The sequence below is a fragment of the Lycium barbarum genome, chromosome 10, assembly GCF_019175385.1.
Source record: "Lycium barbarum isolate Lr01 chromosome 10, ASM1917538v2, whole genome shotgun sequence".
Lineage (NCBI taxonomy): Eukaryota > Viridiplantae > Streptophyta > Magnoliopsida > Solanales > Solanaceae > Lycium > Lycium barbarum.
The window spans coordinates 25,357,708-25,429,796 of record NC_083346.1 but is presented as its reverse complement, the minus strand read 5'-3'; the positions used below and the strand labels follow the sequence as shown (position 1 = coordinate 25,429,796).

At 36.7% G+C, this 72,089-nt stretch overlaps 2 protein-coding genes across 5 annotated transcripts; both read left to right on the top strand.

Moving 5' to 3' along the window:
- Nucleotides 1-29,306: 29,306 nt before the first annotated feature.
- LOC132614275 (TGACG-sequence-specific DNA-binding protein TGA-1A-like) lies at nt 29,307-58,899 on the top strand. Of its 4 annotated transcripts, none has more exons than XM_060328693.1 (9): nt 29,307-29,329; nt 54,283-54,451; nt 54,574-54,648; nt 54,924-54,983; nt 55,111-55,188; nt 55,308-55,371; nt 56,294-56,565; nt 57,632-57,859; nt 58,344-58,899. In XM_060328693.1, the coding sequence occupies exons 2-9, from the start codon at nt 54,293-54,295 to the stop codon at nt 58,494-58,496; spliced, it is 1,089 nt and encodes a 362-aa protein (XP_060184676.1). In that variant the 5' UTR covers nt 29,307-29,329; nt 54,283-54,292; the 3' UTR covers nt 58,497-58,899. The 4 variants fall into 4 exon arrangements, with proteins under 4 accessions (XP_060184676.1, XP_060184675.1, XP_060184673.1 ...); XM_060328692.1 differs by lacking the exon at nt 29,307-29,329 and adding an exon at nt 52,351-52,873 and having other exon boundaries at nt 54,283-54,407; nt 54,578-54,648; XM_060328690.1 differs by lacking the exon at nt 29,307-29,329 and adding an exon at nt 52,352-52,873.
- Nucleotides 58,900-64,583: 5,684 nt separating this feature from the next.
- LOC132612861 (uncharacterized) lies at nt 64,584-65,186 on the top strand. Its single transcript, XM_060326940.1, has one exon. It carries the CDS (start codon nt 64,584-64,586, stop codon nt 65,184-65,186), a length of 603 nt encoding a protein of 200 aa, XP_060182923.1.
- The last annotated feature ends 6,903 nt before the right edge of the window (nt 65,187-72,089 follow it).

Sequence of the window (72,089 nt, the reverse complement as noted above, 5' to 3'; positions counted from 1 at the left end):
TCTTTCGTCTTGCGAACCTTTACCTGTAGTTCAAACCAAAATCAGATAAAAGAACCAGATCAAAATTAAACCAAGATGTCGGTGAAAAGACTGAGAATAGTTCGACATTCAACAATAGTTCAAAATTCAAACTTCGGCCTGAATGTTTGAAGTTGTGAACTTGACAAGTGCAACTTCATATTAAAGGATTTGGAACTATTATTCAGACTTCAACCTGGGCTATGAAGTTAGGCTTTGAAAGTTCAAACTTGAGATCCAAAAGGGCTGAAATTTGAAACTTTAGACTTCTAGATTCCAAGGTGGCTAAAATTAATACTGTTGGAAATAATAAATCAAAATTTTAGGAAACCAAAATTGGTTAGGATTTGATATTTTAATCCATGTCTAATAGGATTTATAGTCAAATTAGTATAGGAATAGGTTTTCCTATTTTGAGTTAAAGTATGTTTTATACTATTATAAATAGGGCTGCTGCTATTTATTTTATGTGGTGGATATTGTAGAAAGCGTTCAGAGATTTATAGAGTTTATCAATAGAATATTTTTCTTCAAATTGGTATCAGAGCTTCTACGATCCTGATAGAAAATCAAAGAGTTTCCGCTGCCGGCGGGCGGCTATGACTCATATATGCCGCTCGTCTGGCCAATGATGATGATGTTGGCAAACGTCGGGCTAATGATATACATGAAAAACAATCATGCTGACAAGGACTAACAAACTATTGCAAGTTTAAAGAGGTGCAAGAAAATATGCACAAGAGGAACGAACTGTTAAATTTAGAAGTCAGAGAAGTGGGTTAAAAAAAAGGGTGTTGATGAGAAAGTGCTCTAACGATTGTGAAGGTTGAAGAGAAAGTGCTTCAACAATTGAAGGTTGATGAGAAAGTGCATCAATAGAATTGGAATGTTGGACAGAAAGTGCTCCAACAGTTGAAGGTTGAAGAGAAAGTGCTTCAGCAATTGAAGGTTGGCGAGAAAGTGCATCAACAACATTGGAATATTGGAGAGAAAGTGCTCCAACGATCATGAAGGTTGAAGAGAAAGTGCTGCAACAATTGAAGGTTGGTGAGAAAGCGCATCAATAAATTGGAATGTTGGAGAGAAAGTGCTCCAACGATTGTGAAGGTTGAAGAGAAAGTGCTTCAACGATTGAAGGTTGGTGAGAAAGCGCATCAACAAATTGGAATGTTGGAGAGAAAGTGCTCCAATGATTGTGAAGGTTAAAGAGAAAGTGCTTCAACAAATTGGAAGATAGTGAGTGACGATTGAAGAGAAAGTGCTTCAACAATTGATGGGCTGAAAACAAGTGCTTCAACAATTGGAAGATGGTGACAACTGCATCAAGAATCAGATATACAATTTTGAATTACGGGAGAATGTTGGAAATAATAATTCAAAATTGTAGGAAACCAAAATTGATTAGGATTTGATATTTTAATTCATGTCCAATAGGATTTATAGTCAAATTAGTATAGGAATAAGTTTTCCTATTTTGAGTTAAAGTAGGTTTTATACTATTATAAATAGGACTGCTGCTATTTATTTTATATGGTGGAGATTGTAGAAAGCGTTCAGAGATTCATAGAGTTTATCAATAGAATATTTTCCTTCAAATACTCTGTAAATTTTCGATAATATTTTAAGTAATGGTCCTTGAAGTAGCTATTTGTATATTTCTTCAAATAGGTACATAATCTAAAGAGTGACCTAACAAAAGCCCATATGCTGCAAATAATCCTATATAGAGTTGTGCAAAAAGTTACTCCACAGTAGTTGTTTGGGAAGAAAATGAAACAAGTAGAAATTAAGTCCATAGGGCAGTAGTTATTTGAGGCATGAGATCAATTGATTGTGATTGCCACATATTAAAGCTGAGGGTTCGAGCATTCTTATATACATTGAGAGAGAGAAATATACCGTCTCATAACATCACTTGCCTAAATTCCTTCTACAAATCAATTAGATTCAGCAGAATAATTGACTAACATACCCAAATTCCAAGCATTGGATTCGACTCTTCTTTTCCTTTAGTGAAAATGACTTTTATGTGCTCCTTAGTCTTTCTTGTTGTATAGATCTAAATATGAAATATCAGACATTATATGTAAGCGATAAGTATGCAACAAGTGGAATTTAGGCAATATTTCTAAGACATGGATTTGATTTATATATATACTAATTAACGATAGAAAATCTTAAAAAGAATTATACTACCAGTGGATTTTTAACTTCTTGTAGCAAATTACTAGTCTCATTTATTATGGACAACTACATGCAGTTATCTTTAGGTGGTTTAATTGTAGTTTTTTATCCTAACACTATATAGAGGTTAAACTCTTTTGAGATAAGCTGGTGGATTAATAGTGTAAGGCAGTGATAATTTTCATATATATACATGGTCACTGAACTTTATTTTATTGCACCAAAGATATCAAACTAACTTTATAATGAAAAAAGTCACTCAACGATATCAAATATCACGAAAGTCACTCAACTATTTTTTTTAATAAAACAAGTCGCTCAAATTTGCCAATAAATTATCTCATTTGTTTCCATCTAGTAACTTTCTGTGATATTTAGGCACAGTTGAATAATCTTTTTGTTTATCAAAAATAAATAAGTTACTTTCCTGATGCTTATATAACATTGAGAGAACTTTAGACTAAAAAAGATGCAATAATTTTAATGCATTAAATTAAAAAAAATGAGCATGCATGGCAGAAACGGGAAAAAGGCAAACACATGGTTATAGTTAAAGAGGCCAAAATACAAATTCCAATAGTTTTTTCTTTTAAGAAAATTGTCGTAATTACATTGTATTGTGGTCCAGATGTATGAGCGTCATCCTTGCATTGACTGTTGATTTGATTGCAGGACCCCATTCTCTTGTAATTATATTTTGTTGTTTGTGACGTCCCCTGAATCAACTATTGGATGATGAACTGTGGAAGCCCAATCTTTAAGAGTAGCTTATTAAGTGCGCAATATTTGATTTCGGGACCACGATTTAAGTCATATTCATAAAGTTTATTTACTTTAGAAGAACTTCAGATATGCGGTGTTTAAAGTTTCATATTGCTGAAAGTTAACCATTTTAGTCTGAAGCTCATGCATATGGCTAAAGGTAAGCTCATTTTATGTCTGAATTTCAGCTATATGGAACTTCAAATACAGCTTGTCTGAGTGGTTTCGAAGTGAATAATCTTGCAAAAATTTCAAAAAATTAAGTAGAAGTTAAAAGGGATGTCCAAATTGAATACATGTAAAACAATTACCATAACAATATATGAATGTGTTTTATGTTGAATTATCCATATAATCATTCCAATAGTGCACTTGGCTAGTTCTAAGTTGGCTTGGTTGAACAATCTACTATAAAGGAACTAATGCCCACAAAAGAAGTTCAAAGAACATGTTCTTGGACTACCTTTTTTTCCTTTTTAGGCCGATGTGAAAAAAAATTAGGACCGAATTAAAAGACGATGACCCTATATTTATTGGCAAAATAAGTTTTCACAGAAGAACAATGACCATCATTGTCTGGCTCAATTTTGAAAGAGTTAAGTGGCCATTCATGTAAAAGCATTGACCTTTGTACAGGTACTAAAATCTTCCTTATCTAGCCACAAAGCCAAGTCACTTGGATGAGTTCCAAGTTGGGAACTACAAGTACCCCACCAATAATTTTAATCATCCAAACATGGGGGAGAGAATCTCATTTAATTTCTTCAAGAAATTCTTGTGGAATTGAATCTTTCACCACATGGTGACACCATGTACACTAGCCACTCTTAGTGCCAAATCCACTTTAGAAATTGCACTTGAGTTAACAAGACCCCACATGTCAATCAATAAACTATATAATTGAATCACAAATTTAGTTGGATGCACCATAGAAATTATATGAATTCAATTATTTGCTCAAATCTATGTTCAAGTATTTTTACGGTGATAGCTAATATATGCTATTATAATTTTAACACCACATATATAAAAAAGAAAATAATAATACGTTATTTAAAAGTGGGGATGATAGTGACAAAGAATGACGTAGCTTTGGAACAGCCAAACAGAGAATCTGAAAAGGAAAATCACTAAGGAATCATCAGCCAACCATTGATAGATAGGTAGGTACCACTATGATTATTCTATGTTTTAAAAACATAACATCAGCACCATGACCTAATTAAACTATTATTCTTAATCTTATCTCAAGTCTAAGTGGATATATTATTGGACAATATTTTATTTTCTTATTTATTAATGCTAACTTATGGTTAGTACTAAACATCACCAAAGATTGATAGTATTATTTTTTAATATGCCTGCATGAGTAATGACGTCTGCATATATCGAAAATCTCATGAATCTAACGTTAGAAAAATGGAAGTGCTGATCATCAAAAAAAGGTCTGTAAGGTAAGTTAAACATATTATTATTGAAACAGAACATGCAAAACAAAGTTTAGATTTTTTTTTTTTTTGGTATTTCCTCCTTGATTTATTTATGCAGGGATATTGCTCGCCTAACTTGATCAGGACAAACTCATTCCTTACCATTGAGACACATAAGACAGAGAACAATTATGAGAATAGCCATTAGTTCGCATGAAAGGGTTTATAAAGTAGTTGTAAATTTACTGTTGTAAATTTTGATACTATCAGGTTTTTTTATCCTTGTTTAAGATTTAGATATATGCATTAAAATAATAATTTAATGACATTAATATAAAGGTATTTGATTAAATTACCTTTTTCTGGTAATTAAGACTAATTTACCTTTATCTCTTCCTTAAATATTGAGTAATTAATAAATATACGCCTTCTTGGAGTAGTAAGGGTTTGACAATATTTTGGACCGAATTTTTGGCTAAGTGGCAAATAAAATGGACCGGCAGAGTAAATTTCAAGATTAAATTTGTAGAACTTTTATCATATTTCCTGATACATTATATATCTTGAAAAACTTTTACATATTTTTGGATTGTAGAATTGAATTTAAGGAATTACAATATAACATAAATATTGTACCCTAATTTTTATTAATTAATTATGAATGCATTAAACCTCACTAATGAAATCTTCGGGAAACTCAATGTAAAGGTATAAATTGTGATTTCACCTCAAAGAGAGGCTGATTCTATGATTTTGAGTGAAATGAAAGGTCAATTTCTTTTCAATCCCATAAAGTAAGAATTACATCAATATTTGAGTTAGGTAAAGTGGAGAAGTGAAACAAGATTCTTTTTTATGTACATTTTAGTCGGTCGACAGCAAGGAATGTTGCTAGTTCTTTACAAGCTTCTATTCTTCAGGTAACTTTTTGCTCAAATAGGATGATATGAGGACACTGTTTATCTTTTGTCCTGTTTAAAGAAGTTTTGCAAAAAATAGCTTTAGCACTATTCAGTCAAAAGGGGAAAAAAATTGTTAAATTGTCTACAAGTTTTTTTTATATAAGTGTTAACATAGGCAAAATTAGAATTTTAATTTTATGGATTCTGGATATTAGCATGATGACTTCAAATGATAATATTTACATATATGATAAATTTTAACACAAATATATTATTTGAACAAACATTACTAGATTCGGCCGAACTCATATCCAGACTTCTAACTCTGGCCCTAATTGTCAAAACTTGGTATTGTTGATATATTTTAGTAAGTTTTATTGAAACAGGCCAATCTTGCCTATGTTATTTAGTGTTCACAACTTGGCATTATCTTCGGTAATCTACCTATTTAACTACTTAATTGATCACAAGTTTTGTCGGATGAGTGAATTTTACTTTTGTTGTTTGATTACTCATAAATTTTGCTGAACAATCTAAATTTGGTACTATCTTACCACACGTCTTGTCAGATTGTTCAGAAGTTTTGTCGAATAGGCAAATCTTGATTGTGTTGTTCAATGGTTCATAAATTTTTTCGAAACAGTCAAAACTTGATACTATTTTATTAAATTGTTCACAATTTTTGCTAGATGAGTAATTTTTGCTTGTATTGTTCAATTATTCGAAGGTTTTGCTAAATGAGTAAATCTTGTTTGTGTTGATCAATTGTTCACGAGGTTCAACAGACTTTTTGCACATTTTTTCCCAAGCATATTTGTAACTCTTTTGTCTTGTAGTTTTGTTTTACTTTTTTCCAATTAAATAGAAATCCACCATGAAAGAACAAGTTAATGGGCGGGTTAAAAGAGTCTACATGGGTGAGTAATTTTAATTGGAAAAGAAAGTCATGTAGACGCTACATGGGAAAATTAAGGTGGGACACGATGATTTAATGGAGTAAGAATACATATGTTTTTTTAGTACAAGGGCAAATATGACCGTAAAGTTAGATAATAAGAACAAATATATTGAAAAAGTATAACGAAGGGCAAATTTGACCCTTTTCCATATATCATTCGGAAATGATATATTTAAAAGGGGTGAAAAAAATGATTTTCACCGCCAACTTTGCTTTAAAATCAAACTCACCCCTCAACTTTGAACAATAGACATTCTCCCCTCTTATCCTATGCAATGTCTATTTTGCCCTTAACATTTTCAATCATCCATTTATGTAATACCTTTTATATTATATAATTTTTTTAAACCTAGATATTTATAGATTTTTATTTAAATTCATATTATAAGTAGAATACTTCTTTTATGAATTTATCACAAAATCTAATATTACTTTTCATGATTGATATTTTAATATCACATGCATTAAGTGTACACACACACATTGCCTGTTATATATATATATATATATATATATATATATATAGTTTCACCTCTCTCTTATTCTCTACACTAGTGGAATATTTTAAATTATAATTTAAAATTCATTTATAATAATAATAAAAAAAGTCTTTTAGGATTTTTTTTATAGAATATAACTTTATTTTTATTAATTATTTTGATTACCTGTATTGAAATATATTTATAAAGTTATTATTACTGGTTATTTTTACTTGTTTAAATAGATATCAGTGTTTTGATTATTATTAATAAAAAATCTTATTCTTCTCATTTATTTCATTACAGAACGACATTAAGTTATATGCTCAACTAGTATTCTCACTTTTCTTTTGCCATCTCGAAAATAATATTTATTTTTTATAGAAAATTTGTTACATAGATTAAAAAGATAAAAATCATAATTTTAAAGAAGTAAAAGAAAAAAAAAAGACAAGTTGATAATGTAATGGTAGAATAGGAATTTTAAAAAGTCAGTTAGGATAAAGGGGAGAGAATGACTATTTTTCAAAGTTGAGGAGGGAGTTTAATTTTTAAAGCAAAATTGAAAAGTGAAAATGATTTTCACCCTATTTAAAAGTGACACTAAGTCCCAACAAAGCCCACTTGCAGAAAATATTCATCGATTGTCTAGCTAGGAAATATATACGCTAAAACATATTTCTGGACCAACACTTCGAATAAACATGAACGGCAAAGAATAAAATGAAGAAAACTTCCACTTTTGTTCTCTCGTAAAAACCTTGAAAGTACTGCGACATTGTAGCATGAAGGGAAAGTTACGTGTCACCATATTTTCTTTGATGACATCATTTTCTTTTTTGTTGCTAAAAATGCTAGCTGTTGGACTAAACAGCTTCACTCTGCAGTTATGTTTCAATATTTTCCTACTTCTTGTAATCAGAAAGTTCTACCTTTTTTTAACTTCTAATTAATGTGATATTCATTTTTTTAAGCCATTAGTAATCAAAATTTGCTGACACGATTAATCCATATTCACATCGTATAGAATTAATTCCTTAAAGGTCATGAAGATTTCTTCATTCTCTATATTCGAATTTGAGTAGAGGTGAGCTAGGATTTTGAGTTTATGAGATCTAATTCTAGAAAAAAGAAAGTTATAGGGTTCTTAATAAATTATACATATTAGGTGGTATATAAATACAAGATTTGTATCAAAACTATTGGATTCTTTCAAACTGGTAGGCGGAAGGCTAGTTCCCTTTTAAACTCGAAGCCTTTGATTAAAGATGAAAGAATCACATTCGTCACACCACGTTTCTGAAAAACGAACTTTTAATACTCTTTCTTTTTCAGTTGTTCATGTTGGGATTAGTTCTTAGTGGTACATGTGTTGTATGATGAGGTTGGAGCACCATGTGACAATTGGATAAATTTAAGGTCAATTATGGAGCGAACATGATTTGTTACTTAATAAATATGTTATGAGTTTGTTAGTTATAATTTGAAAAGACACCCACTATAATTATACCATACAACTAAAGTACCTTCTGTCGCCCGACCAATGGGAAAGAACTTATCTAGATTCTATGATACATGTATGAAATTATGTGATTCGTCATGCTTAGATGATAAATTGAGATAAAGGCCAGTACATATTAATTATTCATCCTAACTAAGTAATAAATTTTATATAAAAATACATATCATGGACTTAATTGTTTTGTTATATTCACGTTGTGCAAGTAAGTATATTCTGCCTGCAAATGATCTTGGATATGAAAGCCGTGATGTTTATTAAAAATTGTAATTCGCTCACGGTGTGGGGTAGAATGATAAGTATTTTTGCATTATTAATTAGAGATTTCGAATTTAAACTTTCGGTATGAAATTGCCGTTGTTAGGAAGTATTTTGCCTCCTCATGTGAAATTTTTCAACGCGGATCCAAATTTAATCGGACTCAATTTGAATGCTGTACCTCGGTTCAGAATCCAAAAAAAAAAAAAATGCTATTCCAAATAAATATTAAATAGTAGTACAGGAATCTGATGTTGTCATTCATGTAGAAGAATCTGCATTAATGAGTGACAAACAGTCTGACTAGAGCATTATTTTACTAAACAGTTTTCCCAATTATTGCGGTTTGTCCATAAGATTTGTTTACATATAAATTTAATGCAATACCAAAAATTGACAAAAACAGAGAGATTCAATGGAAACAAATTCCTCTAGATTTCATTTTCAAGGGTTGAAATGAAATACATTATATTTTGTCGAGCCAACTAATTAATACTCCTTCAATAATTGAATATTCCCCACAATTTGTTGAATAATGGAGGGCAAACTTCCCTTGTTTTTGGTTTTGATAGAGAGAGGAGGAAAGAAACAAACACAAATTGACATTGACCCTAGAGTAGTTCATTTTCTTTATCAGTGTCTAAAAATATTCTCTAATTTCATCTTTTTAAAGTAAAATATAATACTTATCTTTTTTTTTTCTTCTAAAATTATGAATTTATCATTTTTTTTTTGTAATATGAAATTTGAAAATTGCAGCATGTACATTTTTACATTAAAAGTTAGTCCATCGAGACAAGTGAAATAAGATAGTTAACGACCTTTCCGAACTGATAATTATAATTTAATAAAGAGATTTATTCTTTCTTACTTAGAGTAAGACGAACATTATTCTTTTTCCCGACAAGTTAAATTAAAACTTTTGATACGAAATAAACAAATATTTCCAGCTAAATCATTAGATGAAATAACTGTGAATATTTACTTGTACTTTGATTATAGATTGGTTTTCTACCAAAAATTGGATCGGTCGGACCAAGTCAAAGCAAATTATTTCCTTGTCTAGTCCACTGTTTGTTTTAAGGAAACTCAATAGCAGGCCCAATTTTAACAATTGGTTACAATGCAGGAAAACTCCTCCTTTGGCCCTCCGCACTCAAGATTACATCTAAAGAAAAATTAAACAATTATATCAATGGAACTAATTGCTAGAATAAATAGTAGGCTTCATTGGATGTTCGATGTTACACTTCCTTTAATGCCCTTAATTAGTATTTAGGAGGATCTATTTAATCTTAAAATCAAGTTGTTATAATTAATCGTAATTTTCAATTTGGATATTTTGCGTACTTCTCTGGAGTGAGGTGTTATCCCTATGAATATTTTATTTAATAATATTTAAAATTAAATTACAAATAGATTAAAAATAAAAAAAATCCTATAATACATTCATGTTGTAGTTTACAAAATCCACACTGCCAAAATTGACTTAGCTATCTAGGAGATAATAAAAGGATTTTTATAAAAAAAAATTTAAGTACAATATTTTAAGTCATCACATTCTTAATTATATATTCCAACTTTCATGGTCGTTTGGTACCTTTATGAACTGCCTCGCATTGTATTGGATCGAATCTTGAGATAAATCTCTACTTTGCCTTTTAAAATATTGGTTATAGATGACAAATATTTTACTCCAATAGTTATGGATTAAATATTAACCATCAACTATCTCGTTTGGGGCCATTTGGTTGAAGAACAAGAAAATATAATTTCTGTGAAATTCGAAATTACTTATAAATTTGATTTTTGGTATAAAATCTTGCATAACCAATATAATCTCTGTATGACTAATGCAATATTTAATTTTCAATTAAACTCTGTATAGGTCATGTAGAGTTTAATATGAAAAACCAAACATTGTATTACTAGTTTTAGTATAACTATCGAGAATCTAAGTATTCTATGAGATAGAATGTAGATTAAGTCACTGGATTTCTTTTGTTTTTTTTTTTTTTTTTTTTTTTTAAAAAGAATGTAGATTAAGGACACATATGATATTATTATTATTAGCAAGACGTGGATAAAAATATTTGAAGACAAAAGTATTGCTCTTAAAGTGGGCAATCCCACATAACAATCCATATATTACTATTCGGTGTACAGTAATCACTATATTATTATTTATCACATAATTGTTCATATATATATATATATATATTATTATTCACTGCATACACATTATTGCATTACAAATTTCGTATAGCTAAACCGTAAACCAAACTACCTTTACTGTTTTATCGTTAAATAAAAGGAAACATAAAAAAAAAAAAAAAATACTACTTATTGAAATACTTTGGACTTTCGGTAAAAGAGGAAAATGATTTTCTTGCCTCCTGATGCGATGCTGATAAGTTATGATTACTTTAAGTTTTGATGATTTGACAAATGTGCTCGAGGAATAAGATGGGATCTGTTCCCTTGTGGATAGGGACTAGATATGATCTGTTCCCTCGGCTGTCATACAAGTCAACTCTACAGCTGTAAAGGCTGCCGCACTGTACCGACTGGCAGCAGCACAGCTGCAGCGTGCTTGCTAGAAGTCAAAGCAAAAGATGAAATGTCCCTATCCCCTATCCCCTATCACATGATTCTCACATGCTCTCCAATATATATACAACGTGTTCCAATGCTTAACCTAACACTTGCAAATCTGGAAAATACATTATTCTCAAGTGCTAGCCGCGGCTATTCTCAAGGTTCTCACAAGAACAAAGCTGCTACATACTCAAGGACCAGATCCCGACACTGAAGATGTCTTAAGTCCTTAGGTTTGTTGTGTCTTTATCATTTTGTTACTTATTTGTAATCTTACACTACTTTCAAGAAGTGTCATTGTAGGATAGTTTCAACCTTTGTTGTTTTGGTCTAGAGTTAGTCAAGGTTTGTAGCTTTGCAATAGAGTTATTGTAAAGGGCTTGCTATAGAGTTATTGTAAGGGGTGAGAGATTAAGAAGTTAATTCCTAGGTCGCAATAGGTTGTAATTGTCACGACCCGACTCGTGGGCCGTGACGGGTACCTGGAGCCGACTACCGAGCACCACTTATCATGCTGACTACCTGGACATATATCACTCTCAACACGACTAATCATGAACCAACCTCCAAATAACTCCCAAAACATATATATATATATATATATATATATAAGCATAGGCCCGTAAGGCTACAGAAATGATGTACAAAATACAATGAAGTAATCACATGACATCTACAACCCACATATAGGTATCTACGAGCTTCTAACTGGAGTACTGGAATCGTAAGGACGGGACAGGACCCCGCTATGCCCCAATATGTACACAAAAGAATATACCAAGAGATGGCGACTCCGGAGTAGTGGATTGCTCTTGTAAATCTGCTGAAGAGCTCCAAGGTGTCCGCACCGTCTCCCTGTCTACCTGTGGGCATGAACACAACGTCCATAAAGAAAAGGACGTCAGTACGAACAATGTAGTGAGTATGTAAGGCATATATGATAATGTAATAAGGAAACATGGAAAACATAAGAAGAAAAGGTAACTGTAACTGCTTGCCTCTTGAGGCGGAATCATGCATGCTCACTTTTACCTTTCAACATATCACATAAACATACATAATCTGTCTGAATCAATAACATCATTAGCCCGTGTCCGGGTTAACCATCTCACGCCGTCCACTAGTGGTGCTGCCCGTGCCATATAGACACGGTGTAATCATCCATAAGCCGCCCGCCTTAGCGGTGCCGCCCGGCCATATAGGCGTGGTGTAATCTTACATATACATAAGCCAATGCATGCATGGGAGCTCAATAAAATCTATCAATCTATAGGAGTGACATAAGGTCGGGAGCCTCCGATTATGTTATGGAATAATCATGATCATCATGTCTCACCTTGAAGGAACTAAAAACATGAGGTGAGACTAACAACAAGAAGCAACATCCATGAAATCATAAAAATAAGAATATCGAACTCATCATAGCATCATTATCATCATCCTTATCATGGAACATATCTCATCTCTAGTTCATAAGGAGCTCTTAAAAATCATTAACTTCCCTCTTTTAGAGTGTGAGAAAATCGTGGAAATATAGAGGAGAAATCACAATATAAGAGTCATGCCTTTGAAAGAAGGGGACTAGCCTCACATACCTTCACACCTCTCTAACTTTATCGATTAACCGTTTCCCTCCAATGTTCACGATTCTACATTCAAGAGAATTCGTACTAAGATTAGATAATCGATGATATACTTAAGCTCAAGCAAAAACGACTAAAAGCTAATGAAAATTGGGCATCATTTCCTTTGTTTCTACAACTTTCTCCATATAATATAACAAATCCCAAACATCAACAACAACATCCACAATATCGTGATCAATAAACTTGTTAAGCTAGATATTATTCAATTCTCAAAATTCCCTCTTCAAGTCATCCCTAACCATGGTCATCACCCAACGTCGTATTCATTCTCATATAGTGCTTCTTCATTCTTCAACACTCTTGATATCATTAATAACAAGATTATACTCATAACATGTCAATAACTATGATTCAAGTCAAGTTACTATCCAAGAATACCATTATTCTCATATTTGAACTCCATATTCTACTTTCTTCTTCAATCCAAGTCTTTCAACCATTCAATATTCTTAATAACATGAAATGATCATAAACCTCACCTTTGATTACGTAGGAATAGGCTTTGGATGAAAACACTTCACTTGGAGAAAACCCTAACTTCAATTCCAAGGAAATTTCTAGCTTCTATGAACCCTTGTTAGCCTCTTTGCACTTGATTCCATTAATTATTGGTGTTTGATCTTGGGTTCACCTTGAGTTTATGTTAATGAAACTTATGGAACCTTCTAGAGGTCTTGAGAGAAGTGGAGAAGATGTAAAATGAAAAATTAGAACTTGGGTCACATATTTATACTAAAAAAAAAAGCCGTCCCGATCATGTTATACGGACATTTATACGGTCCGTATAAGTGACCGTATTTCACCATCAGGAATTTTTCCCTTCCTGTTAAGGTTATACGAACCCTTCTACGGTCCGTATAAAGTTATACGGACCGTATAAGTGGTCGTATAACTCCATTTTCCGAAGTTAATCTCGTATTTTCGTTTGATCTCCAATCCTTATGGAACCTTCTTAACAGTTGTTTAACACCTCATTAACAACCTAAGGAGCATTATAACTCTTCCTCAAATCATTATTAAAACAACATTGGCCCGGTTCTTCCCAAACCTTTCCAAAGCACGACTTATACTTTGCCTTCCTCAATGAACTTTCTTCTCTTGCCTCAAATGTCTTTGGAATCTTAATTAGAATCAATGAGTACCCTTTCTTACTTGTAGGAACATCATATACTTCTTACCCTGCGTTAGTCTATTTACTGCGCAACGACATGAAATTTTTCGAGGTGTAATAGTAATCTAAAATTGCTCAGTTTAGTGAAGTTGGAAATTCTACTGGGTAGGTCGTGATTTTTAATCCCTTGAGTAAGGAGTTTTCCACGTAAATATCTTGTGTTATTTACTTTTAGTCGTTTACTTGAGGGAACAGATAGAGAACCAGGTTATCTATATTGTTTGGTGGACTCTTAGTTTTTATCAACTGGTATCAGAGCAGGTTCTTTCTAAAAGGTTAACACCTAGAAAGAATTTTTCTCATGGCTGCTCCACTAAACCTAGAAGAAGGACAATCTAGCACAAGACCACCAAGATTTAATGGAAAACATTATGAGTGGTGGAAGACAAGGATGCAGGACTACCTCATGTTTGAGGACTCTAATTATAAATGAAGCTGGTGTTGAAACAGAGCCAAAGACGAGGAAAGAATACAATGAAACTGACAGAAAAGCTGTGGAAAAGAACTACAAGGCCAAAAAATCCTTATGTGCGGCACTGAAGCTGATGAGTACAATCGAATCTCTTCATGTCAATCTGCAAAAGAGATCCGGGATGAGCTTCAAATTACTCATGAAGGAGCAAATCAGGTAAAGCAGTCCAAAACAGACATGATTACCACTGAGTATGAACTCTTTAAAATTAAAGATGGAGAATCCATTCATGAAATGCACACCAGATTCACCTCCAAAATTAATGAACTTCATTCTCTTGGTGAAATCATCCCTACCAACAGATTGGTTCGTAAGTTGCTCAGTGTCTTGCCTAGTTCATGGGAAAGCAAAGTTAATGCTATCACTGAAGCCAAAGACTTGCAAAAACTAACCATTGATGAGCTCATTGGGAATCTCAAAACTTATGAGCTGAAAAAACAACAAGATCAGGAGAAGGGCACCAAAGAAGGAAAGGAACCTGGTTCTCAAAGCTGCTACCAAAAGTGACTCTAGTGATGGTGAGTTAGACATGGCTTATCTTACTCGCAGGTTTCAAAAAAAGATTAGAAGAAATGGTGGTTTCCAAAAAAGGGGAAGCTAAAGCAAAAATCCAAAGGGAAATAACTGTTGTCACAAATGTAGGAAACCTAGTCACTTGAGAATGTCCTCTTCACAAGCAAGATTACTACAAAAACAATGCTGAAAAGAGTGTAAAGAGGAACCAGGTCCCCGATATGAAACTCAAAAGGAGAGAAACGACTAAGAACTTGGTGAAACAGGCTCATGTGGCCTGGGGAGATTCCTCCAGTGAGTCTAAGGATGAAGAAGATTAAGGTGATGCATCCTTGATGGATATTGATGATAAACCCTCGAGATATGGATCAATCTTAGTATTAATGGAAAAATCTGATGATGATGGTGATAATGAAGAGGATGAGGTAAATTTTCTAGATGTCTGAAAAACTTGGAAAGTTACTCTAAAAAAATTTGATGTCTTTAGCAAACGTATTAATTGATACTTATCATAGTCTCATTGAAGAAAGAGGTGTTCTAGCTGAAGAAATTGGTGAGTTAGAACAAGGAAGGAATAACTTAGTAGTTCTTATTGTATATTTGAAGGAGCATTTTGATGAATTAACTAGAGATAATTCCTTGTTAAACAACCAAATAAAAAAATGGATGAATGCTCCTTCTAAAGGAAACGAAGAGGCTAGTAAGATTTATCTTGAGCTTGAAAGTGAGCTTGAGAAAACAAAAAAGAATCTTACTGTTAAGTTAGAAAAGAATAAGCAACTTCAAGAGAGTTTAAAAATGGTGAAAATTAAGCTTGATTAGTCACTTCAGTTGACCTGGTCCTCTGATGTAATTGCCTCTATGTACAAGAGTGACGGTGGTGGGAGGCAGGGCATGAGTTTTCAAAAGAACAAAACTCCCTATAATCCCCACAGCAAGTATGTCACTGTAACTGAAAATTGGTTGTATACTCATTGTGGGAAGACGAGTCATTACAAGGATACGTGCAAAGCAAAATTTTAATCTCTTCAGAAAAACAAAAAATTTGTAAAGAAGAAGTTCGGAGTTGAGGAACCTGTCCCCGAAAAAGAAATTTTGTTGCCTTCATGGATGAAAAGAAGCTTAATTCACCCGTTCTATCGTTATAAGGGACCTAAGTTGGTTTGGGTTCCTAAATCTAATCAATGACTTTGTTTACAGGCTAATGTAAGAGGAGGCAGTAAAAATGGTACATGGATAGTGGCTGCTCGAAGCATATGACTGGTAGAAAGGATGATTTCCTCTCAATCAAGGCCTTACAAGGTGGGAGTGTGTCTCTTGGAAATGGAAAGAAAGGATATATTCTTCGTGTTGGCAAAATTGGCAAGACAGTCTCCCATGAAATTGAGAATGTGTACTATGTGAAAGGCTGGAAGTATAGCCTGTTGAGTGTGTCTTAAATATGTGATAAAGGAAATGAAGTCAAGTTCTTTCACCGTCACCAACCTTAAATATGGTGAAGTGGTGTTGATAGAAAAAGGTTCAAGAACATCTATGTAGCAGACTTTGAGTCATTAAATTGTGGTGATCTGACATGTCTTGGTGCTATGGATGATGCTGCTGAGCTATGGCACAGACGTCTAGGACATGCAAGTTTCTCTTTGCTGAACAAGCTTATTGCAAAGGAACTGGTTCGTGTGCTGCCAAAGACCAAATTCAAAGATCACAAGGTGTGTGATGCTTGTATAAAAGGAAAGTAGGCCAGATCCTCCTTCAAACCAAAGAAGGAAGTAAGTACCTCAAGGCCACTTGATCTTCTTCATATGGATCTTTGTGGGCCAATGAGAGTCCCTAGCAAAGGAGGAAAGAACTACATTTTTGTGATCATTGATGACTACTCCAGGTTTACTTGGACTCTCTTTCTAAGAACCAAGGATGAAGCATTTTCTATGTTAGCCGCATTTGTGAAACATATCCAAGTAAAACTAGGAAATCATATTGTGAGTATTAAATCTGATCATGGTAATGAGCTTGACAATGCCAAGTTTGATGAATTCTGTACGGAAAATGATATAAGTCACAACTTCTCTCCTTCTAGAACACCTAAGCAAAACGGTGTTGTGGATAGGAAAGATAGGACACTTGAAGATATGACTAGAACAATGTTGATTACAAGTGGTGTGTCTAAAAGTCTTTGGGCTGAAGTTGTCAATATTGCTTTCGACTTGATTAACAAATGCATGATCAGGTCCTTGCTTGAGAAGACTCCCTATGAACTACACAGTGGAAGAAAGCCTAAGATGACTTACCTGAGAGCTTTTGGATGTAAATGCTTTGTTCTCAACAATGGTAAGGAGGCCTTGGAAAAACTTGATGCAAAATGTGATGAAGGAATCTTTCTTGGCTACTCTTCTCAAAGTAAGGCATACAAAGTCCACAACAAAAGAACTCAGTGTGTAGAATAAAGTGTGCACGTGAACTTTAATGAATCAAATAAATTGTGTAGCAAAGGGTCACTTAATGATGGAGTTGAAGATGGAGAATTTACAAAAGTCCCCGATGAATACATAGAAATCTCAAATGGAAAGATTGAATTGATGAGTCAGGTCAAACAAAGTGATGAAGAAGATGCAACAGAATCTCCAGGAGGCACAGAGGAACCTGTTTCCTCCATTACTCCACTCGAAGCTGAATATTAGGTAGCTGATGCTGTATCAGGTACTCCTGAAGGTGGAAAAAGAAGTGGAAGTCATGCTCTGATGGTGTCAATAATGAATCTAATATGGAGGAACCTATTCCCTCGAATCCTGAAGTTAAAGTATCCAACTGGAAGCACAAGAGTTCTTATCCACTTCAAAGTGTCATTAATCCCTTAGAATTTGGTATTCAGACTAGATCAAGGGCGAGAAACATGTTTGCCTTCTCATCCTTCCTTTCTCAAATTGAACCTAAGAATATCAAGGAAGCATTGAAAGATGCTGACTGGATAGTTGCTATACAAGAAAAGCATCATTAATTTGAAAGAACCAAAGTGTGGCACCTGGTTCCTAGACCTTTAGATAGAACAATGATTGGAATCGGTGGGTGTTTCGCAATAAGCTTGATGAATTTGGAAACACAACAAAAAACAACGAAAGACTGGTGGTTCAAGGCTACAACCAAGAAAAGAGATTGACTATGATGAGACTTTTGCTCCAGTTGCCAGAATGAAAACAATCAGGATTCTTATTGTTTTTGCATCTCATATGGAATTCAAATTGTTCCAAATGGATGTCAGAAGTGCCTTCTTAAATGGATATTTGAAGGAGGAAGTTTTTGTCAAGCAATCCTCTGGCTTTGAAAGTCATGAACATCCTGAGCATGTTTTCAAGCTTGACAAGGCCCTATATGGGCTGAAGCAGGCTCCTCGGGCTTGCTATGAGAGACTGTCAAAGTTCCTTCTTGAAAATAGCTTTACAAGAGGGAAAATTGATAACACCTTATTTCTGAAGAAAAGAGGGAGAAATCTGTTGATTGAGAAATTTGTTGACTGATTATACTGGGTACTTAATGGATAGGAAGAACATATCTGGAATTGCACATTTTCTAGGGTCATGCTGGATCTCATCGGGTACAAAAAAATAAAACTCTGTGGTTCTTTCTACTGCTAAAACTGAGTATGTGGCTGCTGCTTCCTATTGTGCTCAATTGTTATGGATCAAACAACAACTTGAGGATTGTGGTGTTCTCACTGACTGTGTACCCTTGTTATGTGATAATACAAGTGTACTTAGTATGACAAAAAATCTAGTGCAGCACAAAAAGACCAAGCACATTGATGTTATGCACCATTTCCTGAGAGATAATGTTAAAAAAGGTTTGATTTGTATGAAGTTCTGCAAAACATAGGACCAGGTAGCAGACAGCTTCACCAAGGTACTAAGCAGGGAACACTTTAAAAAAAAAATTGCTTGGAGTTGGGCTTGATCTAGCTCAACTAGTTACCCACTCACCAGTTCCCTTAATGACTGCCATGATAAAAGGAAAGGTACAGTGCTAAAAAGTATTTTTTGGTGGCATCTAACTCACTCTTATATTGTTACAGGTATACAAACATGGTAGCTTCAGGACAATACAAGTGGACAATACAAGTATGAGTGTTATTGCATTATTAAGAGCTCTTGCCCTCAATTTTCAAAATTGTCAAGGAACCTAGTTCATGTGACTCAAGTTAGTAGTCTCTTCAACACTTATATATTTTTGAACTGCTTAGAGTGCCATGTCATTAATTTCTTTCCCGCCTTAACCTCCAAAATAAAATCTCACATGTTACAATTCCTCCGAACCGATCCAAGTACCTAACACCTTTTCATCGTACCCAATCAAAATCGATTCCTTTTCTTTTTATTTAAACCAACTACTTTTGTCTCTCTTCTCACTTAAAACTCTCAAAGCACCCTCTCTAATTCTTTTCTCTCACAACAAAACGTCTAAACCTCTCTATATTCCCTTCTCTTTGTCTTCTTGCCTCTAAATTAACCATGTCTCAACATGATTATTCGTCTCCCATTATACTAGAAATGAACCCCACTCTCTCATCATCTAAAAACCCAACTCTAACGAAATCAAGATCGCAAGGATCACGCCTAAAAGCCCTAATCTCCATAGATCAAAACCCCACTGTCACACCAACAATCCAACGAATTCTTGTCCCCCTAAGACTCGCAAAAGTCAAACTCCTAAGATATTCGTGTCCTCACCCTCAACCTCTATTCCTATTGAGAAAACTAACTCAGTGGAAAATGGACAAACTGTCTCAGTGCTGAAATATCTTCAAAAGACAGAATAAATGGATGAAAAAGATAACGAGGTCGAAGTGTCTAGTCAAAAGGTTGCGGCTGCGGGTGTGAGTATAACTATTCAGGACTTTGTTGCTGAGAAATTGAATTTTAGGAACATGCATCAGATTGCCAGTGATGATGTGGTAAAGGAATGGGAAAATATTGAAGAAATCTCGGCAAAATCAGGTAACCCCATTCTCATTAATAGTGCTAAAGAGGTAGATGAGTCTTTAGGAGATATTGGGGGAAATGTCGCTGAAAGTGAGGTTGAAACTATTGTTGGGTTTGTAGAAGCCTTACAGGCTTAGCGAAGTGGTAAAGAAGGAACTGAAAAAAGGGAACTGAATGAGGGACCTGACCTCTCTCAAGAACAAGTGATGAGTGTGGTAGAAATGGGGAAACAAAAAGAGGGACCTGGTTCCTCAACTGTAATATCCTATATTTAAGTGTAGGTATTTAATTAATTAAACTTAAAAAAAAAAAAGAATAAAGGGCAAGTTGGGCCGCAACCCTTAAATGAAAAAAAGAGAGGAGACAATGGGCCTTGGCCATCAGATACGTAATAAGCAAATAAGGGAAAAATGAGAAGAAATGTGAGTTGAAGTTTGGGCAGCCACTTTAGAAAAGAAAAAAGAAAACAAAACCTACACCATTGAAAAAAAAAACCCTGAGGCAAAGTTAGAAATAGAAGCAGAAGCTTCATCCGAATTCAACATTCCTTCCGCCTTTCTTCAACTTCAGTTATCAATTCAAGGTAAACATATATTTTTGCTCCTATCTCAATTAGTATTTTTATATATACAGGGATTTAGAGATTTGGGTTAAGTTAAATTATGATATTGAGATTGGGAGTATTGTTTAAGTGTATAACCTTAATTATGCATTCTCATGATGAAGCAAATTAGCACGAATGAATGGGAATAAAGACAATGGTAAGGAATAAAATTTACTAGGTCCATCAATAGCTTAAAAGTGATCTTTTTGAGCGAAATTGAGATATGGGTAATTGGGATCGTGATGGGTTACCACTTGAATTTATTGGATTTTGGAGTTAGCGGACGATAACAGAGAAATTTATATTGATTTATAGATCACACACGAATTGAGCAGTTTGGATCGATAAAGAGTCGAGCTTTGGTTAGTTGGCATCGAGAGGTGAGTAGTAATCTTACCACAATTTGTATTTTCATAACCTTCATGGTTTATTCATGATTTTAAAAATAAAATGTGTTACTGATGCTTGAAATTGCATGTGGGACAAGTCCTTTACTTGATATAGTACCGAACAGTTTACTTGCGATGGTTACCGGTTATTCTAATTGTTTTTACCGTTACTTGAGATATGATTACCGTTTATGAAATGAAATTACATGATTTGATAAGAATTGAAATGCCCTGTATTGTTTGAAAATGCTTTCATATGAGTATTTATTATTTACAAAGAAAAGTATTAATGGGAGGAGACTTTGAAGGATCCCGTAGCTAACGGCGGGTTCGTTAGACCTGGTGCACCTTGTATTTACAGATTACAGTTACAGCCCTTGCCAGTGGGAAGGTAGAACTAGCATACACGTTCCAATTTCCCTCGAGCAGGGACCTACAGTTATATTTGACTCCTTTTACGAAGGGGTCCACATGATATAGATTACATGATCCTTTCTTGGAAACCTCCCAGATATAAGAGTTGATATGACGGTATTTACCGAGTTTATTATCGAATTGTTAAATGATTTCTGCTTATATGAAAATAGAGAAGATTGGTTATTGCTACTGTTTTTTTGCAAAAAGGGCATTTATTCGTGATATTTTATGGATATTATATAAGCATGTTTTCTGACTTGTCCCCAATAATAACGGTTGTGGTTAAGTGTTATTACTCACTGAGCAAGTGTCTCACTCCTCGCTATTTTTTTTCAGAGACCGCAAGTGACGTTGGTGAGGATTACGGTAACTAGAGAGCACGAGTTGAAAGTTCTTGGTGAGCCCCGCACTTGTCCGCGTGGACCAAGATTCTATTATCTATGATGGTCTTTTCTTTTGAATTCTTAGAGTTGCTCCATAGTCATTTGATTTATTCCATGAGTATTCTTTATTCATTATGGACTGGTGACTAGTATTAGCCGGTTTTCCCGTATTTCAGAGATGTTTTAGTATTATTACGTTGAAAACGGGTTGATTGAGGATGATTGCATTTAGTTTGGTTGAGATTGGATATTTTTGTTGTTGATTTTGAGACAGGAAAGTTTTGGATAGTCATAAAAACAGGGGAAACTCTGGCTGATTTTTTGTAAAATTCCCGTTAAGGCTTGCTTTGGGAATCCTACCCCATAGCGCCGGTCATGGTCCTAAATTGGGTCGTGACAAAGTTGGTATCAGAGCCTAGGTTATTTCGGTGTGACTGATGGAGCACATGTTAGTAGTAGAATCTCAATTATGGACCCAAAAAGTGCTATTGGGAAGAGTGTTAGACCCGGATATTGCTAAAAAGAATCGGATGAGGGAACTTCTTGACATTTTTGAGTTCCAAAAATGGACTCATCTCTTGGTTTCTCCGGCCCCCAGTGTGTTTGCAAAAGAGGTGACTAAGTTTTATGTGAATCTGTTCTATACTGATGATAATACCCTAGTCTTGGATGTGAATGGGACTGAATTTGAGTTGACCGAAAAGAGTTTGGGTACGATTCTTGATGTTCCAACTAATGGGATAAAGACAGTGGATGGTGAAGCCTATGAAGATTTCAAGGAATTGGTTGTGAAGAAATGAGTGAATGCTATTAGAGCAAGGCTCTTCAAGAAACAATTTAAGTCTGAGTATCAGCTCATGTTTGAGCTAGTAAACAAAGTGCTGCTCCCAAGAGCTGAGTGAAGATCCATTGCTTTTATCTCTGACCTGGTGCTTATTGAGGCACTAGTGAGCTACCACTCAATCAGTCTGCATGTTCTCATGATATAACATATGGTGAAGGTTGCCAATGCGAGAGAGGGAAAGCATGGTCTTCCGTATGGGCCCTTTCTAACCAGGGTCTCTGAGTATTTTAAGGTCAAAATAGGAAAGGCGGGATCCAGGAAGCAGATGTTCACTATAGGAACTTTGGAGGAGTGCGAGTGTGTTCCAAAAGAGAGGGGGGAGGGGGGGGGGGGGGGAGGGGAGGGATGGGGTGTTAGCAACAATTCCAATATCTCAAGTCTGATTGATGCCCAGTAGGAGTTTACAGATGAGATACACAGACTTAAGGCGGAGAATGCTATCCTGAAGGCTATACTTGTGGAGAAAGCACAGGAACCTGGTCCTAGTAGTGCTGCAGAGAAAGCTAATGCTTAGTTAAGGGCTGAGAATGAGCACTTGAAGGAAAAGATTGAGGTACTTCGCGAGCAAATGGCCCAAGATCAGAGGTCTGTCAATGAACGCATGGACATGCTCCTCAAGCCTTCTCCCCTTAGTCTTTTCCTACCATGTCCCTCCTCTCATCTAATCCCTATGATCTTAACTTTTTTTTTATCCCTTCAGAGTTTTGTTTTTATTCTTCCTAAATGACATTGGTACTTGTGGCTGTTTAATTATTGTGTTTTGTGCTGTTGGAACTATTATGTTTTTTCTTTGAATAATCAAATCTAGAATATTGCTCTGCTTTGTATGCAGTGATATTAGCTTGTGTTATATTTTTGCTAATGTTGTGTTGCCCATGCGGCCATAAGTTAATGCTTCTGAACTTCTTTTTTGCTTGTGCACTCTTACTAGTCTTTTCAATGATGGCATAAGGGTGAAGTTTAAGGGTAACGGGGAAATGGATAGGGGTAAATTGTTATGATATGTACCAGGGGTAAAATTTGATATGGTGTTATGTTCACATGTTGCTATGCTTGACAGATTGGTCTGATTCGCAGGGGGAACAAGTGAAAATCTGGTTCTTAGGGGGAATATCAATCCATGGGTTTGTCATCATCAATAAGGGGGGAAATTGACAAGTTATGATTACTTTAAGTTTTGATGATTTGACAAATGTGCTCGAAGAACTATATGGGATCTGTTTCCTTGTGGATAGGGACCAAATAGGATTAGTTTCCTTGGCTGTCGTACAAGTCAACTCTACAGTTGTAAAGGCTATTGCACTGTATCGACTAACAACAGTGCAACAGCACAGCTGCAGTGTGCTTGCTAGAAGCCAAACTAAAAGATGAAATGTCCCTATCCCCTATCACATGATTCTCACATGCTCTCTAATATATATACGACATGTTCCAATGCTTAACCTAACACTTGAAAATCTGAAAAATACATTATCTCATGTGCTAGTCGCCACTGCTCTCAAGGTTCTCACAAGAACAAAGCTACTACAAACTCATGGACCAGATCTCGACACTGAAAATAGCTTAAGTCCTTAGGTTTGTCGTGTCTTTGTCATTTTGTTCGTTATTTGTAATCCTACACTACTTTCAAGAAGTGTCATTGTAGGACAACTTTCAACCTTTGTTGTTTCGGTTTCTTGGCTAGAGTTAGTCAATGTTTGTAGCTTTGCAATAGAGTTATTGTAAAGGGCTTGCAATATGAGTTATTGTAAGGGGTGAGGGATCAAGACGTTATTCCTAGGTTGCAATAGGTTGTAATCTGAAGTTGCTCAGTTTAGTGAAGTTGGAAATCCTACTAGGTAGGTCGTGGTTTTTTAATCCCTTAAGCAAGAAGTTTTTCACGTAAACATCTTGTGTTATTTACTTTCAGTTGTTTACTTGAGGGAACAGATAGAGAACCTGGTTCTCTATACTGTTTGATGGACTCTTAGTTTCTAGCAGATGCCGTCAAATTGATGACTATCACGCACAAGATGCCACTTTTCCCTATATTTATGGTTATTTCCATGCCTACAAATTCAAAGCATTTTATAAGGTCAAATTCTTTTTGTGGCGAGACATTAAACTGTTATGTAAGCTTGTTCTCTCTCCGTCTGAGAAAAAATGTTAATGTTATTATTTAGGAAGTAAAGTAGTTTTTCTTTTAACTAGAATCATTTATTAAGTTTTTGAAGGGAAATTTAGCTATCAAGTATTGTACAACAACAACAATACATATCCAGTGTAAAATCTACAAGTGAGGTATGAGGAGGGTAGAATGTACGCAGACCTTACTCCTACCTTTGTGGGAGTATAGAAGTTGTTTCCAATAGACCCTCGACTCAAAAGAAAAAAGACAACAAGATGTAATTTTAACAAGATAACAATGTCTAAATTACGTATTGAAAATTAGATGTATTGACTTTTGTACACAGAATTCGACCATATTCTTTGGGGAAAAATGAAGTATATTTTATGTCAAACATACTATATATGTTACTTTTATTTTGTATTAGAATTGCATATAGTGAGTTCCTTGAAGATGGTTATTTAGAAGTATATGGAGAAATAAAGCTACAAATGTGAACCACTTCAATGAAATATGTCAATCTAATTAAAAGATTTAGTTGTCCTAAAGTACTATAGTAGAGAAACAAGAATAAGAGACACAAATAAACTAATAATAAAGCTTAAGGTGTCCCTTTGTCTTTATGGAATTTGAAGGGGCGTTAGGTAGGGGAAGGTTGAGATTAGGGTGGACAAAAGGGCACCAAAGTACAAAAGATCAAATGTTATATTAAAAAATTGCCATCTCTCTAAGTACTGAAGAACACAGCTTTAACAGTGCTTGCCCAAAAAGGAAAATCTAAAATAAGATATGTAATTAGCATTTGAAAGTTAGTGGATAGAATGTGCTCATTAATTTGTTCACGCTAATATCAACTTTTTAAATACCATGTCTTTTCATGCTCTTGAGAGGACTAAATACCCTCTTGACTTAACCCTAAAGGTAATCAATCTAGTTTTTGAACCCTCTTGTCAATTCCTAATGCATGAGAGTTATGCTTTTCAATTTAAAGGAGGCTCTTTATAGTTCCTAAATTATATGTACTCTATGAATGACAACTAATTCACTTGAAATAATCGTCTTCAGTGCGAGCTTAATAAGAAAACTTAATTGATTGAAAATAATTGTAATGTTTGATTGGACGCGAAATCCTAGAAATAAAAAAGGATTTTGACGCATAAGCTAATTGTATGCAAGGTACAAAAATTACACTTACTATCAAAATTTAATGAAAGGCTTGCAAGAGTTCTGCATGCGTGTTCTTCTTCTCCCTCTTAATAAAAGGTTTAATATTTGATCAAGCTAAGTGAGGTCTCAATAAATCATGTTAGTAAAAATAAAATGAAAATGTCAATATTACGTTCTTTTTAAATATATAGAAATATCTTACTTTTTTAACACCTAAATAACTAAGAATAAAAAAAATAAAAAATAAAAACTAAGAAGTCTCATAAAATATGAGAGGTATTAGTGCTAGTTTTCAAAGTCAAAGGATCACTACAAAGCATATAAGGGAAGGGAAGATCAACTAAAATGTTGATAGTAGTAGTATAGACATTAGGCACGTAACTCCCTATACTTTTTAAAACCCAGGTGGCTTCATTTTATTTGTTACTTATAAAGATTTTATTTAGTCACAATAATATGCTCTTACTTTTTAATTAATTAACTTCGGCGACATAAAGATTAAAGCCATGCATGTTGTACTTCTGGAGTTCTGGTTTCCTTTAAGCGTTTCTTTTGGATAAGAAATGATTACTTGTCTTTCAAGCAAAAATTGCTCTACCTTTTATCTTTCCGACCTAAAATAAAAGTACAAGAGATTAAACATTCATGACAAGAAGTCCTCATAACCTAAAAAAACAAAGATAAAGTGGTGAACATGCTTTAACTTATAGTCTTGAGACTTTGGCATTTTTCATGTATTAATTCTCTTTATGACTAGACGACCAACATCTCATTAGGCATATAGTACACGTCAAACTATGTCTAATTGATTTCATTTTTCAAAGTCGATATCATTAAAAGCATACGTGGATTCGTGATTTAAATTTTATGAATTTAGAAAATCATTAAATTTATTGACTATTTGAGTTGTGGGTTAATTTAATATCTAAATATCTTTTTTATTAGATTTCTTAACACGTATATAGAGTCTTAGCTAAAATTATGGATTTTACTTATCTCATAAATTATACTACTATATATTGTACATCTGCATCTAGTTGTAAGAGTGTTTTTATATATCTTGCAACATTTTGATGATCTAACACTCTATATGTCTTTAAATTTTAATCATCATACGATACAATTAGTTGTTTATTCGGATTACCAACTCAAATCATTTATACAAAAAGAAGAACCTTCTCTTAATTTAATCTGGTTATATATTATAAAAAAAAAGTCATGAATCATGATAGGTTTGCAGCTTTTTCCCCCCCTGCTAAATGGAATACAAATCTGTAAATAATTTGAGTTTAATTATACTCCATCTGTTTCAATTTATGTGAACACATTTCCTTATTAGTTCGTGCAAAAAAGAATGACCTTTTTCTATATTTGGAAACAATTTACCTTTATGTAATGATTTATAGCCATAGAAAATATATGTGACTTATTTTACACCACAAGTTTAAAAGTCTTTTCTACTTTCTTAAAATCCGTGTCCGGTCAAATGGGTTCATATAAATTGAAACGGAGGGAGTATATATATATATATATATATATATATATATATATATATATATATATATATATATATATATATATATATATATATATATATTGTCAATGTAAGATTTTTTTCAAACATTATGTCATTGAAGGATATCTGCAAATACGCCACCCTAAAATGTGTGATTTGTAAGCTAGAAAATAAAATATATTACTTGTTATAACGGGTAAATATGATCTAGTGTACAAATTTCTTAAACCAACAATATATATAAATTAAACTCACATAATTTTTTCTATTAAGTTACATTTTAATTAGACTCGTCCTATAAACCAATTATCCTTCTCCAATGTTCCGAGCACTTCATTTCCTTCAAAGACGTGAGATCTTTAATTTCTTATTCAATGATTGAAGTAAGTACTCCATTAGCGATTTGAATAAATAAATTGTCCTTATATGAAAACTTGTTGTAAATCATAAGCACCAAAAGCTAATTTATTTTAATTGAAAGAAAGTCATTGAAGCGTAACGACAACTCCCCAACCGCAGTTTGCTTTCGTCACTTCATCCCGCGAAGTGACAACAACCAAATGGCCCGTATTGACTACCCTTTTCACGCTCTTATGAACCTCGTGAACTCCACGCGCAAGCTATTTATCTATTTTATGTTTAAGAAGATTGAGCCTGTTTAGATTGGCTTATCAGCTGTTTTCAGTTTTTTTGAGTGTTTGACTGGCCAGTTTATAAGTCATTTTGTACTTAAAATAAGCTCAAAAAAATAATTGGACCCGTTTGGCTTAGCTTATCTAAAGCAGCTTATAAGTTGTTTTCAGCTTATAAGCTGCTTTTTTTAAGCCCATCCAAACAGGCTCATAATCTACTCATCTACTAACTCAAATGCGTTAAGTACCACCGACGGATGTGGTGCAGTGGATGAGACCACTCCTCCCTTAATCTGATCTCGAATTCAAACCCAAGATATGAAAAATTCTTGATAGGGAATGACGCGAATCCGGATATAGCCGGCTCGAATCTGGACACAAGACACCGAGTGAGAAACAAAAAAAAATGTTTACTTAAGTTTGAGGGTAATTATCTAATTATATGATCCTTCAAAATAACACGAATGTTATGTTTGTAATATTTTAGTATAATTTTTTAGTATCAAAATGTGATTTTCAAATGACTAATAGCCTGTTTGGCCAAGCTTTAGGGAGGTCAAAAGTTCTTATTTTAAAAGGTGAGGTGTTTGGTCAAGCTTTTAGGAGAAAAATAAGTGCTTCTGAGGAGTAGCAGAAATTGCTTTTCAGGGGCTAAAAAAAGTAGTTTTTCCCGAAAGCACTTTTTTGTGAAAATTACCTTTACAAAAATACACTTAGAGGCACTTTTTAGAAGTTTTCCAAATACTAATTGCTTAATAAAAGTATTTTTAAAATTAATTGGAGAAACACAAACTGATTCCAGCAAAAGTACTTTTTTAAAAAACACTTTTCAAAATAAGCTAATTTTAAAAGCTTGGCCAAACAAGCTAATCATCCACATGTAATATCAACTTAAATTTCGTCGATTTATAATTAAAATATGGCTTAATCTATAATCTTCATAAAATAAATATTATTTGCCACGTTCTATCATGGTATATGAACATAATTATTGCTTTGACAAAAATGTAGACGAGAGTGAAAATACCCTTTTTTTTGTTTTGAGAAACCACTAAGTAATACTTAGTGGAGGGATATTTATTAATAATAATAAATAGTTCAGCAAAACAAAAAAGAAAGCAAAAGGAACCGGGCCAAAAAAATCCGGCCCAAATAAAAAACAACAAAAAATATCAGTCGACAAACCCACTCAAACCCTCACGACACAAATTAGGAAAGTTCTCGAATGGTCGCCTTCACCGGAGCAAAGCCACCGCACACTCACCACAGTTCAAAAATCTGATTTTTTGATATGGATTCATATCATTTTCACACCACCAATCTCTTATCGGTGCAACAAACCCATAGCCAAGGAGTTTAACCTCAGATCAACCAGATTTCTTCTCTTCAGGTGAGATGTGCTCCCAATGTTTGATTTTCCTTCATCTGAGTGAGAGAAAGTAAGCTATGTCGGTTATCTTCTACTATATTCTTAGATCTAAAGAGATATGAGTTATTGTGTTCTTGAAATCTGTCGATCTGCTATTAATGCTTTATTGTTGAGCTGAAATCTTTTATAAATGATCTTCTTACCTGAATCAACTAGGTTGCTTGCAGTCCCAAGTATTGTGATTAATGTAAACATCACTGAGGATAGTTTGACAATTTAACACTATAATTAACTAGTATATGTTTGTCCAACAGCTACAACTTTGACTCCTTTGATTGAACCCAGAGATAGCTAATCTTCAGATTACAAAGTAATAGCTATGTAATGCACAAAATACCCTGCTAATTAAAGAGTTAAATACCTCAGGAAGATTTCTTGACCATTGTTTTGCTTCAGTATTGAATGTACTTTTGACTCTGCTTCAAATCTATTGACCAAACTTCAATAGGATGAGCCAAAGTTAAAACCACCATTAGAAGTTCTGCCAATATTTGGGTCACAGAGTCATATATGTACATCAATATTTTCAGTAATTTTTAGCATTCCTGATCTTGAGATTAGGGACTTGATGTTTGTCTAAATTTAGAATCCTCCTCCCTGCACTAGGTAACTCAGAAAAGGATTCAAAACTTGATGTACTTGCAAATTCAAAAGTTAGGTTAGTTAAAAAATCTGCCAATGTATTTCCTTCCCTGTATACATGTTGCATTATCACATTTAAATTCAACCTTCATTCTCCTGATTCTATCCACATCTGTAATAAGACACCATGTTATTTCCTACACTCCATCAACCACATTCTTCATCATCAATGAGTCAGTTTCTAATATGATGATCAATCATGATTCACACAATATATCAGACCCTCTATCATTGCTCTTTCCTCAACGACAACATTAGAAATCTGCCTCAATTCCTTTCATTATGCATATTTCAAATCTCCATGTCAATCTCTCACACAAAAACCATAAGAACTAGGACCAGGATTCCCCTTAGATGCTCCATCGATGTTACAGTTATACCATCTCTCAAAAAGAAACTTCTATTAGACTGTCTTAGTGATCAATATAGGTTTATATCCTTCTGGAAAAACAACCAGTTCAGGCCATAGAAGAGGTATGTTTAAAGCCAGGAATATCTGCCCCTTGTTAAATAGTACATGTTTCTATTGATCTCATGAATAACTATTGAAACTCACAGGTCCTCCATGTTTAATAGTGTTTATTCTCTTCCACAACTCACAAGTCATCATAGCAGGTACATCATAAAGGATAGGTTAAAATTTTCAGCACATTCAATCTTCCACTAAGGTTTGATAACTTGGGTGGATCTGAATGAGATTTATTTGTACTCCAACAACCTGCTTAAACACTTTTCACATATCTGAAGCAAATTTACATGTTAAGAAAAGATGCTGCATAGTCTCCTGTTGTGGAATGGTACAACAATAACATCTTGATACAATGGGTATACTTATTGTCACGTTCCGAACCATGGCCTGGGCGTAACACGGCACTCGGTGCCTTACTGCATGTGACTGAGCGAACCATATGGCTTGCTAAATTAACATGGGACATGTACTAATGCGGAATACACTTTAAAACATGAGTAGTCTGAATAACATGAGTCATCATAATACTAATGAAAATACTGTTTAAACATGATGCGGAAATAGTCTGAAAATATAATTAGTACTGAGCCAATACTAGCTATATGACTTTGAACATCTGACATGGATAACTGAGCTAGTCTAGTGTATGAAATCTTTGACATGAGTCTGACTGCTAAATTGTTCACCGGGACAAGGCCCCCGGCATACCTTAACTGCATAATTGGCAATAAATAAATAAAGATAAAACCTCGAATAAGATGAGGCTCATCAATAGCTGATACGTGCAAAGTCCTAACAAGCTAATCCGTCGTCCTGTAAATATGCATCGTGAAATGCAGGCCCCCAGATAAATAAAAAGGGACGTCAGTACATTCGAATTGTATTGGTATGTAAACCAACTGAATGAAATAAGCATGACAAATGAAATGATAGAATTGAAACTGAAACTATATTTGTTAGCTGAACATGAACATTAGTATCATCTGTCATGAATATATATATATATATATATATATATATATAACATGATTAAAACATTTCGAGTGGGAGAGCCTTAATATAACCGGCATGTAACCACCACGTGAGCACGTGGCATCTGATCTCTGCCCGATCAGCTAAGACATCCTATACCTTGTTGGGGTACAAGACATGAACATAAACATGAATGTATCTAATAACCCGCTATGGGTAAACATGAAGGAATCGTCCTGAATGGGTGGAGCGATCCTTATCCTTGTTGACACCCAATTTCGTCCCTCCATTATTCCAATTTATTTCCTTAGGTTTTCTAGATTTATTAACGAGCTAAACACTTTATTTTCACTATTATTTTCTATTTCTATTACTATTAATATCGTTACTTTCGTTTTCATTATTTTTTACTATTCTACTATCAACATTACTAGTGTTACTTTATCATAAATTTTAAATGATTCGTCATCGTTTCATTTTAGGATTTGTACTCGTTAAATTAATTTTACTTTATTAAATCCTTTACTTTCTACATACTAATTATTATTTGTCTTCACATAATATATATTGTACTAGTTGTTAAATTAGAAGCCCAAAAATATTTTAAATAAATAAAGATGGACCCATATTTTCGGACCAACATTTGAGCCCAAACCAGCCCACTACCCCTTTTAAAATCCACAGCCCATTATTTCCTACCCTGCCAGCCCAAAATAGGTCAGCCCACACCCGCTATTTCACCCGACCCGACTGGCCCACTTATCCTTAAAACCTTCATCCGGTTGAAGACAAACAAAACCTAATCCCCTTCAAACCGCCGCACCTCTCGTCTCTCCTACCTTCTCTCATCCCCATTTTAGCAAACCCTAAGCCCCATTTCACCGTGAATAGCTTTGTCCTTCCATTTTCACACAAAGAAATTTGTCCCTACGTCTGCTTAATCTGCGCACCCTGTCGACGGCAGAGGAGAGTTTCCCTTTTTTTTTTTTGCTTCAAGACGCAGTAATCTCCAAAATCAGAGAAACGTTTAGCCTTTTTTTGAATAAAATCCGAATCAAAAGACGTAAAAGGATTTCAACGTTCGAATTATCACGGGTTTGACTCGATTTTGAATATTTCGATCCCAAATTCCCGCTCACTCGAACCCTAACCCCAGCATGCATTTCATATAAATACACCCCTTACGAGACATTTTTGGAACCACCGATACTTTACTACACCCAACATTTTCTATTTTTCACCACTATAAATCTTGGATTTGTTTCAAATTCCTTTCTGTTTCGAGCTTAGTCATTACTTGCGTTTTTATTCGGAAAATCGAACCAAATTTCTTTTTTAAAAAGTGTATTATGTTCTATCGGGATTTTAATTTGAAAAGATTTTCGAGTTTGGGATTCGTCGTGTTCGAGTGTAGATCGGAGACCCGACGCCCCATTCACTGCACCTACAAGAGGTCGGTAAACCTTTCTCCTTCTCTTTATTTTTAGTATTTTGTGTGTTTAGCTTAATTTGTGTTCGTGTGTTAGTTTAGCTTATCCTGTGGTATTATGTATTCATGTGTTCATTTAGTATAATTTTTGTTCTTGTTTAATGTTGTGTGCTAGCATGTTAGTGTAATCGAAGGTGTTTGCTGGTAATAGTAATGGTTACGCATGTCAGTTTGATTGGATTTGTTTAGATCTGTTAGTTGTGTGATATGCTATCTTGGGAAATTTGTGTCTATGGCAATAAATTCAACTTGTCTAGCATGCTCGTGTTAGTTTTAATGTATATTATTAAGTATTTGATTAGGCCAGCTTTAAACTGAACATGTATTTGCTTGACTCCTACTATTTCCAGTTTTAAAACTTATGCGAGCAATGGCCTGCCTTCTCCGCTCGAAAATTAATTCGAAACATAGGTTAGGATGTTTTATCAGTTAAATGCTTGCTTAACGATTTAAAGGATTACTCTTATGACCAAGACTTATTAAAATACAGCTAAAGAAAAATAGTAAAGATTTCCAGTTCACTCCTCTTTCAATGTTTACAGAGAATGGCTGTTGTCCTTGGTCTACATGGAATAACCAATCGTTTTTTAAGTGTAATCTCAAATGATTCTACTTATAGTTTATTTGTCTTTTCAATGTGTTTAACATACTAAAAGGATTAGCAATTTCCATCTCTTAGGATCTGTTTTATCCAGAAGTAATTATATGGTTAAGCTCATTTTGAAACGATTACAATTTGGCTTGACTAATCATTGTGTCTTGTTGGCTGTTGATCCGTTACGATGTTGTCTCAAACCCATTTTAAGGTCATATCTCTCTGTTAACTGAAAACATGCTTGATGTTTCCTTTTTTTTTTCTCCCTCTCTGGGAACTGGCTGAAAATTTAAAACATCAAATGTTACATGTTTTCCTTTCTCTGCAGTTGTAAAATTCACTAGACATTTGTTTGAATTTCAAAATTTTTAAGGATATCAACTCCTATCTTAAAACATGAGTTTCTCGTTAGGGTATTCCGTTTCTATTTTAAGTTGGATATAAGAGTTGGAAACAGATAATTAAGTACCAAGTGTTTTCTTTCTTGTTTAGAAGAATTCTTCAGATCCATTATAGTGTAGGCTGATTCTGTTTGGTTTCATACGCAACTGTATATATGATTTCTGGAGTTTAAATACCTTAGTATGATTTTCCCTTTGTTTGCTTCTGTTTGGTATAGTTGGCTTTCGTAGAGTGTTAACAGCGGGTATGTTCGAGTTATTTGGCTTCCTACACATTTGTATGTACATAAGTTGGCATATTTAGCATATAAGGGCATACTGCCTTGTTAGTAAAGATGGTTGATTGAATTTTGGGCTCTGTTTTGTATTGCTTAGCAATTGGGCCGTTGGGCTTGCTCGTTAAAAGCATATGTGCAGCTTTGTTTGTTGTGTCTCGCCCCATTTTCTTTCCTTTGTGGATATCTAATTCGAACATGGGCCTGCTATGTTTGTCTAACTTCTTTCTTATTACTTGTTTAGAAGTCATTAATATATTAGTCACGGGCAGTCCCCTGTTTTAGTTAAAAGCTATTGGCCTGTTTTGAATTTGCATCATATTTGTTTTGCTTTATTTATGGGTTATACGCTAATCCTTTTCTTTCGTTTTTATGCATGACCTCCGCTTACGAGTTCGAGGGACTCGTCATCTCCCGCATTCGGTGTTGGGCCAAGGCCCAACGGAATTTTCCTCTCGAGTCAGCCCACCCGCGACAAAAAAAAAAAAACTTTCTAGGCCAAAGCTCAATAACAAAACAGGCTGCAGCAGTAGTCCTAAGAATGGACTGATCCATTTGCTCTCCTTCCTCTCTATCTTATTGTCGTTGTGTGTTTTTGATTTACTTTGTATGATTAACACTTTAATTTTGCCTCTTAGCTTATACGAATTACAGGGAATTAATATGGGTAGTTGTAGAAACAATAGGTAGTCATGTTAAGGGAAAACAATTAGTTAATTCCACCGGTTTTGTTCTTTTTATTTATTTATTTATTTTATTTTATCTATTTCTAAAATTGTTTATAGTACTTATAGTATTCACTTTTATCAAAACAATTGATCTTCAAGGACGTGTAGCTGTGAACATCTATTTTGAATTAAGAAAGTACGTTTTATTCTTACTATCTTAGAAAATTTTGAAACATTACTAAGACGTAAGTGTGAACTCAAGTATACTTTATAAATAACTCTTCAAGTTTAAATCAATCACGTGCATTTTTTAGCTAGGCATAGTTAATAAATATAATAAAAAAGGAGAAGGAAAATCCCATCTTGTCGGTTCTCTTAAAACAAAAATCAGTTAATGCCTCCCCTTTTGAGTTATTTTTCAAATATTTATAAAACATTGAACCATAGGGTGCTTTTGTTTTCAGTTTACTTATAACCAAACTCTTTTATGCAAATTATTATTTTTCTACAAGCCCCCATTCTAAAATAGCATTCTTACATGTCTATCTATAACTTTAGCAATACTTACAAAGCTATTTTCTTTTCTATAATATTATACTTACACTTAGCCTAATTAATTGTAAGTCCGGTCGGTTAACCATTGTTAATGGGTCTTAAAGGATGCCTAATACCTTCCTTTTAGACTAATTGAACCCTTACCTAGATCTTTTTGGTTTCGTAGACTTTAAAATAAAATCAACTTTAGATAATTACTTTAATTAACCTTAGGTGCCCTAATTCACCATAAATAATTAGGTGGCGACTCCTTGACTTTAATTAACCCCGGAATTATCGGGATGTTGTAAACTATTTTGACTCCGGTTAAAATAGGGTATAACAGCTTGGCCGGACTCACTTAGGTTCTAACCATAACAAACTTAGTTTAAATAGGCTTTGTGTGCTTATTTTAATTACTTTATTTGTTGTTAACTGTTTTTACATGCTATTAATTGTTTGTTTGATATAAACTGTTTACGTGTTACTGCTTTGATAAACTGTCATCCCGTATCATTTTCCTCCACTCCTAGAAAATTCACACAAATTCATACACTTAAAGCGGTTTCGCGGTTCGCGGCCTGTTACATCCCGTATTTTGTACATTGGGATATTTTAAGCTAATCGCGACAAGTCAAGGACAAGACTATTTTGGGATACGAGGTAGAGACTTTCAACTTCCGATTTTGTTTCGATGCACAAGTGCTTATAAATTTTATTTGGTATAGAAATATTATTGGAGATTAGGGATTAATTAACCATGATTAGATTATTAAGTGGGGATTAGTGATTAACTAATATTAATCAAGTCATTAGTGCATTAAGTGGGCCCCACACATGTGGCAAAATCCGATTGGTCCTTGGATGTCAATGGGACACAGTCAAGGGCTGGACATGTGTCACCAATATGAGTTGCATATATAATGAAATTTGATGACTAAGGATTCATTTCTTCATCTTCAACAAAATAGAAAACATAGAGATAGTGAGAGAAGGCATTCGGCCATGGTTGAGCAAAAATTGAAGCTCAATTGTTGATAAAAAAAAAATAGATTTTCAGCCATTTCAACCCTTTGGAAGGTGTATAACAACGTGGGATTGATCCTAGATAGCAAGAACAAGTATTAAATTCAAGGCACAAATTCTAGTCAAGTTGAGAAGTCAAGTGTTTAAGGTAAGGTTTAACCTTCTTTTGCATATATTAAGGGTGGTTTGAACGTGTTGTAGTGTGTAGAAATGAATGAAATTCATGGAACTATGTGTGATGGTGTTGAGGCCGTGTAGGGGCTGTTTGTACATGAAAGGGTGAATTGCTTTTGCTTGGTATTTTGGTTGTTGTTGTTATGGATTGTATGGTGAGAATGAAGGCTTAATGGTTCAAGTTGGAGTTGTAATTGTTTGTGGGTTGTTGTAGAAGCTAATATGATGTTAATATATTTTCTTGCATTTATATGAATAATATTGTAACGTGTGGATTGTTGGCATAGTTCATGAAATTGGAAGAAAAGAATGTGTTGTTGTTATTCTTGTCGAACTTGGAAGATTATACGTTGTATTACGTGTTAGTTGGGCTGTTTTGGGGTGTTGTACGGGCTGTTCGGAGTGTCCTCGAGCCATGTTTGAATAGTCTCGGGTTGATACTTGAATGTATGATTAGTGATGTTGGCTTGGTTGTGTGTAGTTGGTTTGGATATAAGCGAAACGTCGTCTAATTGTCTAGAAAGGAGTTACTAACATTAGAATGCGTTTTGAATCTCTTCGTAGTTTAATCCTAGTTCTTGACGTCTTAATATAGGTTGAGATACTATTGGGCAGCGTATACGTGTTGTGTTGCGAGTAAACGCTAAAGGTATGTAAAGCCCATCCCTTCTTTCTTTTGGCATGTTCTCGATGTAAGTATGACACGATATGAGCTTTGGGGTAACTCTATTCATAAGTTCCGAGCATGTTTTATGATTCTTATTCACTTCTTGATATTAGAATTCTTAGAATAGTCGAGCTACTGCCCTCGAGTCTTCTATGTGATTGGGTAGTAAACGATGCATAAAAGTTCCTATTCCTGAAAGATTCTATAATGATATTCAAAGAATATGTAATATGACTATCGTTTGTTACTCGAGCGTTGATTTGTCTACTTATCTATTGAGTCTTAAGAAATGATTTATATGCGTATGGTTGCTTACTACTCTGCTCGTGCTTACCGTTGTTATATCTTTCACTGAGTCCCGGGCCAGGACATGTTTTCGTGCACAGTTTCACTGCATTATTCACCGAGTCCCTCATTAGAGGGCCGGGACACGTTATATATATATATATATATATATATATATATATATATATATATATATATATATATGATATGATGATATGTTATGGCGGCCAGGAGGGCATATGATGACTTTATTCACTGACTCCCTCACTAGTGGGCCGGGACACGTTATATATATGATATATGATATTGATATGCATGACTTTCATTTCATGAGGCAAGTGTATTGATGTTTTAAAAGTCATACCTGTTTCTGGTAATCTCTGTTTCAGTTATGATCTTCTTTACTATATTTCATGCTTTATATACTCAGTACATATTCCGTACTGACCCCCTTTCTTCGGGGGCTGCGTTTCATGCCCGCAGGTACAGACGCCCGTTTTGGTGATCCGCCAGCTTAGGATACCTATTCAGCTATCTTGGAGTGCTCTCTTGTTCCGGAGCCTGGCTTGTGGTACAAATCCCTTTTGTTGTATATATGTGTCCGTCCAGGGGTACGGCGGGGCCCTGTCCCGTCATATGATACTGTCGTTACTCTTAGAGGTCTGTAGACATATGTGTGGGTCTGTATATAGTTGCTGTTTAGTTGTGTATATATGACTTATGTTTGGGGTGTACCCATTCGTAGTGGCAGCCTTGTCGGCTTGCGCATATATATGTTTTAGGATGTTGTGTGTAGTGGAGGCCTTGTCGGCTTGCGTAGATACGTATACGTATGTGTTTTGGAAGCCGTGTGTTATGGTAGCCTTGTTGGCTAGTGTATGGCTGGGACGTTCCTCCTATATTGTGACAGCCTTGCCGGCTTATGTGCGATATTATCTGTTGAAAGTTGTAACTCCTCAGTAGACAGGTTGCTATGCGACAGTTTTGAGACGACGTCCTGCCTTTTTATGTATATATAAGTTCTTTATTATGCTAGTTGTGAACAGTTATAGTTAACAGGTGTATACGAGTGTCCAGCTCGGGCAATAGTCACGGCCTACGGGGTTGGGTCGTGACACGGCCGTACACTACAAAATCACCCTTTAGTTGAATCGATCTTGTGGATTTAGTCGATCGGCGGTGCAGTCGACAGCCACGGACTTTCCCCTCCCAAGTTATCCGCTTGGGAGAACCTTGTGTCATAAGAAACCAACTCTTAGTCAACGCAGGGTAGAGCTAAACCAACACCCTTTATTAGGAGCATACATTTCATGACCTAGGAGGTTTAATACCCTTAGTGTATTAAGCCCATTAGATGACTTTACCCAAACGTCCAAGTGGGTTCACGACACCAAGTGACACAAATCATACTTGATGTGTATGTTTGAAGGATAACTGTGCCTAAATATGGACTATTTGCTTTAATTAATTAAACTTTAGGAGGGAGGGGACGACTAACGTTTCTATGACAGGTATGGATTTGCATTGGAGTACAACAAATGACGAAGATCAAGGACATCACAAACTGGAGCTAGAAATTAGACATAGGAAACTGTATTTACTTTACTTAGATTAGGAAACACTTTATGTTGTATTCATTTGATATGTAATAAATATTACATTACTTTTGTACTTTATTTCGGGAATAGAATTTGTTTAATTAATCAAAAGCAATGGGATGACGTATTATGGCAGACTTTACCCTTCAAACAAACGTTAGGCCTACCTCTGGCACAAAGAGGTCACATGCATATTAGGACGCGTTATTGTTTGATATACTCGTTTACATTTGTTTGACAACTTGCTTGACTTTATTTGATGAATTATTTGCTACATGATCATGACTTTACCTAGACATGTTAATAAGACTGACATCATTTGCACTTTATGTTTCTTTTTATTCCCAAAGAGTTGATTCGTGTTGACACTCGAGCTGGCCGACCATCCTTACCTCACAAGGTCAAAGACGTCATCGTTACCTCGACGTAATTGGGTTGTTCAAGGAAAGGAAATTATTATGTCTGATCCAGCCGCACCTATTTCAACTGGTTTGGAAAAACATCATGATTTCTAGTGATCCCCCCGAGACTTCCGAACATAGAGCTACTATTCAACATGATGAACATATTGCCTGCTTGACTCAAGAGATCGAGGACCTACGTGGAGAACTGACTCGGGTTAGGGACCATACCAATTTGTCCGTTACACTCCAAAGTCCACCTCCTGAACCCAGAACTGTCGCACCAAACCCACCTCGTTTTCCATCACTTGAATCTCCAGTCCTTGAACACTTTCCTCAAAAAATAATGCACCCACCAACAACAACTTTCCTCCAATCACCCTCGCAAATCCACCAAATCCATCATACGTCTATACTCCTCCGCAAAGTTTACCACCCACCTACACTACCTATGCTACTCCTAATCCACCACTCGTCAACCCACCAAATCAATCACTAGTCCACACTCCTTATGTCCCTTTATCCCCCAACACTAACCCACCACCTACAACTACTCCTCTAAACCCGCCAAACCAACTACCTACAAATACCACCTACAACACACCACCTCCAGTCCAAAAAACTCCCACCGTCCAAACTTATCCAACCCAGCATATACAAGGGGCCCATTTTGTCACTCCCAACGCACAATATGTTCCTCCGGTATATACAGCGGAAACACAAGCCTTCACCAACCCAGTAACGGTCAGGTTCCAGCCCGAGGTGGATCAATAGGAGGAAATGGAAAAGGAGGCAAAAGCGAGGGCGGATGATATGTTGTTAAAAGAGATCCACAGTCTCAAAGAAGCAATGAGAAACTTTCAAGTTGCTAGGGGAAGTAAGAGTGTAGAATACGAAGACCTGTGTGTCCAGCCTGACGTCGATTTGCCCGTAGGCTACCAGCCGCCAAAATTTGATACATTCAATGGGACAGGCGACCCTCATACACACTTAAGGGCTTATTGTGATAAACTGGTCGGAGTAGGTAGAGACCAAAATATCAGGATGAAGCTATTCATAAGAAGCTTATCTGGTGAAGCTCTCACTTGGTATACACAACAGGACGTCCGTAAATGGCGTGGTTGGAGTGATATGGCACAAGACTTTATGGACAGATTCAATTTTAATACCGATATCACACCGGACAGAGTCTACATGACTAAGTTAACTAAGAAGTCAATTGAAACGTTCCGTGAGTATGCATTGCACTGGAGGTCAGAAGTAGCCAGGGTTCAACCCCCGATGAGTAATAGAGAAATGACCGCTACCTTCATTGAATGCCAAGCTGGCATATACTATGAGAAAATGATAGGAATGATGAGACAAAAATTCACAGAAGTTATCCGAATGGGAGAAGCCCTAGAAGAAGGAATCAAATCCGGAAAAATTCAGGATCTTACGGCTTTGCAAGCTGTAAACAAAGCCATTCAATCTGGTTCTATCAGCGGGACCCAAAAGAAGAAAGAAGACGTAGCTGCAGTCATGAATGTCCAAGGGCATAAGCCGAGCCAAGCCGTTACATACTTTAACCATCCACAACAACCTTTCTACCCTTACCAATACGCTGAGCCCTATCAAGTTCCACTAACTCCTTACCCTGTCTACAACACCCAAGCAAACTACTACCAACCTCGAGCACCTCCCTATCAAAACCTACGTCCATATCAATCTGTTCAAGCTCCCACTTACCAAAATCGATCGCATACCACACCAAAAGCCCGTCCAAACCCTGACATCAAAAATACTCGTAATTACACTTGGTTCGCTGAACCCTTGGCTCAATTGTTCGAAAGACTGAAAGCTGCAGGCGTGGTACAACCAATTGAAGGGAAAATTCCTGATCCTATTCCAAGATGGTTTGATGGTTCCAAGCGCTGTGCATACCATTCTGGAGTGGCTGGGCACGACACTGAAGATTTATATGGGCTTAAAAACAAAATCGAAGCCTTGATTAAGGAAGAAACGATCCAACTTACTGGAACTCGACCCAATGTGGACAACAACCCTCTACCTACTCATGAAAACGCCAATGTGAACATGATCACTGTTGAGGAAGTTGGAGATGTGAAAGAAGCCATCATGCCATCAACCTTTGTCGCTCCCATGGGAACAATCCAAAAACAAGCACCAATAAAGATTGCTACTACAACTACTCACAACACCATGACATCGCCCATCTGGGGTGTCGAACCAGGAGAAACTCTCAAGAATTGGACTTGTACTCCGTCACTGGTTCGCCGGGAGTCTTGGTAGATTGAACTGTAGTGAACTTTTTTTGACATAGCACGATTTTAAAATTGAGGCTTAAATCGTGCCCCAAAGCTTTTGTTGCTTTGCCTCATCTTTTGAGAGCTTAAATTGCACAATCTATGAATGCATTTCTGATTTTCCTTAACTGTCTGTTATTTGTTATTTTCTATTTTACTTTAGTATACAAATTATCAAATCTGCCAATTTCATGATTGTGACATAAAATGAACGAATGAACCAAGTACACCTCGAGAGAATAATAAAGAAATTAGAGGATAAGACAAGATTCCATTTGGAAGAAACGAAATAGCCGATAGGTGATGACATAAGCCTGAAAGCTAGCAATTCAAGAAGAAAACAAAGGACGACATTAAGTTAGACAGCCTAGTTTGCAACCTTTCCTTTAACAATCAATACAAACTATGCTGACCTAATTTCCGTGGTGGGATACGTAGGCAGCCCACATAGGGTTCGGTTGCATTATAACAGAAATTCAAAAATCTTTATGTAAGGAGAACAACGTATGGCCTGATTCCCTCAGCGGGATACGTAGGCTATCGACGTACGGCTCAGTCACATTTAGGTAAAAAATCCAACAAACCTTTTACCATTTACATAACAGAACTGCGCTGACCTGATTCCCGTGGGGGGATACATAGGCAATCCACATCGGTTTCGGTCCCTTTATTAAATTCTCAAACCATTTTTATGAACCTTCCGAACTACTTTCTGACCTGATTCCCTTGACGGGATACATAGGCAACCTATATAAGGTTTGGTCACACCACAACATAAGTTTAGTACACCCTTCTGCGTCTAAAACTGGGGCATATCTTGAAAGATTAGACAAGAGCAGAGTTAGACATTGACAAGATTAAGGCTATCAGACAGGAAGTATTTTAGACAAATGACCTTTCAATTGTTTCAGAAGTGTCACAATCTGAAGTTGGCAGAAATATTTTACAACTTACATACATATATTTACATATATATCTTTCCTTATATACATATACTTACATATACATTTTTCAAATGACACACTTTCTTTCAATTGTTTCGCTACTATTCATCTACCGAGGCTTGAACGAAGATCACAAGATCGAAACAAACAAGACGAATGGAGCGTCAACAACGTCAAGCTTCGAGTCAACACGAATCAACTTCCCCCTCCCAAACTAAGAATTTTTCTTTGAGTGCAGGAACTTAAACACCGCGAGACCAACAGTCAAGTCTACCAATCATGGCCGAAAAGCATCATTTGACTCATTATGACCTTGCCTTAAAAGCCAAACGGCTTTATTTCCAACTTTATCTTTAATTTCATTTTTATCGCAATAACTTTATGACTTTATTAACAAATACACCTGTTTTGAAGGTTGTCGAGATCGAAGGCGAATTAAATCGGGATTACGTGTTATTAATCAGGCTGTCACGATACTATCAACATCATAAGCCAAACGGCTATTCTATCACTTTACTCCATACTTTATCAATTACTTTATCATATACTTTACCAACTTTAACGACTTTATCCTGAACTTTACAGGAATCAACATTAAGTCTCCGAAGACAACTGGAGGCATCATTTGGCTATTCAGCCTCTTTCGCATTAGCCAAACGGCTACACCATCACTTTACTTTACCGATTACTTTATCATTTACTTTACCAACTTTAACGACTTTACCCTGAACTTTACAGGGATTATCATTAAGTCTCCGAAGACAACTGGGGGCATCATTCGACTATACAGCCTCGAATTATCATTAAGCCTCCGAAGACAACCGGAGACATCATCCACTTTACGACTTTACCCTGAACTTTACAGGAATCTTCATTAAATCTCCGAAGACAACCGCAGATATCATATGGCTATACAGGCTCATTTTCATAAGCCAGACGGCTACACTCTTATTTCACTTTCTACTTCATCAATTATCTTATCATCCACTTTAATAACTTTACCTTAATTTCACAGATATCATCGAGCCCCCGAAATAACCGGAGACACCGCTGGGCTGTACGGCTCATCGGCATATCATTTACCATCAAGTCCCCGAAGACAACCAGAGACATTATATGGCTATACATCCTCATCTACACAAGCCAAACGGCTACACTTTTACTTTACTCTCTATTTTATTACTTTACTTTATCATCCACTTTACCTACTTTAATGACTTTACCTTAAATTCCACAGACATGATTTATCATCAAGTCCCGGAAGACAGCCGGAGGCCTTATTACTATCATTAAATTCTCCAAATACAACTGGAGATATTATTACATCTTCAGCATAAACATCACGCATTCATTCAAGTCCCTGAAGACAATCAGAGACAACATTTGGACACACGACCTCACTATAAGCCACACGGCTTCATCTTCATTCTCACACTTATATTTATTATCATTTTACATTCTTTATAAGATTTACATTTTCAACTTTACCCCAGACTTTATTACTGATTTTGACATAAATTTCAGTTTTTGACAGAAAGTACGACCCACGTACAGAGACACAGCACAACGTGGAACTTTATCTTACGCAGTGAACTGGGGCAAACATGTTGAAGAGGATTATCAAACTCACAAGCAAAGGTCACGGATCTACTCTCGAACCCGACTCCGCCTACGTCCACAAACCTGTGATGCGTAGGTTATCCAAAATTTCCTTTCATATCCACCGTTTAAACTCTACTTAATCAACTCTTTTCCCAATCTTGTAAGCCTTTTCTATATCCAGTCTCACCATAATTCAACACTGGGGCAAAAAGCGTAGCGTCAGTATCGATCCACTCCTTTCGAACTACATGCATCTTTATTCTCACGAAACCCAAGATATATAGGCAATTCGAAACGAGTTCGGCCATAATTCTTTCTGCCCCCATAATATTTTCCACCAAGTCTCCTTACCCATATTTTTCTCAAGTTCTTCCAAGTCATATTTGTTGGTCGGAACAAAATTGGCTACTACATCAACTTCTTCGCCCGAAAACTCTAACATCATCTCCGGTCGAAGAGGGGCATCTGTTGACACCCAATTTCGTCCCTCCATTATTCCAATTTATTTCCTTGGGTTTTCTAGATTTATTAACGAGATAAACACTTTATTTTCTATTTCTACTACTATTAATATCGTTACTTTCGTTTTCATTATTTTTTACTATTCTACTATCAACATTACTAGTGTTACTTTATCATAAATTTTAAATGGTTCGTCATCGTTTCATTTTAGGATTTGTACTCGTTAAATTAATTTTACTTTATTAAATCCTTTACTTTCTACATACTAATTATTATTTGTCTTCACATAATATATATTGTACTAGTTGTTAAATTAGAAGCCCAAGAATATTTTAAATAAAGAAAGAAGGACCCATATTTTCGGACCAACATTTGAGCCCAAACCAGCCCACTACCCCTTTTAAAATCCGCAGCCCATTATTTCCTACCCGGCCAGCCCAAAATAGATCAGCCCACACCCGTTATTTCACCCGACCCGACCGGCCCACTTATCCTTAAAACCTTCATCCGGTTGAAGACAAACAAAACCTAATCCCCTTCAAACCGCCGCACCTCTCGTCTCTCCTACCTTCTCTCATCCCCATTTTAGCAAACCCTAAGCCCCCTTGCACCGTGAACAACTTTGTCCTTCCATTTCCACGCAAAGAAATTTGTCCCTACGTCTGCTTAATCTGCGTACCCTGTCGACGACAGAGGAGAGTTTCCCTTTTTTTTTGCTTCAAGACGCAGTAATCTCCAAATTCAGAGAAAAGTTTAGCCTTTTTTTGAATAAAATCCGAATCAAAAGACGTGAAAGGATTTCAACGTTCGGATTATCACGGGTTTGACTCGATTTTGAATATTTCGATCCCAAATTCCCGTTCACTCGAACCCTAACCCCAGCATGCATTTCATATAAATACACCACTTACGAGACGTTTTTGGAACCACCGATACTTTACTACACCCAACATTTTCTATTTTTCATCACTACTCTAAATCTTGGATTTGTTTCAAATTCCGTTCTGTTTCGGGCTTAGTCATTACTTGCGTTTTTATTCGAAAAATCAAATCAAATTTCGTTTTTGAAAAAGAGTATTCTGTTCTATCGGGATTTTAATTCGAAAAGATTTTCGACTTTGGGATTCGTCGTGTTCGAGTGTAGATGGGAGACCCGACGGCCCATTCACTGCCCCTACAAGAGGTCGGTAAACCTTTCTCCTTCTTTTTATTTTTAGTATTTTGCGTGTTTAGCTTAATTTGTGTTCGTGTGTTAGTTTAGCTTATCCTGTGGTATTATGTATTCATGTGTTTATTTAGTATAATTTTTGTTCTTGTTTAATGTTGTGTGCTAGCATGTTAGTGTAATCGAAGGTGTTTGCTGGTAATAGTAATGGTTACGCATGTCAGTTTGATTGGATTTGTTTAGATCTGTTAGTTGTGTGATATGCTATCTTGGGAAATTTGTGTCTATGGCAATAAATTCAGCTTGTCTAGCATGCTCGTGTTAGTTTTAATGTATATTGTTAAGTATTTGATTAGGCCTGCTTTAAACTGAACATGTATTTGCTTGACTCCTACTATTTCCAGTTTTAAAACTTATGCGAGCAATGGCCTGCCTTCTCCGTTCGAAAATTAATTCGAAACATAGGTTAGGATGTTTTATCAGTTAAATGCTGGCTTACTGATTTAAGGGATTACTCTTCTAACCAAGACTTATTAAAATACAGCTAAAGAAAAATAGTAAAGATTCCAGTTCACTCCTCTTTCAATGTTTACAGAGAATGGCTGATGTCCTTGGTCTACATGGAATAACCGATCATTTTTTAAGTGTAATCTCAAATGATTCTACTTATAGTTTATTTGTCTTCTCAATGTGTTTAACTTACTAAAAGGATTGGCAATTGCCATCTCTAAGGATCTGTTTTATCCAGAAGTAATTATATGGTTAAGCTCATTTTGAAACGATTACAATTTGGCTTGACTAATCATGGTGTCTTGTTGGCTGCTGATCCTTTACGATGTTGTCTCAAACCCATTTTAAGCTCAGATCTCTCTGTTAACTGAAAATATGCTTGATGTTTACTTTTTTTTTTCTCCCTCTCTGAGAACTGGCTGAAAATTTAAAACATTAAATGTTACATGTTTTCCTTTCTCTGCAGTTGTAAAATTCACTGGACATTTGTTTGAATTTCAAAATTTTTAAGGATATCGACTCCTATCTTAAAACATGAGTTTCTCGTTAGGGTATTCCGTTTCTGTTTTAAGTTGGATATAAGAGTTGGAAACAGATAATTAAGTACCAAGTGTTTTCTTTCTTGTTTAGAAGAATTCTTCAGATCCGTTATAGTGTAGGGTGATTCTGTTTGGTTTCATACGCAACTGTATATATGATTTCTGGAGTTTAAATACCTTGGTATGATTTTCCCTTTGTTTGCTTCTGTTTGGTATAGTTGGCTTTCGTAGAGTGTTAACAGCGGGTATGTTCGAGTTATTTGGCTTCATACACATTTGAATGTACATAAGTTGGCATATTTAGCATATAAGGGCATACTGCCTTGTTAGTAAAGATGGTTGATTGAATTTTGGGCTCTGTTTTGTATTGCTTAGCAATTGGGCCGTTGGGCTTGCTCGTTAAAAGCATATGTGCAGCTTTGTTTGTTGTGTCTCGCCCCATTTTCTTTCCTTTGTGGATATCTAATTCGAACATGGGCCTGCTATGATTGTCTAACTTCTTTCTTATTACTTGTTTAGAAGTCATTAATATATTAGTCACGGGCTGTCCCCTGTTTTAGTTAAAAGCTATTGGCCTATTTTGAATTTGCATCATATTTGTTTAGCTTTATTTATGGGTTATACGCTAATCCTTTTCTTTCGTTTTTATGCATGACCTCCGCGTACGAGTTCGAGGGATTCGTCATCTCCCGCATTCGGTGTTGGGTCAAGGCCCAACGAAATTTTCCTCTCGAGTCAGCCCACCCGCGACAAAATAAAAAAAAAAAAAGACTTTCTGGGCCAAAGCTCAATAACAAAACAGGCTGCAGCAGTAGTCCTAAGAATGGACTGATCCATTTGCTCTCCTTCCTCTATATCTTATTGTCGTTGTGTGTTTTTGATTTACTTTGTATGATTAACACTTTATTTTTGCCTCTTAGCTTATACGAATTATAGGGAATTAATATGGGTAGTTGTAGAAACAATAGGTAGTCATCTTAAGGAAAAAACTATTAGTTAATTCCACCGGTTTTGTTCTTTTTATTTTTTTATTTTTTTTTATTTTATCTATTTCTAAAATTGTTTATAGTACTTATAGTATTCACTTTTATCAAAACAATTGATCTTCAAGGATGTGAAGCCGTGAACATCTGTTTTGAATTAAGAAAGTACGTTTTAGTCTTACTATCTTAGAAAATTTGAAACATTACTAAGACGTAAGTATGAACTCAAGTATACTTTATAAAAAACTCTTCAAGTTTAAATCAATCACGTGCATTTTTAGCTAGGCATAGTTAATAAATATAATAAAAAAGGAGAAGGAAAATCTCATCTTGTCGGTACTCTTAAAACAAAAATCAGTTAATGCCTCCCCTTTTGAGTTATTTTTCAAATATTTATAAAACATTGAACCATAGGGTTCTTTTGTTTTCAGTTTACTTATAACCAAACTCTTTTATGTAAAATTATTATTTTCTACAAGCCCCCATTCTAAAATAGCATTCTTACATGTCTATCTATAACTTTAGCAATTCTTACAAAGCTATTTTCTTTTCTATAATATTATACTTACACTTAGCCTAATTAATTGTAAATCTGGTCGGTTAACCATTGTTAATGGGTCTTAAAGGATGCCTAATACCTTCCCTTTAGACTAATTGAACCCTTACCTAGATCTTTTTGGTTTCGTAGACTTTAAAATAAAATCAACTTTAGATAATTACTTTAATTAACCTTAGGTGCCCTAATTAACCATAAATAATTAGGTGGCGACTCCTTGACTTTAATTAACCCCGGAATTACTGGGATGTTGTAAACTATTTTGACTCCGGTTAAAATAGCGTATAACAATCCTACGCTGGCATATGTAGTTTTAGGCTGTCTGAGCCTTCTCGGTAATCTTTGCAACTCCCAAAACATGAACATGAATATAATTGGCTTAGTAGCCCATGAATTATATAAGCACGGTTGTAAACATGATTCTTGATTGTATTGTAACACGAAGATAGGTATATAGTATAAATTGTATGAAAATATGAAAGCATGTAGAAGTTCATGAAAATAAATATAAAAGTTCATATCTTGCATTTAAGAACCCATGAAATGCAAAGTATGGGTTTTCATGGATTACAGACAAGTTCTCAATAACCAAAATGGAATATCAAGAACACAATAACGAATTAATAATACAACATCATATATCATGGTACATGTACTTAAGGTTATCATGAACATGGTTGAAAACCCTAGTTTTGGTGAAATTTCTTATAATTATGGAAGAGCGCGACGTGGGGAAGAACAATGATGTTTCGACACGTAGATAGAAACCCTACATACCTGTTAATGCTCCAAAACTTGTAACTAATGGTCTGAACTTGAGAAGAATCCCAAAAGCCTTAATCTTGAATTGTGTGATGGGTTATCTTGAAAACCCTAGGTTAGGAACAATGGATTCTTGTTTAGAAGTCATGAACACATGTTAGAATTAACTTGAAAGACTTGGAATAGGCTTACCTTAGAGTATCTTGATGGTGGGAGAAGAAGACTTTGTTCTAGGGCTTGGAGAGAATGAAAAATAAGAAAAAGAACTCAAGTCTCGTATTTATACTTTTGCTGAGTCGGGCAAATGTACGGCCAACTTGTACGCCCGTACAATATTGTACGTCCCGTACAATCTGGGCGTACCTCATGTTGCAAATTCCAGAAACCATGATTTTTAGTCTGTGAGGTACGACTTGAAAAGTAAGGACCGTACTTCAAAGTACGGTCCATACTTAGAAGTACGACCTGTAAAACTTGCCCTTACCTGGAGTGTCAAATTCTAGTGGTTCTGTTTTCTCCCTGGTGAGGTACGTCCTATAAGTATGGCCCGTACAAATGACGTAGAATGTCATGTTAACGATTTAAGGCCAATTTTTCAATCCCAACACTTCCCGTCTTGATTTCTAGGTCTCTAAATCATGAACGTAGCTTAGTTAGAAGGTATGAGGTGTTACACTTGTCCTCATTAATGTGTCATCAGTAGGTAGGATAACTTTCCATAATCTCCATAGAAAGAAGGATATTCTAAAAGGCATCCCCTTAATCCACAACTTTTTAAAATCAGTTTTTTTTTCCTACTGTCCCTGTCTCACAATGTTCCATGCACTATTTACAAAAAACTTTCTTGTATTGGTAGGCATCCACCAAGGCTTGTCCCAATTACCTTCCAGTTCTCCTATATGAATTTCTAATTTGATGTGCTCCCCTATGTCAGTTGAGAAAGATTCATTAAGTAATTGATCTTTCCAACATCCTCCATCTGGAAAGATTGATCAAGCAATTGATCTTTCCAACATCCTCCGTCTATGAGATCTGCCACATCTTCGAGATCTTCATTTAAGGGATAATCAATAGGAGCCACATAGTGCAAAGCACCCAATTTGGTCCAATTTTCATACCAACTATTGAAGGTTCCCCTTTGATTTGCCACCAGATTTCATGCTCCATTGCTTTCCTTGTAGTATCTTCTTTCTCACTTGAGTTCCACCTTTCCATCGTACACCTAGCTTTTATGCATTTATTTTTTTCAATTATCAAATATGCATACAGTTGAAAAAATGATACTCATATAAAAAACTTGACGACTCTTTAATAAATAATAGTATCATATAAAACAAGCTAAATATAGGTGTTTTGTCAAAAATAGAAATATTTATAATATTTACATTATGCATTGGTGAAAATAAGTAGCTGCATTTCTATTGATAAGAAGAAATTAACACTAATGGTTTTAAAAAACAGTAAGGAGGACAAAAATGGAAAAACAATTCACCCACACTTAATGCTTGGATCAATTTTAAGTAGCTCGAGGAACTAACATTTAATTATTAAAATTTTAACTCAAGTAACAACTAAAACTAAAACTAAAACTAAAACCAAAATTCGAAATAAAGATTGAGCTAAAGTTGGAGTTTGCTTTTAGAAGATAGCTTCGATAAAAAAGAGAGAGAGTTAAAAGCGTTATGTGAATGGAACAATACATCGACAATATTGAATTGCTTAAAAGTTAGGTTTATGTGTGATGTAAGCTTAACTGTAAATCTGTAATCCAGTTAACAAATGTTCATTTAAAATCTTTTACCAACACTGTAACACATATCATGCCGCTTACTTGTCTAGTTCACACTACATGATTGCAACTTGCAAGTAAGTGACATTTATTATCTTGGGTATACACGAAACACGAGTAAATTTTTACTTAAACATCAACATTGATATTAAATTAAACACACATCAAAAACTTTTTTTTTTATTATAGGATTTGAATCTAACTTCTTAACTTCTAGGACTAAGTTACCTGATATAAAAACAAAATTCATTTCCATGAATATTCTAGAATCCAATTATCAATAGAGTAAACCCCTAATTTGTTTTAATTATTATTATAATGCAATATGACAGCATCATAAAATAGTTTTTCCCTTATGTCGCCACCAATGCCAGCTAACACACAAATGTTTAAAAATGGCTAAATCCTAAATGTTTCCGTCTCAAGCGCGTGCAGACATTAATGGCCACACCTGCAACGGATATTCCCATGTACAATTGAAATAAGGTCAAATTTAGTGTATAACTTAGACAGCTTTTTATACAATTTATCAATGGTGTGTTCGTCTTTTTTGTCACTTATATATAATAGAAATTTGTGTTTGACTTGCCTCAATTTTTGGGTAACAATTTATAAAATAACAATTTTGATATATATCACTCTTAATTATTATAAATTATTTAAATAATTGAAATTAATCAATCATACTTTAAAGTTGTGTAACCGCCAGTGATTTTCACTCAAGCAACCCGCCCTGCTAGATATAAAGGTTAGATTTCACCACGTCTATCTACCCAATTAGTATTATTTGACTTTAAAAAATCAAACTGACATGATTTATAATAAGGATGAAATAAGTATGAAATGATAAATGGTCTATTGATTTTTCAAATTGGAGCAAGTAAAAACAAATATCTATTTTTAATATACTGAACAGGTAAAAATGGGTAGAGGAAGTACTTGTTCATGTTTGACTTGATACATTCTTTAAAAAATAATAAAATGATATGCTTTTAAATTATAATGAATTTAATATTTTAGGAAATGCAGTAAAAAAATTATTATTGCTAATACTACTAAGAATAAATTAGAAATTAAGTGATAAACTCTATTTTAATTTGTTTAAATTGGATTAAAAAAATGGACATTTAAAAAGTAGAGCAAGGGAGTATTATAAACACATGAGTGAGCATATTCACCCACCCCCACGCCAATGGTGGTCACCGGAGACACCAACCAGCCTGGGTGGTGGTGTTAGAAACCCCCACAAGCAAAATAATTTTTTTTTAAATAGTGGAAATATGACAAGTTCTCATTCTCAAGATTCTAATCTTGTTTCAACTGTAGCACATGATAGCAACAACAATAACAATACACACTATACCTCTACTACTGATATTTGTATATAATATATATCTCTATCCCAATGGGTGTAGATACCCATTAACCCCATTTTCAAACATACCCATGTAGAAAAGAAATTCTCTCATATATGAAAGCGAGTGACCTTTTTTGATTATATTTATAGCTATAGTTAATTGGGTATTTGCTTTCTTGATTTGATGTTATTGGAATTTTGAAAAGACAAGATTCTATTCATTTTTTCTTCTTCAACCAAATAAATTAAAGCAGACAAAATTACAACTTCTTTTGGAGTATTGATTTTTGTTAAGGCTGAGGGATTTGAAGATTTTCCTGTTGTTGGCTTTAAGGTTTGTTTTACCTTTCTAACATATATGTACTGTTTTTGTTTGGTTTGGTTACTTGGGAAGACATAGAAAGAATAGAAGAAAGTAAAGCTTTTTAAGCATTTAATGCATCAAATGGTTTGGAAAGTTGAATTTGATTTGTTGGTTTGAAGTTTTACCTTATTTGGTAGTCCTTTTTAACCCCTTTTAGTTTAAAGTTTGAGTCTTTGTTGCCAGAACAGTCATTTGTTCATTCTTTTCATTTATTGTCTGATTGGTTAGAATAAGTTAGCTTGTTTGACCTTTCACCCTTGTCTCTGTAATTGAACTGTATTCTTGCCTGAAGAAGAAATGGAGACTTTTTTCATTTTATGATTCAGTTTTAAGTTTGTATGCTAAGTGCATGATTTTTGGACAAGAAATTTGAGAAAATAAAGCTTGTTTTAAATTGCTTTTTTGGGTGTGAAGCTCCTTTGATTGTTTTGTTAGACTTTGATGCTATTCTTTGGTTTGTTGAGTTTGAGTTTAAGGAAAGATCAACTCTTTTTGATTGGCTTTAGCTGTTGGATTTCCTTTTTGATGACTTCAAAACATGAACTTGTTTCCTTGACTTTTTTTCCACTCCTTTCTTGGATGGTATAATGTTATGTAACAAACAGACACCACAAAAAGGACAGGGAGTTGTTGAAATGGCCTTTTATTGGAAGTTGGTAATAAAAAAGCTACTTGAATTTGGTGTTTGTACATTCTTAATGAAACTGTCGATGCTATCGGAGAATCTGTATTCTTTTACAGCATAACTTTCACAGGTTTTTTCATTACCGGTGGTCACTTTTAAAGTCAAATCATGTTTTCTCGGTCTTGTACACCTCTTCATTCTCTGTGTGGCAGTGCTTTCCGATCAAATCCTGTCGATACCTTTGTGGAATTGTTTTTCGGTCAAATCCAGTTGATGGATCTGATGTTTGAGTAAAAGCTCTAAGATTTTTACTATCGTTGAAGCCTTCTTCATCTTCATAAGAGAATGGAACATCAGGGATACGATATTCTGGAAATCATTGAGATGTGTGGATTTGAGAATTATGTGGGAAAATAACCATTGCCCAGAATGTGTATTTGAGGATATATGTTGCATATTTAGCTTTTGCAATGGCAATTTACTCAAAATCTATGTTGCATATTTAGCTTTTGCAAGAAGTACCAGCTAATCTAAACTAATACCATTATATGCCTATTGGATTAGATAATTTTAGTGTCAGTGTTGTAAAAGAAATTCAGTACTCCAAACATAGGTTTCGTGGATGTTGTTCCCTACAAATTTTCTGTTGCTTCTCATTTCTTGCCTCTTTCTTTATGTACCATAAAAATTAGCATATGCCACTTGCCTAATTTCTTGACAATTAATAACTGACTTGTTTCTTACTAATTGGCAGTCCAAAGACAATGAATTCTTCAACATATACTCAATTTGTTGCCTCTAAAAGGATGGGTATATGTGACCCAATCCATCAAATTGGCATGTGGGGAGATTTCAAAGATAGCAGCTTCCCAGATACGGGTGCGACCTTGATTTTTGACGTCGATAATTGCCTAGAAAATGAGGTGCCTATTATGGACAAAAGACTAGACAATGAGCTACAAACTTTTTACTTTCTTTTTCCCTTTGACTTTTGTTTTCACATCTTTCTTTTAGTTTTGCTAATTAACATAATTATTGTGTCTAGACAGAGGAACCTTCGCATGGAACAGTTGGAACGTCTAACAGATATGAACCAGAAACAAATAAACGTATCGAAAAGGTAAAGATATTTTCTATATTTTATCTGCTTTTTCTTTTTACCCAAATCCCAGTGGATATTTGTTATTAGAGTATGCAGGAAACATTCTTAAATATGCATGTTACGCGGCTTTCTTGCACTGATTCAAGATCTTCTCTTTGTAGTTTGCTTATATACTGGATTTGTCATCTGCATGGTCGCTTTAGTTTCCTGTTTCATTTTTCGTTGTCCTTTTCATGGCAATGAAACCTCACATCTTTAGAAGCGATTGCTTAATACTGTAGCTTCATATATAGGTGCATAGACGGCTTGCACAAAACCGTGAGGCTGCTCGTAAAAGTCGTTTACGGAAGAAGGTATCACTTGAATTTTGTTCATTCATTACCCAGAATTTCTGAGCCATTTCATTATGTCTTTTCAAAGAAGTCAAAATCTTGTTCTGATTGAGACATCAATATTCTAAATTCACACTGTGTTACATAGGCTTACGTTCAGCAGTTGGAAAGTAGTAAACTGAAGCTGCTTCAGTTGGAACAAGAACTAGATCGTGCTAGACAACAGGTAAAGAAAAATTTGCTTCGACGTCTAAGATATTGGATCTTTTTTAGCTATTGATGTCAAAACATTTTGCTTTCTGGGATGAAAGAAGTATAACTAATCAACAAACATTTTTGCAACAGGGTCTATATGTAGGTGGTGGTTTAGATGCTAGTCAGATAGGTTGCTCTGGAACTGCAAATTCAGGTGTGTAGATTGATGCTGGCTTGTTATATCTGAATATCACTAATAGTAAGTAGATTGATATGTTTGAAGTGCATTTCCTAAATTTTGTAAATGGACTTGCTATTTGATTTTACAAAGTTTTCTCTGTAAGGATTGGAGGTGAGATCTCTATTTTGTTGTTATTGTTGAATTCTATTTTTAATAAGCTTTGGTCTGTATGTTTGTTGCTAAGCTCTCTCTGTTAACTAGTTTGATCACTGTTTATCATGACCTGCATATGGGTGATTATTGTTCGATCTCTATTTATCATGACTTGCATATGGGTGATTACTGAAGATGGCATTAATTTGCTTCCCCTGTTGGAATTACAGTTTCTTTTTTCCTTTTAACTACACTTCTCATATGATGAATATAAAGTTCTTTAGAATTTACCTGAGCTTTCCTGTAGTAAAAACATTCTGTGGAACCATTCTAATCCTCCTTTTGCACCTTTCATTTTACCAGTACTTCAATAACTAAATACTTCTCCTTCTTCCTCCTTTCACCCTTCTTTGTTCCTCCCCCTTACCTTGATCGCGTTTTTTCCCTATGAAAAATCTCTTAAATGAAAAAGGGAAATAGTCAAGAGAATATCAGCTAGAAATAACTTAGCGAAGAAAAGAAAATCTCCTATGCACAACTGTGATGTTTGTTCAAGTGCTTTAATAACTTTTTTAAGATGCCACCAAAATGAGTCAAGAATATGGTCAGAAATGATAGTTATATGCATGGGAACACATGCTCTTTTGATACTTTGATTTGCTGTAGTTGGCTTGATGCATTCTTATTATTATACCGTTTGACTTCGAATTTTCAACGTACTTCGCTTTCTTTTCCTCTTCCTCTTTATTGTTTCATGTCCATTTTCTTGTTTGAACTTTAGCCTAACTTGTCGATTTTGCAGGAATAACTACGTTTGAAATGGAGTATGGTCATTGGGTGGAAGAGCAAGATAGACAAACAGATGAATTAAGGAGTGCTTTGCTTTCCCAAATTGGTGAAATTGAATTGCCCATTCTTGTGGAGGGTTGCTTGAATCACTATTTTGATCTCTTTCGCTTGAAAGCTACAGCCGCAAATACCGATGTCCTCTACCTTATGTCTGGCACATGGAAGACATCAGCTGAGCGCTTGTTCTTTTGGATTGGAGGGTTTCGTCCCTCCGAACTTCTAAAGGTGATGATTCCTCTAGTATAACTTGCCATAACAGTGTCTAACTTCCTGTTCATTGAAAAATCTGTCTGTTGATGATTCACTTGCAAGTTAATTTGGATCACACAAGGCCACAAATCTTCAATTTCAGCTTAAAATTCTGTTAGAACTTTCTGTATTGTTGTTTGAATAAATATGAAATATGGGTGATGTGATTTTGTTTGATTAATCTTCCCTTAGATCCTGCACATGTCGAAATCTGTGGGCTTCAATAACTTAGTTGTTCTATTGTCATGTTTGCTCAAGGATTCTCTGACAAACTAGCTTCTTTTTTAATTTTTTTTTCTTTTAAAGTTTTTGATAAGTCAAAATTTTCGTCAATAAACACAAGATGGTCTCAGAACTATGTACAAGTTGTTTATGTGGCTCAAAATGAGTCTATAAGCATCTAGCAAGTTTGCCAGTCGTCTACACAAACATCGTATTCTCTCTTTTCACAATACAAAAGAAAATCTTACTATTTTGAAACAATCTTCTATTCTTTCTGTTGAACAATGAGAATACAACAGTTCACCAACATGACAACAACTCAGTATTTTCTTCAGATTTTTTATAGATGCAGCCCAAACTCACAATTTTGATCCTACTCTTTGTCAGATAATCTGCTGTTAGTATGGCATCCCCTGCTGCACACCAAGAAAGAAGCAACTTTTTTGTTTCAAAAATTATTATGGAGCCTTGGTATTCCAAAACTTGTTTTGGACACCTCCCTCTTATCCATCCTATCTGACGACTCATAAATAAGATTTAACTGTAAAAATGAAAACAATTGTGAGAGGGTGTAGAAGTGGGTATCACAAATTTTTTCTTGCCTAATATCAAAGAGAATTTGGTCATTTTAGTGGACTCGATAAGAACCACTACCTGGTTGATGTTTGATACCTAGTCAATGTCTAATCCCTTTGAGAGTTGAAGCAAATCGATTAGCAGATGATCAATATTTTCGTTTTTCCTTTGGCTGTCTTGGCGGTTTAATTCTGAAGTTTTCTGTTAAGGGAAGTGCTTATACATGATCCTTTGGTATGTATAGGTTCTCACGCCACATATGGAGCCATTGACAGAACAGCAAGGCCGGGATGTTCACAACCTCACCCAATCCTGTCAGCAGGCAGAAGATGCGTTGTCCCAAGGTATGGTTAAACTCCACCAGATTCTTGTTGAGGCTGTTGCAGCTGGTACACTAGGCGACGGAATTATCCTTCCACAGATGGCCGCTACCATTGAGAAGTTGGAAGCTCTTGTTAGATTTGTAAATCAGGTAATATGTCAATTGTTTTGGTTTTGCTTCCTTTTTTCTAATCGGAAATCTAGACTTAAATGGTTTTTGCAACTTTACCTGAGATACAGCCCAAGTATGTGTGCACTCTGTAACTGAGTAATGCAATTTGTACAGGAAAGAAATGATTAGATAGCTTGATACGTGCAAAATCCACATAACCTTGGGATGTTTTATTCAAGAATTAGGAGTTGAAGTTATTATGCTTTTAAGTGTGTGAGTGCAAGTTCAACTACAGTCAAACCTCTCTATAATAGTGTCGTTTGTCTTTTTTGGCTGTTATAGCGAAATGGTGTTATAGAAAACACATAAGAGAACATAACATGAAAGATCGATTCCACATAAAACATGGTTGTTATGGTGAAATGTTGTTATAGAGAGGTCTAGCGTATTTGAGCTGCTTTTTATTCATGGTCATACTTGACTCATTCTGCCAACTCAAAAAAAAATCTGTTTCTGGTAACAGGCAGATCATCTTCGCCAAGAAACCCTACTACAAATGTCCTGCATACTGACTCCCCAACAATCAGCTCAGGGTCTCCTTGCCTTAGGAGAGTACTTTAAACGTCTTCGGGCACTAAGCTCACTTTGGTCCGGTCGTCCTTCTGAACCGACTTAAAGAAGTAAGAAAGAGCTACCCAGGGTTTTCAACTTTGCCAATCAAAGCTGTGTGGGCTAAATCTGCCTCTTGTTGCCAGTAAAAGATGGAACATAATATCAGCTGGCGCCCGTTCGGATACTACTTCGTCCCTGATTGAAATCTGTATATAAGTTCTGTTATGCTGTAATTGGAAATTTGAAATTGCATTTTTCATCTTTTCACATTGGTTTTGATGATTGTAAATCAATATGGTCTTGAGAGGTTATCTAGGAATTCTTGCGAGATGAAAGGTTACTCCAAGTTATGGTGCCTCTCTGTATTTAATTGTCTATGATGGGAGTGATGATATGCCAAGCAATTTTTGAATGCTTTGCAGATGAACAACTGCTATAAAAGAAAGAAAGCAATATGGCATGAGCAATATTATGTTGTGGAAAATTTGCACATACATGCTAATTTCTGCAGATTTTCTTCCAAAAATATTGTTGGTTGTCCAGACCCTGTTAATACCGAGTTCAGCTGTGGCATATTCCAAATTATTAAAGTTCGCTGTTTACTCCGAGGCAATGGGCAAGTTCAGCTTTGCTGCTCCTCTTGTAGTCGTAATACTCGGCTTGTTACTGCTTTTAATGTAATTGATGGTTCCCGACTTTATCTGCTTTCTGTTGGGATGATAGCCAAGGAGAGATGTAGGACTTCTAGATTCAAGTTCAATGAGCTCTTTGTTAGTTGTCTCTGTTGTTTTTGATGAATTGCGTTCTGTTGATCATGTTATTATAGCATGTTTTTCTATACACTTCCTCATACTACAATCAGCTATATTTGTTCTCCAAGAGTTTGAACAATGGTAAAATTGTCTTTGTGTGACTTAAGTCACGTGTTCGAACCATGAAATGAGATACTTTTGAGCGCCGATCTGCCCTTAACAGTCTATGTCTTCATTTCTATAACTATTTCAGTATTTGTTCACATAATCTTGCGGTAAGTTCAACACATTTCTCTACACTAGTTCTGTTAAAATGCAAAGTACAATTTCTAACTAGATCACATCCTTTTTAATAAATCTACTAACCGAACAATCTCTACAATAGACATAATTTGTTCACTCTTTTAGAGGATGCTATCGAGCTTAAAAACATGACACAATGGATTGCTCACACACAATTAGGTTAGGCAAGCTTGAGGAGGTGATTTGAATGGCTATCGACACAATGTGGACCCAAGAACCGAATAGAAGATAGGCCCCACCATGATACCTCGTGCAAGTTCAAGTTAATGACATGAAAGAAGTCACTAGCTTTTTGCTAGGGGTGTTCATGGGTCGGTTTAGTCGGTCTTGGGTTAAAACCAAAACCAAAACCAAACCAGTCTAGTCGGTTTTTAGAATTATTAAAGCCAAACTAAACCAAATATAATACATATCCATCGGTTTGGTTGTAGTCGGTTTGGCTCGGTTTTTAAGAAAATTAAGGGTATTTCTCCTTTTCCTACAATTAGGAGAGAATTTTCTATCCTTTTCCAACTTATAATCCGTTATTACCCTTTTATTGTGATAGCTATAGTTTTTTGCATTATGGAGAAAATGTCTTAGGATTTATGATTTTAATTAAGTGAATAAAATTTATAAGAAATACAAAAAATAAATCTAGGTAAATCTCATACAGTTGTTTCTTTGAATAAATGAGTTTAAATTCATGGATTTCTTTTTAAAATTGACTAAAGGTATAAAGTTCATTAGCCTATTAAAGATAAATAAATTTTTGCTTAAAAAGTATATAAATTATTTAAAAGTATTTTTTAAAATAATATATTGTATATGTATAAATGTTGTTGGTTCGGTTCGGTTTGCTTATAGTAAAATCAAAACCAAACCAAATATTATCGATTTTTAAAAATTCAATACCAAACCAAACCTAACCCAAGTAAATGTCGGTTTATTTAGTCAGTTTAATTTTGTTTTCGGATTGGATCAATTTTTAACCAAACCGTGAACACCCCTACTTTTTGCTATCGAGCGTGCTTTAGCCTAATTTTACAGATGAATTCCACAAATTGAATAGGCCTTTTTACAGTTTTACGCTTTCTTATCATCTAGAAAATGGAATTTTGATCCCCATTGAAGGGATTGACTCGAACTTAAGATTCTTTAAGTACGTGTTTGGACCTGGATTTGGTGATATTCGAAAAAAACTATATTTGAAGTTAAGATGATAAAAGGTACTAAAATTGAAGTTTTACTTAGACATGCATTTACTTGAAAAAGATTGTTTGAATTTTTGTACGAGTGTTTTTTTACTTGAAAAAGTGGTAGAATTAGTAATTCAAACTAAAAGCTCAACACAAATTGGAGTGAGAAGTTGACTATAACATACAATCAAACAGTCTTTTTAAATCAATTGAAAAAAGTAAAGAGCTATATGCCCAAAGAGGCCCTAAGATTCGACATAATCTCATTAGAACATGCTCAGAGTTAATATTGAAGGTTTTGCAATTTCACAGATATGATTTGGTCCAAAATGGTCAATATCTTAGTGTTACTTATTAAGTTTGTTTACCCGAAATTAGGTGATAATTGAATTTGTAAGTGAAGTATAGGATATGTGGATAAATTTTAACCTACTTTGGGTTGATGTGAAGTCTGTATAGGTTCGTATGCTGTAATGTGTGAGACTATATATATATATATATATATATATATATATATATATATATATATATATATATATATGTATATATATATATATGTATGTATGTATGTATGTATGTATGTATATGTATATATGATAATATATTGTATTGAGTGGATAAACAAAGCCAAAGAACACTGTAGATCCGGACTAAAAATCCGAGAGAGAGAGAGAGCTTCAATATAAATTTCTATTACAATGTTCTGGATCTCAAAAAGCCAACCCCTAAAAGTAGGGAAATGCCTTCTATTTATAGTTTTGCCTCATGGGCCTTACATACAATACAAAGCCCTTTTAGAATAGAGAAACCCTAAAAGGATAAGGTAGGGCCGTACGGTTGTCAGTACAAAATGACAGAACGGTCTTGACGCGTGGCAGTTCTGCAACTAGTTAACCGGACCAACGACCACGTTCATTTTGGACATGAAGAAACCGAACTAACGACCATGAGAACTTGACTTTGGAGAAACCGTACTAACGGCAACGCTGAGTTTGATCCGAAGACACCGGATCAACAGAGTTACTTCTCTTTTCTCGGATCAGCCACATCCGGTGTAATCCCCCCGGTTTGAAGAAAATACTGATCATACTCGTGCTCATTTGATCATACCTTCGGCCCCCGGTCTCACCGGTCTTGCATATATCCGATTTTTACCGTATACAGATAGTCCCTACACTTTCCGGACCGTAGTTTTACCGGAGTAATGGGAAGTGTATAAGTCACAAAACCGGTGGTTTCATAAGCTCGTTCTTATCTTTTGATTTTTGGCGGGAACAGTTATGTCACGTCTCTCTGTTATCGGCCACGTGTCTCGTCCCAAATGGACGACCTCAGGAACTGCCGTAATGCACGTCGCCTCGTATCACGTCTCATTAATTGTGGGACATGTGGCGCCACCCGATTGGCCACTTTCTGTAACCGCTACAGTTCCCATGCCTATATAAGGCCCTTAACCCCTTCACTTTACCATTTTTATTCCTTCAACATTCTCACTTCTTCATTTCATTTTTCTGCTCATTTGATTGTTTCTCCAATTCTTTTCTTTGGTCATTCAGAAATCAACTTGCCAACTTCATCTGCCATTTTGATCGAAAGTGCACTTTTGCAACCTTTTTTCATTCGTCACTGTGCATCCAACTGCCTCTTCCATCCTTGTTACATTCCCTCCATTGTTTTCTTTTCTGCATTTTGACTCTCTCATCTCGTTCAAATCTTCTTTTTCGCGTTCTCCAAATGTCTGCCAACACCGAAACTACTTCGCAGGATGTTCCCTCGGTTTCTTCTCAGGGAGACGAGCCAACCTCATAACCCAAGGAAAAAACCTTCGTTGAACCTACCGCTTTGGACATAGTGCCGTCCAAACCCAACTATAACAAAGAATTTCAAATCGAGAAGCCTTCTCCGGTAGAGAATAGAGGTTTTGATGTAAGGCGATATCCTTCGTTTATTACCGAGGATAAACTTGACTAGGTCCAGGTCGACTGCGGATGGGATAACTGTTCGATGCAAGTGTTAGCCCCCGGGCCCGATGAATCTATCACCGATCATAGAGAAGGCTTCTTGTATGTATACACCTATCCATTTACGCTCAAGCTCTTCCCTGCAATTGACCCGGTTATTTTGGAGATGTGCCGGACGTACAATGTGACCCTGTTCCAAATTGGTCCGATTATATGGAGGACCGTGGCCTGCCTCCGGTTATTGGCCAACAACGTCAATAGGGAACTCATGATGACGCATTTCATCCGATTATATTCCCCAAGACTATTCCGAGGGGGCATGATAAAGCTCGCCAAGTGAGGTCGGAACCCGATTTTTTCCAAAATGGACAAAGACAGGGATCGAGGGTGGTTAGAACGTTATGTCTGGGTAAGGACCGCAAACATTATTTCGACTGAGTACATGCCTTTTCCGGAGAGGTGGAATGATAGGTGTAAGTTTCTCAGTTCTCCCGTCAATAATCATTTTTCCTCCATGCTTTGTCAACACTTACTCCCTTGCATTCACGTGATTTCTCCCCCTTTTTTCTTTTGTATCAGCTGTGGCGTGGATACCTCCGGCCGTCCGGAACATGACCGAATGGGTTGGAGCAATTATCGGCAACACACTCACGAACAACGGACATAGGGGGACCTGTCGCGTGGCCAATGGGTTGCTCAAAATCACGGTAACACTCTCTTTGATCTGGTACATATTGTATCTTGTCCTTTTTCCTTTTATAACCCCTTCAGTATTCAGGTATACCCAGGGGCTCGGTGGAGCCGAAACCGGGACCAACAGTCGAGCTTGCTGCACTGGTTCCTGAATTCGATTCAGCAGGGATATCTCGGCTCATTGCTGCTGCTAATAAGAGGCGGAGAAAGCCCTGGGACAAAGAGCAGAAACCAAAGAAAGGGGCAAAGAGTGTTGTTCCAACCCTGAGAGATGAATCAGAGCCTGAATTTCTTATTCGAAGGGTCGGTGTGGCCCCCTTCGTCGCCTCTGTTCCGGAGGAGGAAGCCACCAATCCTCCCATTCCTACAACTGAGGAAGGACCTTCCGCTCCGGCTTTGCACACAGTGGGGAAGAAGTTCTTTATCCTACTCCTCTAAGGTTAATTGAATTCGTTGACATTTCAGGTGACGCTTCATCTGAAGAGACTCCCCTGTAAAGGCCTAGAAGATTCGGGCTAGCTTCGGCTGCTGAAGCCAAACCAAGAGCAGAGTCGGTCCCTGATACCGAGGCTCCAATGGATACCAGCCTAGTGGCCTGTGATGACCGAGCTGCAACATCCGAGGCACCTGCTTCTACCGAGACCGCCAGGGCTGTTCCAACTTCTCCTGCTCCAAGGTCGGAGAACCTCGATGACATGTTCTCGAACACACCACCTGCAACCGGGAAAGCTGCCGGTTTCGGACATCTCCCTATCCCTCGGGCCACGAGGGCAGCTAGCCGGGCCACCGAAACTGGTGCAAGGAATAGCTTAGTAGGTATCTTTCCGGCCCCTAGCGTGGAACCGAGAAGGACAAGATCGGCCATGGTCACCGTCCCTGAGGATTGCAGCTTTTTGTCCCGTCCGGTTGGAGTAGCAAGTTATCTGAGGCCTCTCGTTTCGAACTCGGATAAGAGAAAGATGATCGGAGTCCCCTGGCAGGGCCTTATTAACGAGGGCATGCACACGGGCAACCGGGTAAGCTTATCATCCAATCTTTCCGTAGTTCAATGTGAACCTTAGCTCTAGCTTTACCTTGATTTGTTTCTTCTTCAGAGTGTTGTGCTCGTCAATGAGGCCTTTATCCATGCTCAGCAAGAGGTCGACGACTTAAAGGGCCAGCTGGATGCCCAGGGTCGTAAAACGGAGAAGTTCCAGCACCTTCTACGAGAAAAAGAAGACCAGTTGAACCGGCCCTGTCCAACCTTCAACCCGAGCTCGAAGCAATGAAGGCCGAAAACCTCCGTTTGAAGGCCGAGTTGGTCGGAATGGTTGAAAAGAACCGGCTCCTGGAAGCGGATAAAGCCAACCTTAGCCAAGACAATGCCCATTTTTCTTCGAGGCTCGGTGAACTCGAGGCCACTATCTCTCAACTTCGAAGTGAGCTTGATTCGGTCAAGGCCGATGCTGTGAAGATGGCAGAGAGGCATCAGTTGCTTGAATCCGAGAACGCTAAGGACAAGGAGAAGTTGAGGGTAGTTGATCAGAAAGAAGAGGATAGGGCCCGGATTTGTGACGAGCTCAAACGCAAATTCGAGGAGGCAGCCGAGGCCAATGACATTCTTAAGGCCGAGCTAGAGTCGGCTACTCAAGTTCAAGAAATTCTCGACGGAGAAAGATCAAAATTAGCGGCTAAATTGGCCAAAGATAAGGCCCACTTAGAAGAGTCTCTTAAGGACGTGGAGGCTGCTGAGGCTCGTACCACGATTGCGGTTGAATATGAACGGTGGAAGTCCCGGAGGGTTACCCTTGAACAAGCTCAACAAGGATTAGGGGACCTCCCGGCTCTGATACTCGAAGCCAGAACAATCGAGGAGGAGGCTAAGTAAGCCCTCGACCCTGAGTCTGAGGACTCCGAGCGAACAATTTCTGAGAACTCCGGCTCCAGTCGTACCGGGTAGATCAAGACCCGCACTAGCCTTTATTTTATTTTTGCCTTTTTGGCTTGTTTTTGCTTTTCTTTACATTGTGGAAAGTTCGGATATAAAACCCTTCGTATATGGAATGTGCATTTTCCTTTTGATTGTATCTTTATTCTTTTATCCGAATGCTTGTTATGACTTTTGACTTATCGCTTATCTCGTTAAAGAACAAATCAAAGGCTCGGAATCATTTTTTCCGTCCTGTGCCTATGTGTTGGCTTTTCCCTCTGTTCGGTACATTTTTATCCGAGGATTTGATTGAATGATTTTCCCGTGGGACTTATTTATGCTTTGTGAATTCAGACGTCTCCAAATCATGTTGGGCATTTTAGGGCCGATGACCGCTTACTTATCATAGATTAGGTTCGGACACCTGAATCCCTGCCTTGTCAAATTTTGATATGGCAGTTCCCATTCGAGGGTGTTAAAACATTTTGGCTTGGTTCAACGCGACCTTGTTGCCATTGTTGAATTTCGACGGTAGTTCCTGGTGTAGGGTATTTCGATAAAATGATGCCGAATTTCAGCGGTAATCCCTGGTGTAGGGTGTTTCGATAAAATGATGCCGAATTTCAGCAGTAATCCCGGTGTAGGTTGTTTAATAAGAAGACACATCCAAACTGAATTTTTTATAATCTTCTTTATATTGCAAGTATTTGCACGTACATGATATGAAGACTTCGTCCGTTTCCTTCTGTTTTTTTCCGTAGCAAATACTAAGTAGACACGATTCATTCTGATCGTTTGGTCCTTACATCGAAACCTAATATAGAAGGTCCGGGTTTGGATAAAGGTGAGAAATATAAAATTTCGAGGACTTCTCCGGGGTAGTATCTAACAGCGTTCATCTGCTTCGTTGAGCTGCTCATTTTCTATTTTCCGGGGTAAGCCTCTACGTGGGTATGATAGTCCCCTAGTGCTTATCCAAGCTGCATGATCGGGTAAGCACTATCAAGTCCCCACTCGAGGGGTATACCCCGTGTTCCCGGATACTTAGCCTCACTTTCATCAAGTAACACGTACTTGTTGCCTCATTAAAAACCTTATTGGAAAACCCACTTCGAGACAAAACCGTACTAAGGAAAAGAGTGCAACACGCGTTTTCAGACCTAACTTCATCCGGTACTCGACTCCCTGTAAAAAGAAGACGGATTAACAAAAAATGATCACAAGGGTAGGCATCCATACCTTAGTTGTAGTATCTTTTCAAATGAGCCACATTCCAGTTATTGCGCAACCGTTGTCCGGCCATGGATTCTAGCTGGTACGACCTTTGCCCGTTATTCCTGTTATCTTGTACGGCCCTTCCCAGTTCGGACCCAACTTTCCGTCGGGATTCTTGGTATTCAAAGTAACTTTCCGAAGCACCAAGTCCCCAACTTGGAAATGTCAAAAATTAGCCCTCCGGTTGTAGTACCTTTCCATTCTCTATTTCTGGACTGCAATACGGATCAACACATTTTCGCAAAGTTCGTCTGTGAGGTTGAGTTTTATGGCCATGACCTCCTCGTTTGACCCACCGGTGTCGTATGTACATCAGAGGCTCCGTTCACCAACTTCTACTGGGATGAGGGCTTCGGCCCAGTAGACCAACGAGAAAGGCGTTTCTCCAGTGCTTGATTTTGATGTGGTTCTGTAAGCCCACAATATCTCCGGTAGAACTTCCCTCCAGTGTTGCTTCGATGTTTCAAGTCTTTTCTTTAGATTTTGAATTATTGTTTTGTTTGTGGATTCCGCCTGTCCGTTTGCACTTGGGGGATACACAGTTGATACAATTTTCTTGATCTTCAACCCTTCGAGGAAATTATTGACCTTGCTGCCAAAGAACTGAGGGCCGTTATCACAAGTTATTTCGGTCGGGATGCCGAAACGACAAATAATGTGGTCCCATATAAAGTCAATAACCTCCTTTTCTCTAATCTTCTCGAAAGCCTGCATTTCAACCCATTTGTAGAAATAGTCAGTCATAAACAAAATAAAACGGGCCCTACCTGGTGCCTATGGCAAAGGACCAACAATGTCCATTCCCCCCTTCATGAAAGGCCAATGTGATATCACCGGATGTAGCAACTCCCCGGGTTGATAGATCATCGGGGCATGCCTTTGACACCCATCACATTTCCGGACAAAATTCTTCGAACCCTCCTCCATCCGATTCCAGTAATAACCAGCTCTGATAATTTTTTGAACTAAGGCGTCTGCACCGGAGTGATTACCGCAGGTACCCTCGTGGACTTCTCTCATCATATAATCGGTTTCTTCGGGACCCAAACACTTGGCCAGGGGTCCGAAGAAAGACCGTCGATACAATTGACCGTCTATGAAACAGAAACATGTTGCTTTTGTCCTCAGCGACCGTGATTCTTTTGGGTCACCTGGGAGCTTCCCATCTTGCAAGTAGTCGATGTATTTGTTGCGCCAATCCCAAGTTAGACCCATCGTGTTTATTTCAGCATGCCCGTTTTCTACCGCCGAATTCATCAACTGCACTATGGTGTCGGGGTTGATTTCCTCCCCTTCGACTGAAGAGACCAAATTGGCCAATGCGTCGGCTTCGTTGTTCTGCTCCCTGGGTACATGCTGCACGGTCCACTCTTTAAACCGGTGTAGTATCACTTGGGTTTTCTCCAGATACTGTTGCATTCGTTCATCCTTAACCTCAAATACGCCATTTACTTGGTTAACGACTAAGAGAGAGTCGCATTTTGCTTCGATTATTTTGGCTCCCATACTCCGAGCTAATTCCAAACCTGCAATCATAGCCTCATACTCGGCTTCATTGTTAGTCAATTTAATAGTTATAATCGACTGTCTAATGGCATCCTCGGTAGGGGTTTTAAGGACGATGCCTTGACCGGAACCTTTTAGGTTCGAGGCCCCATCTGTGTGTAAAGACCAAATACCTGAAGCCTTTCCCGAGGTTAGCAGAAGCTCTTTCTAAACTTCGGGGATCGTAGCGGGGGTAAAATCTGCCACAAAATCGGCCAAGATTTGAGACTTAATGGCCGTCCTAGGTTTATATTCGATATCATATCCGCTAATCTCTACGACCCATTTGGTCAGTCTACCCGACAATTCCGGTTTATGCATGACATTCTTTAGAGGACAAGTAGTCACTACGCATATCGGATGTCATAGAAAGTAAGGTTTGAGCTTTCTTGAAACACTTACCAATGCCAAAGCTAACTTTTTGAGGTGGGGATAATGGGTCTCTGCATCCCCTAAAGTCCTACTCACATAATATATAGGAAATTGCATACCTGATTCTTCTCGAACCAAAACACTACTTACCACTACCTCGGATACAGTAAGGTAGAGAAACAACTGCTCGTCTGCCTTCGGTGTGTGCAGCAGAAGCGGGCTGGACAAGTATCTTTTCAATTCCTGCAAGGCTCTTTGGCATTTCGGTGTCCAAACGAAGTCATTTTTCTTCCTTAATAAGGAGAATAAACGGTGACTTTTATCCGAAGACCTTGAAATGAAACGGCTTAGCGCTGCTATCCTTCCGGTGAGCCTCTGCACTCCTTTGACGTTATTCACCACCTCAATATCCTCGATGGCTTTGATCTTGTCCGGGCTGATTTCAATCCCCCGGTTCGACACCATGAAAACTAAGAACTTGCCAAATCAGACACCGAAGGCACATTTTTCCGGGTTAAGCTTCATGTTGTATTTACGGAGTACATCAAAGGTTTCCTGCAAATGTTTTAAATGGTCCTCTGTTTCCAGGAACTTGACTACCATGTTATCGATATAAACTTCCATTGTTTTCCCTATCTGGTCTTTGAACATCCCATTAACTAGACGTTGGTAAGTTGCACTGACATTCTTTAATCCGAAGGGCATGGCATTATAACAGTAAGTCCCGTACTGGGTAATAAAGGATGTTTTCTCTTGATCCTCTGGGTGCATCCGTATTTGGTTGTACCCGAAGTAAGCATCGAGAAAACTTAACATCTCATGCCCGGTCTCGCATCGATCATTCTATCGATGTGAGGCAATGAATCCTTTGGGCATGCTTTGTTTAAATCCTTATAGTCAACACACATTCTAAATTTATTAACTTTCTTCGGCACCACCACTATGTTAGCTAGCCAGTCCGGGAATTGTACTTCCCGGATAGAGCCTATTTTTAAAATCTTTGTTACCTCATCTTTTACGAAGGCGTGTTTCGGCTCTGCCGTGGGTCTCCTTTTCTGCTTCACCGGGGGAAATCTCCCGTCAAGGCTGAGCTTATGAGTCGTCACTTCCGATAGCACACCTGTCATATCTATATGGGACCACGCGTAACAATCGGCATTAGCTTGAAGAAATTTAATTAACTTATTCCTGAGCTCCGAGGTTAACCCCGTGCCCAGGTATACCTTTCTATCCGGTAGATATTCGAACAAGATGAATTGCTCCAGCTCCTTCACGGTAGATTTGGTTGCATCCGTATCATCCGGTAAGACGAACGATCTGGGTATGCCGAAATCATCCTCTTCATCCTCCGGGTCCGACCCCTTCTGCTCCGCTATCGAACCCGTACCCTTTAGTTGTTATTGGGTGTCCTTGCCTCCAACTGACTCAACATCTTTCAGATCCGATTTTTTGGGAAAGAGTGGCATTTCCTCGACCGCAAACATCTCTCTTGCAGCGGGCTGTTCACGTCGGATATTTTTTATCCCCTCCGGGGTCGGGAATTTCAGCAGCTGATGTAGCGTTGATGGCACCGCCCTCATGCTATGAATCCACGGTCTACCAAGCAAAGCATTATACTTTATATCTCCTTCGATGACATAGAACACCGTCTGCTGAATGGTGTCGTCAATGTTGACCGGCAAAGAAATCTCCCACTTCATGGTTTCACTTGCCATATTGAACCCACTGAGTACTTGGGCTACCGGTATAATCTGGTCGAGTAGCCTTAGCTGTTCAACCACTCTCCACCGGATGATGTTGGCCGAGCTACCTGGGTCAATCAAAATACGTTTAACTTGTGATTTAAAAATAAGAATAGAAATTACCAGCGCATCATTGTGCGGTTGAATGATGCCTTCTGCATCCTCATTGCTGAAGGAGATGGAACCCTCAGGTACGAAATCCAACTGCGCTTCTCACGCATAATGAAAACCTTTGTTCGTTTCATCACCGGCCCTCGGGAAGCATCTGTTCCCCCGATTATCATATTGATTATATGCTGAGGTTCCACCGGTTCAGTCCGTTTGTGAGATTCCCTTTCCTTGTAGTGGCTTTTAGCTCGTTCACTCAGAAATTCTCGAAGGTGGCTATTCTTCAATAAGCGAGCCACCTCCTCTCTTAGTTGGCGACAGTCCTCAGTTCTGTGCCCATGGGTTCCATGTTACTCACATATCACGCTCGAGTCCCGTTGACCCGGGTCTGATCTTAACAGTCTCGGCCATCTGGCCTCCGTGATACGGCCGATAGCCGAGACGAGGTCCGAAGTGTTGGTGTTAAAGTTGTACTCCGATATCCTCGACAAGTCTTTATTGCTAGCCGAACTTCCGGTATCGCTCCTAAATGAGAGGCCTCGACTGTTTGTCGGGCGTTCGGCCCGTTTATCGCCCCTGCTCGAAAAGTGACTGGGACCAACCCTTGATTTTTCCGACCTGAATCTTTGCTTTTCCGAATGAGAGTATGGCCGATATCTTTCCCTCGATGGTCGCGTCTCCGGTTCGTAATCTTTCCTCGACCTCTCAGAGCTTTTACTCATATTTATGGGTCCCGGGGAAAGTTTGAGTTGGTCATCCTCTACCTGAATCTTTGATTTGTATCTGTTATGGACATCTGCCCAGGTCACAGCCTCGTATTCCAGCAAGTTTTCTTTCAGTTTGAATAAGGCCGTCGAACTCCAAGGATTAAGCCCTTTGGTAAAAGCTTGTGCAGCCCATTTCTCCGGAACCGGAGGGAGCTCCATCCGTTCCCTTTGGAAACGGTTGAAAAATTCACGTAACAACTCATCATCCCTTTGGGCTATACGAAAAATGTCCGCCTTCCGGGCCTGCACCTTTTTAGCTCTAGCATAGGCTTTTATGAACGCATCGGCGAGCATTTCGAAAGAAGTGATTGAATGCTCGGGCAGATGGTCGTACCAAGTCAATGCTCCTTTCGATAGAGTTTCCCCAAACTGTTTCAAAAACACGGACTCAACTTCATCCTCTTCGACGTCATTGCCTTTTATGCACAGGTATATGAAGTCACGTGCTCCTGTGGGTCCGTTGTGCCGTCATATTTCTGGATATCCGACATTTTGAACCTTTTCGGGATCAACTTCGGGGCTGCACTTGGAGGGAAAGGCCTTTGGATGTACCTCTTCGAATCCGGCCCCTTTAGGATTGGCGGAGCCCCCGGGATCTGATCCACCCGAGAGTTATACGTTTCCACCCTCTTCTCAGTTGAGTCTACCCGTTTTTCCAAGGTCTCGAGCTTTCTCAGAACTTTGGTGGATGAACCGGCTCCCGATCCATTACTCTCGACTATCCGTGTTTCGTCCCTTCTTAGTTCGGCAGCGCCTTTTGACCTTTCCGGGGCTGCTTTATCATTTTTACTTTGCAGCTGAGCTATTGCGATTCCCTGTTCGGCGATGGCGGTTCCCTGTTCCTGCAACATTTCAAAAATTAAACGTAAGTTAATCTCATCCGGGGTATCCGGTGTTTTCCGGCCTTGTGCCCGGGATAAAGTAACTGAATTATGAGTATTTAAGGGATCAATGGCCGATTGGGTGGCATTCTCCTGGTTCATGGTGTTCTGCCGGTTGAGGCCTTCCCTCGAATCAACAGAGTTTGGGTCCATTGGATCAGCCGGTAGGTT

Excerpts from the sequence above, each read along its gene's own strand:
- LOC132614275 (XM_060328693.1), top strand. The coding sequence starts at position 54,293 with ATGAATTCTTCAACATATACTCAATTTGTTGCCTCTAAAAGGATGGGT. Across the intron at positions 54,452-54,573 it reads ATAATTGCCTAGAAAATGAG|ACAGAGGAACCTTCGCATGG; the intron begins GTGCCTATTATG and ends TATTGTGTCTAG. Across the intron at positions 55,189-55,307 it reads TAGATCGTGCTAGACAACAG|GGTCTATATGTAGGTGGTGG; the intron begins GTAAAGAAAAAT and ends TTTTTGCAACAG.
- LOC132612861 (XM_060326940.1), top strand. The coding sequence starts at position 64,584 with ATGAAGGCCGAAAACCTCCGTTTGAAGGCCGAGTTGGTCGGAATGGTT.